Raw genomic sequence first — 72,089 nt, 5'->3', positions numbered from 1 at the left:
TTTTAAACCCATTCCTCTTGACAGACAGTACATTTGATCTCTATTTAATGCTTTTGTAAGCGGATCCGCTAAGTTATCCTTTGATTTAATATAATCAACAGATATAACTCCATTAGAGATCAACTGTCGCACAGTATTATGTCTTCGACGAATGTGTCGAGACTTGCCATTGTACATACTGTTTTTGTGCCCTTGCAATTGCCGACTGACTGTCGCAATGTATCATGATTGCTGGCACTGGACTTGTCCAACATGGAATGTTCTCTAGAAAGTTGCGAAGCCACTCAGCTTCTTCTGCAGCTTTATCTAGTGCTATGAACTCCGATTCCATAGTAGACCTCGCAATGCAAGTTTGTTTCGATGACCTCCAAGAGACTACTCCTCCACCAATGCTAAATACATAGCCACTGGTGGATTTGGAGTCATTGGTGTCCGAAATCCAATTTGCATCACAGTATCCTTCAAGTACTGCTGGATACCTTGTGAAATGTAGTCCATATTCTGAGGTGTGCTTTAAATATCTAAGCACCCTTGTCAACTCCTTCCAATGTGCATCACTAGGATTACTTGTAAACCGACTTAACTTGTTAACCGCACAAGCGATGTCAGGTCTAGTACAATTAGTGATGTACATAAGGCTTCCAATAACTTTGGAGTATTCCAATTGGGAAACTGGTTCTCCACGATTCTTCGCCAAATGGACATTCACGTCTAAAGGCGTTTTTACTGGGGTAGAGTCAAAAGCGTTAAACTTCTTTAACACTGTTTCTACATAATGAGACTGAGATAGGACTATTGCTTCTGGAGTTCTAAAGATTTTAATCCCTAAAATTACATCAGCAATACCCATATCTTTCATATCAAAATGTTTTGTCAACATTTTCTTTGTACCCTTTATCAACTCTTGGTTATTCTCCATTATTAGCATGTCATCCACATATAGACATACCATCACATAAGATTCTCGAGTGCCTTTAATGTAAACACATTTGTCACACTCATTAATCTTAAATCCATTTGACAATACCACTTTGTCAAATTTTTCGTGCCATTGCTTGTGCGCTTGTTTAAGTCCATATAGAGACTTAATTAAACGACATACTTTTCTTTCTTGTCCTTTAACAACAAAGCCTTCAGGTTGATCCATGTATATTTCTTCTTCAAGTTCACCATTTAAGAATGCCGTTTTGACATCCATTTGATGTATCTCAAGGTTATGCAAAGCTGCAATAGCAATGAGTACACGAATGGATGTTATTCTTGAAACTGGTGAATATGTGTCGAAGAAATCATGACCTTCTCTTTGTCTATAGCCTTTGGCCACAAGCCTGGCTTTGTATTTTTCAATACTTCCATCAACTCTCATTTTCTTTTTCAATATCCATTTGCATCCCAATGGCTTGGTACCTGGTGGAAGATCCACTAGTTCCCAAGTATGGTTTTGCAAAATGGAATCCATTTCAGAGTTGATGGCTTCTTTCCAATAAGGAGCGTCAGGGCTAGCAAGAGCATCTTGTATGTTCTTTGGTTCATTCTCCAACATAAAAGTATGGAAGTCTGGACTAAAGGACTTTGAGATTCTAGCCCTTTTGCTTCTTCTTGGCTCTTGCTCTTTTGAAGAGTCTTCCAATGGTATAGCATTTTCATATAGAGTTGGATCATGTGTAGGTACTTGACCTTCATTCTCCGTCTCTAGTTTTCTTTTGCTAGAACCATCTTCTTTCCTCTCTTTACAAGGAAATATATTTTCAAAAAATACTGCATTTCTTGACTCAATTGTCATGCCCGTATTCATTTCTGCATTTTCAGATTTGTGCACTATAAACCTATAGGCACTACTATTATGTGCATATCCAATGAATATGCAGTCGACCGTCTTTGGTCCAATCCGCTCTTGTTTAGGCTTTGGTACTTCAACCTTAGCTAGACACCCCCACACTTTGAGGTACTTGTAGGAAGGTTTGTGACCTTTCCACAATTCATAAGGTGACTTGTCATTTTTCTTGTGGGGTATCTTGTTCAGGATGTAATTAGCCGATAGTATTGCTTTCCCCCACAAGTTTTGGGGTAGTCCTGAACTTATCAACATAGCATTCATCATATCTTTTAGAGTTCGATTCTTTCTTTCGGCAATGCCATTCGATTGTGGTGAATAAGGTGCAGTCGTTTCATGAATTACACCCACAGATGTGCAGAATTCATCAAACGGTGCTCCGTATTCGCCCCCTCTATCGCTTCGAACCCTCTTTATTTGTTTGCCTAGTTGATTCTCAACTTCGGTCTTATAACATTTGAATGCTTCAAGAGCTTCATCTTTCGACCTCAAAAGATATACGTAACAGTACCTTGTATTATCATCAACGAATGTCACGTAGTATCTTTTCCCTCCTCTAGTTTGTACAAACTTTAAATCACCAAGATCGGTGTGTATTAGTTTTAGAGGAGTTGTACATCTTTCAATCGAGTGGTAAGGCGCTTTGGTCATTTTTGCTTCAACACATATCTCGCATTTGTGTGTTGGATCGACGTTGTGTTTAGGCAATAATTCAAGTTTCATTAAACGTTGCAAGGTATTAAAATTTATGTGTCCTAAACGAACATGCCATAAATGAGAACACTCAAGCAAGTAAATAGAACTCTTGTCTTTATTACTTTCAACAACATTTTGGCGTATAGCCATTACATTCAACTTGAAAAGGTTCTCATCGAGATATCCTTTTCCAATAAAATGACCATTCTTAGTCAATACAACCTTGTTAGACTCAAATACTAGTCTAAACCCGTGTTTGACCAACAAAGACCCCGACACGAGGTTCTTTCTTATGTCCGGTACATGAAGTACATCAACAAGGGTTACTTGCAAACCCGATGTCATCTTCAGTATCACATTTCCGGTGCCCACCACCTCAGATGTAGCGGAGTTCCCCATGTACAGTTTTCTCCCGGTCGATGGAGTGTATGTAGAGAACATCCCTTTGTCGGAGCATATGTGTCGAGTTGCTCCCGTATCAACCCACCACTCGTTGGGATTTTCCACCAAATTTGTTTCCAAAATAACTGCAGATAAATTAAGTTCAAAAAAATCAAATGGTACCGACCTTTCTTGAACTACGTTGGCTTGAGGATTTCCCTTCCTTGGCTTCCTACAATCCTTAGCCATGTGATTCGGTTTTCCGCAGTTATAACAAGTGCCTTTGAACTTCTTCTTGTTTGGTGGTTGTTGCCCTTGTTGTGGTTGCTTTTCAAACTTCCTTTTCTTCTCTTGGACACTTGATTCAACAATGTTCACCCTTGGTGCCATCTTACTTGCCTTGGCCTCGGTGCTCTTGTTGTCCTCTTCTATCCTCAATCTCACGATGAGATCCTCCAATCCCATCTCCTTCCTTTTGTGCTTCAAGTAATTCTTGAAATCCTTCCACAATGGAGGGAGTTTCTCGATCAACGCAGCAACTTGGAAGGACTCACTTAGACTCATTCCTTCCGCATGAATCTCGTGCAAGATAAGTTGTAGTTCTTGCACTTGACTCATCACAGATTTTGAGTCTATCATCTTGAAGTCTAGAAATCTCCCAACAATGAACTTCTTCAAGCCCGCATCCTCTGCCCTGTATTTCTTATCAAGCATATCCCAAAGTTCCTTGGCGGTCTTGACTTGACAATACACATTGTACAATGCATTGTCAAGTCCATTGAGGATGTAGTTCTTGCATAGGAAATCACTTTGGTTCCATGCATCCAAAGCGGCCCTCATGTTGGTATCTGTCTCGTTTTCAGCGACGGTTGGAGGATCCTCCTTCAAGAACCTTGACAAACTCAAGGTTGTGAGATAGAAAAGCATCTTTTGTTGCCATCTCTTGAAGTCCGCACCAGAAAATTTCTCCGGTTTCTCTCCTTGTGCAATTGTAGCATGTGGTGTTGTAGAAGATGAAGCCATTGAAGTTCTTCTTACAAATGATCAAAATCCAGAAATTCTTCTTAAGATTGTTGTTTGGGGTATTCAAAAATGAGAGGGAAAGCAAGAAGAAATCAAAGGAATGACTTTGTAGAGGCAAGTGTTGAACACTTTCTCCTTAAGAAGAATTTGCCCTCACAATGTGCTAGAGTTTGTGGCAATCTTCTCCCAAGATACAACTACAACACTTGAATAATGAGCACTCAAATATTCAAGTTCTATCACAAGGAAATGAAGAAACTCTCTCTTGTAGAAGAAGGAAGAAGAAGAAGATCAATATGCATATGATGTTGTGTATGTTATGTTTGATTTTCAAAATATCAAGCATTTTATATTTTTCATGCAAAAGACATGATCTTTCATTCATAGAGGGTGTCCCTTGGCCATTGTAACTGATCACCATCATCAAACAATGCCAAGGAAATGAAAAAACATCAGAAAAAACGAAGGGACACGAAAAACCTGCAGGCACCCGCTCGCGCCTGCACGCGCACGCGCGCGCTGCCGAGCGCTGCCGGCAGGCGCGCGCGCCTGCGCGCCGGATCTGGCGCAGGCGCGCGCCTACTACTGTCTCGGCAGGGGCCTCTAGCATCGCGCAGGCGCGCGCATGCTACTGTTCACCAACCGATTTTTTTTGTTCTTTTTTTTTTTCAAAATCGATTCGTTTTCCGTCCCTTACATGTTCCGACTACTCGTTTGAAATTCTTTCAACATATATGATGAACTTTTTCGAGTTTTATTCAGAACAATCGAACTTAATATTTGTTCATTAAGCTTCGTTTTTCTTTTCGAATTTTTCCAAATCAAACACATTGATTTACTTGCTTAATTTTCATTCATTAAGCATCAAAATTCCAACAGAAATTACTTTATCTTAAAACAATTGATAGAAAAAAAACTCGAATAACTTTATAATCAATATCGATTGACTCCAAGAACGGAGTCTTTTTCGTTTAAAATTTCGATTCCAAAATTCAATTTAAATATTTCAAAGACAGAGCCAAAAATATTAAATTAAATGCAACCAAAAACACGAGCAAACAAAATCTCAACACTACATAATTTTGCCGAGAAAAGGTCGAAGATAGTAAAAATGGCTGCAATAAAATCAATCGATTCAAAAAAAATGGAACAATAACCAAAACAGGAGAAAACGAAGCTAGATCTTCCACCTTTTATTCAGGCTCTCAACTTCTTCATCAGTAACCTGACCCCCAAACACCACCTTGCTGATTCTATCCGACGGCTGCATCCATCAACCAAAAACTCAAAAACAATTTTTTTTCTTTTTGAAAAAGAAAACATTCTCACGTTTACAATTCAGTGAAATGCACATTACCTGGTGGGAACGGGCGGCGGAAGCAATGGCGAGAGGGTTTTCCGGCATAATCTCCGACCAATTGAGCAGATCTGCCGTCGAAGTGTGTGGCTTTCTGACTGGAGTTCCTCTCTCCATTAACACTGAAATTCAACAGGGGGGAAAAGGGCAAGCCGGTACCTGAGGGAGGGTGGAAGTGAAATGACTCGAATGCCCCTGCGGCGTGGCTGCTGGAAGCTTCACTTCGGTGAAGAAGATGAAAGCGTGGCGCGGCACGTGCGATAGCTGGGATGGCACGTGACACGTGGGTATAAATTATAATGTCCCTCATAAGCAGCTTGTATAATATTTTTTGAGATCTCATCCCAAAAGTGAGTCATTAATATAAAATTTTACTTAATTTAATTAATATAAATAAATTTATTATGAAATTTTAGAACTCATTATGTTAATTTAATTGGTTAGATAAGCTAAAAATAAGAAGAAAATAATTTCAAATGAATCGAATATAAAATTAGCCGAGCAGGTGATATGTTTAGATTTTAAATAATTCGAATTTTGTTTAAGTGAATATAATTTTTTTTATTTTAATTCACTATGTATGTTTGAATAAAATTTTTGTAATGCCCGGAAATGTTAAAAATGTGAAGGGTACAATGTTGGAACAGATTCAGTGGCGCCCGAGCGGTAGAAAAGTCCTGCCCGAGCGCCATTGTTCAACAATTTTATGCTTTGGACAGAACCTTCCGCGCCCGAGCGGTACATTTTGACCGCTCGAGCGCCAAAGTGTCATTCAAAAAGTGTTGGACAGAGACTGTCGCGCCCGAGCGGTACATTCTTACCGCCCGAGCGCCGCCTGAAATGTGTAAAATTTTAAAGAAGACACGTATGAGATTACATGCAATATATATAATGTGTTGTCTTCACTTTCCTTCATTCAGACAACAAGAACCGAGAGCAAGCCTTGTTCCTTCAAGCTTTTTCATTTTAGATTTGAGATTGTGCAAGATTTGTTCATCTGATTTTAATTCCGAGCCCGGATTTGTGATCCTTGCAATAAGAACTAGCAAAGGATGTAAGTATTATTCATTTACAGCATGTTTCGAAATATATTTGTTGGAGAAATTATGATTGTGTTGAAAAGATGTGTTCTTGACATGTTGAGTTTGATATATTCGTTACCGGTTTGATTTTCGGATACCGTACGTGGTTATTTCGAAATTCCAGCATGTATATTGAATTGGTTGGGAAGAATTGAGCATGTCACATTGGGTTTTGATGAGAGATTATTATTGTTTGAGTTAGCGGTATCGCGAGACTACGCCGTTATGCCGTCAAGTTATATCAAAACCGAGTATTGATTTGTATATGAGTTGCTTGAATTGTATATTGATAGAATGTATGTCTACATTGCCTTTCAGAGTTATTATTGTCAGACTCGACATTCCGATTTCAAGATCTCGACAGACATTGTGCGACGAAAGGTATAATTCATGTGGTCACGGGATTGCACAACTCGATTCAGATTTGATACGAGTTTCCCTAAATCACATACTAGATTGTTATTACATTTCATTATGTAATGCCTTGTTTATTGAATTATATTCGAGTCCTGAGATAGGAGATATTGGCAGACTGGCCAAAACTAGACGTTTCGGTGTATCGACGCATAGGAGAAGATTTGCTCTATGTGTAGACCCTCGATACAGAGTTGACCGAAGTCTAGGAATAAGACGTACCGTCGCCCCGATTGGTTAAGTAGGTGACAGACCGTCTTATTCACACGGGATCCCTAGATTAGAAATGAGTCGAGTCAAGATTTAAATGTTGAATACAGATTTGTATTCTTCGACATGTTTAGATTTGCATTCATGTTAATTGATATATGCTATGCTTTTGTACATGATTTATGACATTGCATGCATCCATGTTTTATACTGGGATATGTTCTCACCGAAGTTATCCGGCTGTTGTCATGTCTGTATGTGTGCATGGCAACAGGTGGGGCAGGATCTGGGTCTCGAGCTAGATGAGAGATTGATGATAGCGTGGAGATCTCGGGCGTTGAAGATTTGTAGTGTTTCCTACTAGACTTGTATCACTTATGTTGTAATTGGTATGTAAACACTGGTGTATGGTGGTACTAGACAGACATGTATGTACATTATAGTTGTTTATTTCAGTTACAGATATGATATGCTTTAGTTATACATTTGAATTAATATTAAAAGCAAATTTTTGACCCACATTTTCGAGCAAAGATCCAATTAAATCCCAAAAAGAATTGAGTTAGAGCCCGGGTCCCCACAACAGGTGGTATCAGAGCAGTAGGTTCTGTAGACTGAGATAGAATAGAATGAGCGGGGTAGATCGAGTCATCTTACTTGCTTTTGAGATGCTAGCATGATTATTGCTTTCCCTATTATATGTTGTGTTGTATTATCTGAATTGATTTACAGCATTTCAAGCCTGAATCAGAACCGATTCTCGATCAGAGTCTATGATCAGAGGAGGGCTGAGACAGATGATATTGATTGTGTACTAATCAGTTTGATAATCAGATCTATGCCGCCTAGACGTATACCACAGCCAGAGCAGGGTAGCACATCAGGTGCACAGATGGATGTCACCGCTACACCGATGGAGACCTTATTGAAGAGATTTCAGTCTTTCCATCCGCCTACCTTGAAGGGCACAGAGAATGCAGTAGAGTGCGAGAGCTGGCTCGATGATATCGAGATGTTGTTTGAGTCTTTGGCATATACTGATGAGCGACGTGTGAAACTGATAAGGCATCAGATGCAAGAGGTTGCCAAGAGCTGGTGGTTGACTACGAAGAGAGCCTTGGAGCACCGAGGCATTGATATCACATGGAAAGTCTTTAAAGATGAGTTCTATCAGCGCTTCTTTCCCGTTTCCTACCGAAAAGATAAAGGAGCTGAATTTGCGAATTTGAAGCAGGGACAGTGGAACATCGAGGAGTATGTGGCTAAATTTTCTGCATTGTTACGATTTGCACCGCATGTGGCCGGGAACGACGAGGCAGTGGCCGATCAGTTTATCAACGGGCTGAACCCCGATGTCTTTACCTTGGTGAACACGGGCCGGCCTAGTACTTTTTCAGAGGCATTGAACCGAGCGAAGGGAGCAGAGGCTGGCTTGATCAGGCAGCGAGGGGCTTCCTACGGTGTTCAGGGGCAGAGACCGCCACAGCCTACTACCGTACAGTTTCCACCACCTCCTCCTCGTTTCGATAGTGGATCTAGTGGTAGTGGCAAGAAGGAATTTTTGAAAGTTAAGGGTAAACAGTTTAAGAAGTCCGGGAGTAGTTCATCGAGTTCGAGTGGATCTCGACAGAGAGGTCAGGGTTCAGATTACAGTGGCATATATTGTAGCTCGTGTGGAGGACGACATGCGACGGAGCAGTGTCAAGGAGTTATGGGACGCTGCAACATCTGTAGGCAACAGGGACACTTCGCTAGAGTTTGTCCCCAGAGAGGTGCACCACGATTCCAGAGTGCAGGGTCATCAGCACCAGTGCCACAGATGGAGAGACAGGCATCCTCTGTACACTCCTTCCAGCCACCCTCCACACAGACCCAGCAGAGACCAGGAGGTAGTCAGGCGGTGAGTCAGCCTCCCAGACAGCAGGCACGTGTTTTTGCCCTGACAGAGGAGCAGGCGCAGGAGGCGCCAGATGACGTCATTGCAGGTAACTGTTTTCTTTGCGGTTATCCTGCATATGTGTTAATAGACACAGGTGCATCACATACATTTATATCTGAACATTTTGCATTGAGACATTCATTGCCTGTTGAGTCGATGTCTACGGTAGTGTCTATAGCTTCTCCGTTGGGAAGTGGTTTGATATCTGTGACTACTGTTAGACACTGTATGCTTCAGTTTGAGGGGCATGAGATTGATCTTGATTGTGTCGTACTTGGTTTAGCTGATTTTGATTGTATAGTTGGTATAGACATGTTGACCAAGTACAGGGCCACTGTAGATTGTTTCCACAAGATTGTCAGATTCAGACCCGAAATGACAGATGAGTGGAAATTCTACGGCAAGGGTTCCAGATCTCGGATTCCCTTAGTATCTGCTCTGACTATGAGTAGATTGCTTCAGAGAGGAGCAGAGGGCTTTCTCGTATATTCAGTAGACCTACTGAAGTCGAGCCCAGTATTAGCAGATTAGCCAGTGGTTTGCGAGTTTGCAGATGTTTTTCCTGATGAGATTCCAGGGTTGCCTCCGGTTCGAGAGGTAGATTTTAGCATAGATCTTGTGCCAGGCAGTGTTCCTATTTCGAGAGCTCCGTATAGGATGGCGCCTGTTGAATTGAAAGAGTTGAAAGCACAGTTGGAAGATCTTCTGTCCAAGGGGTACATTAGACCGAGTGTATCACCTTGGGGTGCTCCGGTGCTATTCGTTCGAAAGAAAGATGGTTCGATGCGACTGTGTATTGATTATAGGCAGTTGAACAAGGCAACAGTGAAGAACAAGTATCCTTTGCCTCGCATCGACGACTTGTTTGATCAGTTACAGGGATCGTCTGTATACTCGAAGATTGATTTGAGATCAGGGTATCATCAGCTCAGAGTTAGAGACATTGATATTCCGAAGACTGCATTCCGAACCAGGTATGGACATTACGAGTTTGTTGTTATGCCTTTCGGTTTGACGAATGCACCAGCGGTATTTATGAGTTTGATGAACCGCATTTTTCAGAGATATTTAGATGATTTTGTGATTGTGTTCATTGATGATATTTTGGTATATTCAAAGAGTTTGACTGAGCATGCAGATCATCTGAGAATTGTATTGAAGACTTTGAGAAAAGAGCAGTTGTATGCTAAACTGTCCAAGTGCGAATTTTGGCTGAGACAGGTTGTCTTCTTGGGGCATATTATATCTGGAGAGGGTATTGCGGTAGATCCGAGTAAAGTTGAGGCTGTGATCAGTTGGCCGAGACCGATTTCTGTGCCGAAGATACGCAGTTTCATGGGTCTAGCCGGGTATTATCGTCGTTTTATCCGAGATTTCTCCAGTATAGCGAAGCCTATCACCCAGTTGACACAGAAGAACATGCCATTTGTGTGGTCCGAAGATTGTGAAGCCAGTTTTGTAGAGTTGAAAAAGAGGCTGACTAGTGCACCTGTCTTGACGATTCCTTCAGGTACAGTTGAGTTTGTTGTATACTGTGACGCATCTCACAGAGGCTTAGGGTGTGTTCTTATGCAGCGAGGGCACGTGATAGCGTATGCTTCTAGACAGCTGAAGCCGCACGAGACCCGTTATCCGATTCATGATCTTGAATTGGCGGCGATTGTATTTGCACTTAAGATCTGGCGTCATTATCTGTATGGCGAGAAATTTGAGATTTATTCCGATCATAAGAGCCTGAAGTACCTCTTTTCTCAGTCAGAGTTGAACATGAGGCAGCGACGATGGCTTGATCTGCTGAAAGATTTTGATTGCGAGATCAAGTACTATCCAGGGAAGTCGAATGCAGCGGCAGACGCATTGAGTCGAAAGGTATGTGCTCTTTCCTTATCGACAGTAGGTGTATCGAATTTAGTAGAGGATTGTTGCTTGTCTGGGTTGACATTTGATATAGATAGTAGACCGTTGCGACTTGCTGTGATTCAGATTGAGCCAGATCTGATTTTGAGGATCAAAGAAGCGCAGAGAATCGATCCGAGCGTTCAGAAATCGATTGATATGGTCAGAACTGGTCATATATCAGAGTATCAGGTTAGAGATTCTGTTCTGTATGTGAATCACCGCTTAGTAGTGCCAGATGTTTCAGATTTGAGACGACAGATCATGTCAGAGGCACACTGTAGTCGGTTTAGCATTCATCCTGGTGGCAGGAAGATGTACAATGACTTGAAGACACAATTCTGGTGGAAAAAGATGAAGACAGATATTGCAAAATTTGTGTCTAGATGTCTGAATTGCCAGCAGGTGAAGGCAGAAAGAAAGAAGCCCGGGGGTTTACTTCAGAGTTTGTCTATTCCTGAATGGAAATGGGATCACATTTCCATGGATTTCGTGACGAGGCTACCTCGATCTTCGAAGGGCTGTGATTCGATTTGGGTTGTCATTGACAGACTGACCAAATCTGCCTGTTTCATCCCGTACAGAATGACATATCGACATGATCAGATGGCAGAGTTATATGTCAGAGAGGTCGTCAGATTGCACGGTGTGCCGAAGTCGATCGTATCAGATCGTGATCCACGATTTACTTCTCACTTTTGGCACAGCTTACAGCAGGCTTTGGGTACGACTTTACACCTGAGCACTGCTTATCATCCACAGACGGACGGACAGTCAGAGCGGACTATCCAGACTTTAGAGGATATGCTGAGAGCTGTAGTACTAGACTTTGGTACTAGTTGGCAAGATTCATTGTCGTTGTGTGAGTTTTCATACAACAACAGCTATCAGACTAGTGTTGAGATGACACCGTTCGAAGCTTTGTATGGTAAGAAGTGCAGATCTCCGTTGTACTGGGATGATATCTCTGAGGTACCGGAGTTAGGGCCTGATATGATTCGTGAGATGACCGAGAAAGTGAAGATCATTCAGAGGAGAATGAAGACAGCACAGGATAGACAAGCGAAGTACGCCAATGTCAGACGCAGACCGTTGGTATTTGAGCAGGGAGACAGAGTATTTTTGAAGATTTCACCTTTCAGAGGCGTTGTCAGATTTGGCAAGCGAGGAAAGTTGTCTCCTAGATACGTCGGTCCGTATGAAATCCTTGAGAAGATTGGCGATCGAGCTTACAGACTTGCTCTTCCTCCTTCATTATCTGGTATTCATGATGTATTTCATGTCTCGATGTTGCGTAGATATATGCCAGATAGTTCTCATGTCATTCAGCCTGACGAAGCCGAACTAGATCAGACTCTGAGCTATGTTGAAAGACCGATACAGATCCTTGATCGGAAAGAGAAACAACTTAGAACCAAGACCATTTCGCTTGTGAAGGTTCAATGGAGTCGGCATGGCATCGAGGAAGCAACTTGGGAGACAGAGTCTGATATGAGACAGAGATATTCTGAGTTATTCACATGATGTAAGTATTTATTCAGCTTTTGTTTACACTGCTGTTTATATACGCCCTGAGTTGATGCTTGCAAGTTCGAGGACGAACTTATATCTAAGAGGGGGAGAAATGTAATGCCCGGAAATGTTAAAAATGTGAAGGGTACAATGTTGGAACAGATTCAGTGGCGCCCGAGCGGTAGAAAAGTCCCGCCCGAGCGCCATTGTTCAACAATGTTATGCTTTGGACAGAACCTTCCGCGCCCGAGCGGTACATTTTGACCGCTCGAGCGCCAAAGTGTCATTCAAAAAGTGTTGGACAGAGACTGTCGCGCCCGAGCGGTACATTCTTACCGCCCGAGCGCCGCCTGAAATGTGTAAAATTTTAAAGAAGACACGTATGAGATTACATGCAATATATATAATGTGTTGTCTTCACTTTCCTTCATTCAGACAACAAGAACCGAGAGCAAGCCTTGTTCCTTCAAGCTTTTTCATTTTAGATTTGAGATTGTGCAAGATTTGTTCATCTGATTTTAATTTCGAGCCCGGATTTGTGATCCTTGCAATAAGAACTAGCAAAGGATGTAAGTATTATTCATTTACAGCATGTTTCGAAATATATGTGTTGGAGAAATTATGATTGTGTTGAAAAGATGTGTTCTTGACATGTTGAGTTTGATATATTCGTTACCGGTTTGATTTTCGGATACCGTACGTGGTTATTTCGAAATTCCAGCATGTATATTGAATTGGTTGGGAAGAATTGAGCATGTCACATTGGGTTTTGATGAGAGATTATTTTTGTTTGAGTTAGCGGTATCGCGAGACTACGCCTGTGAAGGCCCTAAAACTGCTTGCTTGAAAATTTGCGGAAAATTAAAAATTTTCTTTTAAAAATAACTGAAATTGCCTCGTTCATAATTAAACTGATAAACAAAGTCAAAGTTTAAAATATCGCAGCGGAAGAAAATAAAGTTGCCAAAATCACAATTTAAAAATATCCAACGACTGATAAAAATATTGTTTGAGAAATAAAATAGCAACTGCTGCACTGAGGTCCTCGGGTGCCACTACTGCCGACCCAAGCTGGCTCACTGATCCCCGATTCGATAAAATTTGCGTACCGTTAAAAATAAAGTCTCGCGGGTAAAAATACCCTAATAGAATCCTATTTTAGAAAAATACACTTAAAATGCTCTAAATTAATTTATACGGTCGCCAGTGACCGCTCAGTTCAGGTTGGTATCATCGGGTCTTCAGTGACCGCTCAGTTCAGGTTGGTACCATCGGGTCTTCAGTGACCGCCAGCTCAGTTCCAGGCTCCCCGGTAGTCAGTTACATATCAGTTCAGCTTAGTGCAGTGGCGACAGGCGTAAAACATAATCTCAACAGAAAAGTTTTATCAGTTTTATCAGTGCAGGCTCCAAGGAGCAATTATTTTCACTGTGATTATCAGTTCAGCATGCACGTATTATAATTGCTCAGTACAGATTATTTTCAGCATGTCACATGGCATGATATTTTATCCCATTCATATTTTACTCCAGATTTTTACTCGTTACCTGCGATATATGCATGCTGAGTCTTTAGACTCACTAGACTTGATTGTTGTAGGTACTGATGAGGTCAGGGCCGAGGGCGGGGACCAGTGAGCCAGCTTGGGTCGGCAGTAGTGGCACCCGAGGACCTCAGTGCAGCAGTGTTTATTTTATTCCGCAAACAAATTTTTATCAGTCATTGGATATTTTTTTTTAAATTGTTATTGTTGGCAAAAAATTATTTTCTTCCGCTGCAACCTTTTTGAAACATTGAACTTGATTCACCAGTTGATTTTATGAATGAGGCCATTTAAGTTCTTTTAAAAAGAAAATTTTTAATTTTCCGCAAATTTTAAAGCAAGAAGTTTTAGGGCCTTTACAATTGGTATCAGAGCGGTGGTTCTGTATAGGGTTTCACTACTACTGACTGCGAGAAGCTCACGAAGCCACGTCTTCGGTCTGTAAGTTTTACGTTTCAGCATTTTATTTAAAGCACGAATTATTTTGACAGCATGCTTCCATGAAATAGTTTACAATCAGATCTTTTCAGTATTCATTTAAAAATAAATTATGGAATTATGCATGTTGGGTACGTTTGGAATTGGACATGTCTAAGAATTCGAATATTGGATTATTAGGATTCTAGAATTAAGAATCTAAACTTTTTGTTTATCAATGATAAGCGAATTTCGAGGACGAAATTTCTTTTAAGGGGGGAAGGATTGTAGAACCCAGAAATTTAGACTACGTATAAGTCATGCATAATTCTAGTATTTAAATTTAAATTGACTTCACTGCATAATTATTTTAAATGCATTTATTTGAAGTTAATTATTCATTATTTCAGTTCAGTAGTTTGATTTTTAGCATTTCAATTATTTCAGTGAGGCCGGACTGGAGTTGGAGTTTAGAGATAAAATTTAAGATTCAGAAAATATTTCCAGAATTTAATTTAGCTAGCAAGTAAGTTAAGTTAAGTTAAAAAGGAGGTTGAGGATTTATTGTAGTTACTTGAGTTGAGTAGAAAATAAGTTCATTTAAGTTCCAATAATTAAGGGTTTAATTCACTAGATTAATTAAAAGATTAGTGAGGCTTTTAAAAGTTATTAATTTGCTAGATAAACAACATTTCCCCTTTATTTATTTTAGAACTTTCGGCCACCCTTAGTTGCTAGAAAAAATCCTTGCCAACTCATCACCCTTTTGACCCATTCTTTGTTGAGTTAGCATAATAATATTTTTAATTCTTGATCCACCTTAATTAATTAATTAATGAGCATTATCCTAGTCTAGATTAGCAAGGAGAATTTCGGCCACCTCATTCCCCCAAAAAATTTGATAGCAAACCACAATTCAAATTTCAAAATGAGGGAGACTTGGTCTTGCATTTTAATCCCTTTATTAGTGGATCTTCCCCCTCACCTCTCCAACCATCATTCTCCCCTCCCTAATCTCGAAATTCAGTGTGAAATTCAGTAGAAAAACCGTGGGTTACATAGCTAAAAGAAGAGAGAAAAATAGAGAAAAGAAAAACAAGAGAAGCGCTCCACCTCCTCCGTGCCGCGTCGTCGTCGTTTTGTTCGTTTTCTTTCGAAACGAAACCAAGGCATGTCTAGATTCTTTCAAACCTCAATCAAGTCATATTAGCAATTATTTTTCAGTACATGATCAGGTTTTATCATGCAAAAACCGAATTACATCAAAGAATTTTCAGAAAACAATATGCAGATTTTTCGGCCCCTTTATTACATGCTTCACGGGTTTGCTCTTGTTTTGATGTTTCAGGTATTGGATTGACTCCAGGCTCCCAAGGCGACGTCTATGCATGTAATAGGATGCATTAGGACATCATTTGTTCATTGGTTTAACCCCATGACAGCCGAAACCAAGGAAAACAGCAGCAACTCCATTTATGTCTCTTGAGTTTCGAAAAATGCAGATTTTATGTCCAAGGGTAAGGATCTGATCACGGCTGCCCTAGGGGCCTATAGCCATGGTTAGATCACTCCCCTATCATGTCTAAGACATGACTAAGTCACCCTTTTGGTGGCTTGGTCCATGGCTCCTCGGTTTTTAATCAAAACAACAAAACAGCCCCCTCCCTTTCTCGCCCCTTCGGTTTTGACAGCACTAGTGTAGTTCGTTTTTGGTGGCATGGTGTGGATCTGGTTTGGCCTATGGCCCTTAGCCACGGTCCATACCACTCCCTTAGATGTCTAGGTCGTGCCATGGTCAATAAAATGGCCACTGGAACGACGAGAGACAGCAATCAAAGCAGCACACTTCCCACGCGCAGAATTGTGCTCGGCTGGGACGATTGGTTTGTTTCATGGTTGGTTCGAATTGTGGCTGGTCTTGTGCCCTTAGCCATGGTTCAAATCCTTACTTGGGATGTTGGTAAGGGTCCCTGGTCGGTGGTGCAAGCCCCAATGGCCGGCGGACTCGAAAACGACGCAAGAAAAGCGCATGCACAGCTGCTGGAATTTGACAGCAAGTTGCTGCGTCGGTTCGGAGGTCCGTTTGAGTTCTTGGTTGGCTTTTAGCCTATGGCCTTGGACTGGACAGTGCCTCATCGAGTTAGGAAGGTCATGTTTTTGACCGTTCGTGATTCGGATCATTTTTGAGGTCGTACGAGAATTTACGGTGCGATGTGCCAAATTGACTCTCGAAAGAGCGTTGCGTGTTTTGGCCTCCATTTCACCTAGATTTCGACCCTATCTTTTTAGGAGAATTATTTTATGATTTTTACAGCGTATTTTAATCATGACTAAATGACGGTTCAGTGTTGGTTCGGGTTGGTTCGGAGTCATGATTAAATACGAAGTCATTAGGCGTCATAGTCGCATCTTTTGAACGTAAAATTCATAGTTGGTCAAGTTTGAGCATTTGCATGTTTTTCATTTCACAGTTAGGTTGCAGCGAGCCTGGGGACTATCCATTCCAGTTGGTAAAATTTCAGGATATTTTCATTATCGTCAGTTAATTATTTTACGTGCATGAAAACAGAAAAATGATTATTTTTGAGATTTATGCGATATGGCTTGTGGTTCATTCACTATGTGGGAGCATTATTATTATTTATACGGTCGCCAGTGACCGCTCAGTTCAGGTTGGTACCATCGGGTCTTCAGTGACCGCCAGCTCAGTTCCAGGCTCCCCGGTAGTCAGTTACCGATCAGTTCAGCTTAGTGCAGTGGCCACAGGCGTAAAAAATAATCTCAACAGAAAAGTTTTATCAGTTATTTCAGTGCAGGCTCCAAGGAGCAATTATTTTCACTGTGATTATCAGTTCAGCATGCACGTATTATAATTGCTCAGTACAGATTATTTTCAGCATGTCACATGGCATGATATTTTATCCCATGCATATTTTACTCCAGATTTTTACTCGTTACCTGCGATATATGCATGCTGAGTCTTTAGACTCACTAGACTTGAGTGTTGTAGGTACTGATGAGGTCAGGGCCGAGGGCGGGGACCAGTGAGCCAGCTTGGGTCGGCAGTAGTGGCACCCGAGGACCTCAGTGCAGCAGTGTTTATTTTATTCCGCAAACAATTTTTATCAGTCGTGGATATTTTTAAATTGAAATTGTTGGCAAACTTTATTTTCTTCCGCTGCTTTATTTTTAAACATTGAACGTGATTTAACAGTTGATTTTATGAATGAGGCAATTTGAGTTCTTTAAAAAGAAAATTTTTAATTTTTCCCAAATTTTTTGAAGCAAGAAGTTTTTAGGGCCTTTACAATAGCAGCAGAGACCTCCTCAGGCGCCAGGGGCGCCTAAGCCAGATGATAGGCAGCCATGCCCCCAGTGCAGCAGATTCCATTTTGGCGAGTGCAGGTGGGGAACATTCAAGTGTTTTGTATGTGGCCTGGAGGGACACAAAGCAGCGGACTGCCCTAGGAACAAGGGCTCCACTACCCGCAGAGCATATGTGATGCATGCCGAGGAGGCTGAGGCAGCACCCGACTCGGCATTGATTACTGGTAACCCTTTTGGTTTAATGTTTTAATTTACTGTTCCATTGCATGGATTTTATACTTGTATGAGGACTTAATTATGGGATTTATACCTTAGAAAGATTTAAGATGCATGTTCTACTCGGTTGGGACTAAGAATTATACTGTTTGGTCTGAAGTATTGTAAGGATCCAAATGTACTAATGGGTAAGTTAAGGATTAAAATGCGAAATTCGAACGGTTGGGGATTGATATTAGGGATAATTCAGAGTCTATTCGAGAATTTTGGGATTAATTGACGATAATAAATCCCTTAAGTTCAACTCTATTAGATTTGATGGTATGTTCTGTCGCAGGGAGGATACTTATTGCAGGAGTAGCCACGCATGCGTTGATAGATTCAGGAGCTACGCATTCGTTTGTATCTGAATCCTTCGTGAAGCGACTAGGGATCATACCAGTAGCGATGGATTCAGGTTTCAGTGTATCGATCCCATCCGGGGATCAGATGTTCACATCTCGGATAGTGAGAGGATTGGAGCTCAGATTGCAGCAGAAGACAGTACAGGCAGATCTGATAGTACTACCGCTGCCAGAGTTTGATATCATCTTGGGCATGGACTGGCTCTCTTCTCATGGAGCAGTCATAGATTTTCGCCAGAGGTCGGTGTCGGTCAGACCTCCCAGTGGAAAGCCGTTTGTATTTGAGGCAGCGAGACATCAGCAGTTCCCACACGTCATTTCCTGCATGCGTGCAAGAAAGCTTATTAAGAGAGGCTGCCAGGCGTTCTTAGCCAGCATCGTATCAGTGACAGAGCCAGTCAGTCAGAAGCTGGAGGATATAGATGTGGTCAGCGAGTTCTCCAGTGTGTTCCCTGGCGATGTTTCAGGCGTTCCACCAGACAGAGAGGTGGAGTTCTCTATTGAGCTCATACCAGGGACAGTGCCGATATCTAAGGCACCCTACCGATTAGCACCCGCAGAAATGAAGGAACTCAAGGATCAGATTCAAGACCTGTTGGATAAGGGTTTAATTCGTCCTAGTTTTTCTCCTTGGGGCGCACCGGTTCTTTTTGTTAAGAAGAAGGATGGAAGCATGCGTCTGTGCATTGATTATCGAGAGCTGAACAGAGTCACAGTGAAGAATAAGTATCCGCTGCCTAGGATCGAAGACTTGTTTGATCAGCTTCAGGGAGCCTCAGTGTTCTCCAAGATAGACCTTCGATCTGGATATCATCAGCTGAAGGTGAGAGAGTCAGATGTGCACAAGACAGCCTTCCGGACGCGTTATGGGCACTATGAGTTTCTATTGATGCCCTTTGGCCTGACGAACGCGCCAGCGATCTTCATGGATCTCATGAATCGCGTATTCCAGCCATTCTTGGATCAGTTCGTCATAGTCTTCATTGACGATATTCTGATCTATTCGAAGAACAGGGAGGAGCACAGTCATCATTTGAGAACAGTGTTGCAAACTCTACAGGATAGACGACTGTATGCCAAATACAGTAAGTGTGAGTTCTGGCTCGACAGGGTGGCATTTTTGGGCCACATTGTATCTCATAATGGCATAGAGGTCGACCCTAGCAAGGTAGAGACAGTCAGAGATTGGCCAGTTCCGAAGAGCGTGACAGAGATTCGCAGTTTCTTGGGATTGGCAGGTTATTACAGAAAGTTTATCCAGGGCTTCTCTTCTATTGCGGTGCCTATGACCGCTCTGACAAAGAAGAATGTCAAGTTTGTCTGGGGACCAGAGTGTCAAGAAAGCTTTGACAGACTGAAGCAGGCCTTGACCACTGCACCAGTGCTAACTATGCCATCAGGGCAGGGAGAATTTGTGGTCTATACAGATGCATCTAAGCTTGGGTTGGGCGCAGTTTTGATGCAGCAGGACAGAGTGATAGCTTATGCGTCCAGGCAGCTGAAGGTTCATGAAAAGAATTATCCGACCCATGATCTCGAGCTAGCAGCAGTGGTATTTGCTCTGAAGATCTGGAGACACTATCTGTATGGGGAGAAGTGCAAGATTTTCACAGATCATAAAAGCCTGAAGTACTTCTTTACACAGAGGGAATTGAACATGCGTCAGAGGAGATGGCTTGAGTTGGTGAAAGATTATGATTGTGACATTAGCTACCACCCGGGTAAGGCTAATGTAGTTGCAGACGCTCTGAGTAGGAAGCACACAGCGATTTCCCATCTGTCAGTGCAGAGACCGCTACAGGCTGAGATTCAGAGATTTGAGCTTGCAGTTTATGCCAGGGGCGAGGCCCCGAATCTTGCTACTCTGACAGTTCAGCCGACTCTGAGAGACAGAATTCGAACAGGGCAAACTTTTGATGAGCAGCTACAGAAGTGGAGACAGAGGGACGAGACAAAGGGCCAGAGGCTGTATGCAGTTGTGGATGGCATAGTCAGATATAGGGACCGCCTATGGGTTCCTGACAGTGATTCCCTCCGAGCAGATATCTTGAGTGAGGCCCACAGCACCCCGTACTCCATCCATCCAGGGAGTACGAAGATGTATAAGGATTTACAGACTCTTTATTGGTGGCCGGGCATGAAGCGAGATATTCTGCGATTCGTCTCCGAGTGTTTGACGTGTCAGCAGGTTAAGGCAGAGCATCAGAGACTTGCAGGGAAGCTGAGACCACTCCCTATTCCCGAGTGGAAATGGGAAAATATTACTATGGATTTCGTGACAGGGCTTCCGAGGACTACTGGTGGATTCAACGCCATCTGGGTGATTGTTGATCGGCTCACTAAGTCAGCTCATTTCTTACCGATCAGGAAGACATTCACCATGACTCAATATGCAGAGCTGTATATCAGAGAGATAGTCAGACTACACGGGATTCCAGTATCCATCGTGTCAGACAGGGATCCAAGATTTACGTCGGCATTCTGGAAGAGTCTTCATCAGGCTTTGGGTACGAGGCTATTGTTCAGTACCGCTTTCCACCCTCAGACGGATGGTCAGTCAGAGAGGGTAATTCAGATTCTGGAGGACCTACTCCGAGCATGCATGATTGACTTCCAGGGCAGCTGGGAGCCGAAGTTACCTCTGGTGGAGTTCACATACAATAACAGTTATCAGGCATCGATAGGTATGGCTCCATATGAGGCACTGTACGGGAGGAAGTGTAGGTCGCCAGTATATTGGGATGAGGTAGGCGAGCGAGCAGAGTTGGGTCCAGATATTGTCACTCAGACAGCAGATTTAGTGGCTAAGATTAGAGACAGGATGAGGACTGCGCAGAGCCGCCAGAAGAGTTATGCTGATCAGAGACGATGAGATCTTGAGTTCGCAGTAGGGGATCATGTATTTGTGAAGGTCGCACCTATGAAGGGAGTGACGAGGTTCGGGAAGAAGGGCAAGCTCAGCCCTAGATTCATCGGACCATTTGAGATCCTAGAGAGGGTAGGGACACTCGCATACCGAGTTGCTTTACCGCCGAATCTGGCGGGAGTGCATAATGTGTTCCACGTCTCTATGCTGCGTAAGTACATGTCGAATCCTTCACATGTGCTTAACTATGAGTCACTTCAGCTGACACCGCACTTATCCTTCGAGGAAAGACCGACTCAGATCTTGGATAGACAGGAGAAGAGACTCAGGAATAAGGTGATTCAAATGGTCAAAGTCAAGTGGTTGAATCACTCCGAGAAGGAGGCCACATGGGAGACAGAGACCGAGATGAGGAGTCGCTACCCGGAGTTATTCGGTACGTTCTAATTTCGAGGACGAAATTCTATTTAAGGGGGGGAGAGTTGTAAGGTCCAGGAAATTTAATTCGCGTAACCTAAGTGCATGCAATCTAGGAATTTTTTTGTTATTATTTTTAATTACATGTTTAATTATTTTGATGCAATTTATGCACAATTCATGCATGATAGGATTTAGTCCCTGAAATTTTAAAAGTACACGCATTAGGGTTTCTAGGCGCATTTCACGTTCGAACGAGGAGTGGTCTTGAGGTTTCGGCTAATGTTTTCAAAATCTTTTCAACACGAAATATTTTTCGAGAGTGCGTTTGGATTTATTGAGCCTAATTTTAAGCTTGCTAGGCTTAAATTTTTTAAAACCCTTAATTATCATATTAAAACCCATAATTAGTTGGTTAACTAAATAATTACTACATAGGAAACCTTCACCCTTCCGTAACCTCTCCCACACCCGATTAATATACATCCGTTTCCCCTTAAGAGCACCCATCAGTTTCAGAAAGAAAATAAACTCCAGCAGAAGGCTCGATCTTGAGCTTGTTTATGCAAAGAAAATTCAATCGGGTTCCTCCACTTCATCCTTGCACTCCAACCATCTTAAGGCACGCTTTGTACCCTCTTTTCTGCATCATTCATGTCATATATATCTGCATTGTATGTTTTTTTGCATGAAATATTCTCGATCTATCAAGAAAATGGAGGATTTTCGGTTTTTGTTCATGGCATGTATTTCTTTTATTTTTACTCACGATTTCTGGATTGTGGTGTAAAGGGGCTGCTGTAATAGGATGGTAAGGGATTGTACAGATCGTGATTTATGAGGCTTAGGTGCTGGTGTGTGCTGCAGGGTCTAGATCGATGAGTTTAGTTGAAGAGGGATTGGGTAGTGTTCTTGGAGAGGCTCGAACGTTTTCTGCGTTTGGTTGCACAGAAGCTTTATGCTTCGTTTAGGCTTGGTTTAGGAGTTCAATTAAGGTCTTAACGGTGACCCTAAATGGCTGGACACGTGAGGATAGAAGTGGACCGAAGTATTTTAAGAGGTTGGATATGTGTTGGGAAATAAGTGGACAAGAGAGAGGCCGATAGTTATTGAGGGGCTGGCCGAGACATGATGAACTTAGAGGACATAATTCATGTAAAAAAAAAAGGCTTACAATGAGTTGTTTAAATTATGGTTCAAGTTGGGTAAATTTTGGGTATGTTTCGAGTCGATTCGGGTTAAAAATCGAGACCTCGGTCCAAGTTTTAAAACGAATCAGTTAAGTTCAGATTTTGGCTCGAGTTTACACCTAGGAATACTTTTAAATATGTTTTGGGACATTATTAGGAGTTTGGTAAGTTTCGGATCAAAATAATGAGTTTTGGATTTATCCGGGATTTAGTTGCCGCGCAAAACGTAAATTAAAGGATTAATAGAAACGCCTAGATTCAAGCTTGATAAAATTATGGGAAATTATATTTAAGCTCAAATAATTATTAGAAGTCTAAGTTTTTAATTTGGGAAGTTTATGCTTAGGTTTGGTTTAATTCGAGATTAAAACGCATTAATATGTTATATTTAAAGATTAATTTAAAATTCATATATTTAAGCCAAATAAAAATATGGGAAAGTTCATGTAGGCTTAAATAATTATTTGGGACATGTTAGAGTCAATGGAATTAAGAAAAAGTCAAAAAAGTGAAATTTGACGTCTAGGGGCAAAAAGGAAATTTTTGGGTTTCCAGGGGCAAAATGGTTATTTTGCACTCGGGGTGAGATTTTGGTCCTGGCAGCGCCCTGAGCACAAATTCATGATATTTTAAATGTTTATGCATCATGTTCATGATTTTTATGAAATTACGATGGATACGTTGCATGCTTGGTTTAAAGGAAAAGTTACGCATATGCATGTTTTTATGAAGTAATGAAAATGATGAAATTTTTGAAGGATGGGAATTGGTTGTGACTGACGATGTATATGTATACGATGACATGAGATATGATGAGCTGAGGCCCGGGCTCAGTGGGCGGGTAATGCTGTCGCTGATGTCCCCCGCCGCCGGGTACCACGGTTTTATAGATGGATCCATCGATAGAGCTGATACGATAAAGCTGATACGAAAGTCACAACTAATGAACTGAATTCAATTAAAAGAAAATGTTTAAGTTTATGATGACACGATGAGCTGTTTGGACACGTATATGAAGATATGAGCTGACATGATATGAGATGATATGAGTTGACACGACATGATTTTATACGACACGTTTACGTTATGCTTTAAGTTCATGAAAGATATATTGAGTATGATATTTTTCACTGCTGTGTGATATGTATATGTACTTGTTATTAACGGTATAGGTGTGTTGAGTCTTTAGACTCACTAGGCGTGTGTGATGCAGGTGAGTTCGATGTCGAGGAGACTGGAGGCGCTGGACTCTGAGTCAGTGGACCTGGTGGGCGACACTACCCGAGGACCTATGATTATTCCGCATTATTATGATTTCATATTTTGAGAGGATACGAGTATGTTAAGCTGTGTTATTTTACAGTTGATGTTAGGATTTCCTCGTCTTAACTTCGGTATATTTTATTGGCAATTACTCATGATGATTTTTAAATGACGTTTTTAAAATTAGGAGTGCATGTATGCGATTTAATTAAATGGTTATTTTCAAAAGGAGAGTTTTAAAAAAAAAAAAATATTTCCGCATTTTAAAATGAGTAGACGTTTCCTATTGTAGAACCCGTAATTTGGACTGCGTATAAACCATGCATAATTCCTAGTAATTTAATTGCTTGAGTATTTAAATTCTTTTCTTTGAATTTATTTATTTTACGCAGTAGTTTAATTGTTACTTTTTCAGTTAAATAAGTGAGGACGGTCCGGAGATGGAGTTTTGAGATAATTAATAAAGATTTATTTAAGAAGTGGTATTCTAGCATGTTTAGTTCATTACATTTCAAAAGTTCGTGCATTAAGATTTTTAAGTGGCATTTCACGCTCGATCGAGGATCGGAGACCAGGGAATTTTCAGGAAATTTATTTTATTTCACGAATTATTTTTATAAATTAATTTAGAGCATTTTAAGTGTATTTTTCTAAAATAGGATTCTATTAGGGTATTTTTACCCGCGAGACTTTATTTTTAACGGTACGCAAATTTTATCGAATCGGGGATCAGTGAGCCAGCTTGGGTCGGCAGTAGTGGCACCCGAGGACCTCAGTGCAGCAGTTGCTATTTTATTTCTCAAACAATATTTTTATCAGTCGTTGGATATTTTTAAATTGTGATTTTGGCAACTTTATTTTCTTCCGCTGCGATATTTTAAACTTTGACTTTGTTTATCAGTTTAATTATGAACGAGGCAATTTCAGTTATTTTTAAAAGAAAATTTTTAATTTTCCGCAAATTTTCAAGCAAGCAGTTTTAGGGCCTTCACAGTTGGTATCAGAGCCGACCTCTCTTAGTACGGTGTGGTTCGAGGACGAACCAAGCGGAAGCTGGTGGGCATGTGAGGTCCGGGGCCGAAGAGGGCGGGGGGTGAACGCCGGTGCCATTAGTTGCACGGACAATGAGCGGCTCCTGGCAGGCTTCTAGGTGAAGGGAACATGAATGAACCGACCCGACACGGGAATGAGAGGGATTCCGAGACTGGGCAATGTAATGGACTGAACAGTTGAAGAGGGCTTAAAAGATTTGATTGGTACTACTCATATCACGAAGGTGCATCTTCTTTTCGGTAGCTCATCACATAAGAACTCCAAAGTTAAGCGTGCTTGACTTGGGGCAATTTTGGGATGGGTGACCTCCTGGGAAGTTTCCTAGGGTGCGTGTGAGTGAGGACATAAGCACGCTGGAAAGACTCGTCTTGGTACAGTGAGGACAGTCGTCAAATCTGGGGCGTTACAACGCCGTTATGCCGTCAAGTTATATCAAAACCGAGTATTGATTTGTATATGAGTTGCTTGAATTGTATATTGATAGAATGTATGTCTACATTGCCTTTCAGAGTTATTATTTTCAGACTCGACATTCCGATTTCAAGATCTCGACAGACATTGTGCGACGAAAGGTATAATTCATGTGGTCACGGGATTGCACAACTCGATTCAGATTTGATACGAGTTTCCCTAAATCACATACTAGATTGTTATTACATTTCATTATGTAATGCCTTGTTTATTGAATTATATTCGAGTCCTGAGATAGGAGATATTGGCAGACTGGCCAAAACTAGACGTTTCGGTGTATCGACGCATAGGAGAAGATTTGCTCTATGTGTAGACCCTCGATACAGAGTTGACCGAAGTCTAGGAATAAGACGTACCGTCGCCCCGATTGGTTAAGTAGGTGACAGACCGTCTTATTCACACGGGATCCCTAGATTAGAAATGAGTCGAGTCAAGATTTAGATGTTGAATACAGATTTGTATTCTTCGACATGTTTAGATTTGCATTCATGTTAATTGATATATGCTATGCTTTTGTACATGATTTATGACATTGCATGCATCCATGTTTTATACTGGGATATGTTCTCACCGGAGTTATCCGGCTGTTGTCGTGTCTGTATGTGTGCATGGCAACATATGGGGCAGGATCTGGGTCTCGAGCTAGATGAGAGATTGATGATAGCGTGGAGATCTCGGGCGTTGAAGATTTGTAGTGTTTCCTACTAGACTTGTATCACTTATGTTGTAGTTGGTATGTAAACACCGGTGTATGGTGGTACTAGACAGACATGTATGTACATTATGTTGTTTATTTCAGTTACAGATATGATATGCTTTAGTTATACATTTGAATTAATATTAAAAGCAAATTTTTGACCCACATTTTCGAGCAAAGATCCAATTAAATCCCAAAAATAATTGAGTTAGAGCCCGGGTCCCCACAATTTTAAACTAGAGAATTTGATTTCTGGTTTCATTTTTTCTTAATGTAATTATATATGGACAGTTTTGTTATGTTGTTAACCAACCGTGTTTATTTTTGTGTCAATCAATTAAGTGAGACTCACATATTAGATATATAATTTTATATAATTTATCATATCCAATAGATGAACGTCACTATATTAATAGATATAAAAATGAATACGGTTGGTGGACATAAATATAGATATATCAAATTTGTGCGAATGATGATTTCGTCAGTTGCAAGAAAGTAGAAAGTCTTTCTAACATAAGCTTTACAAACTTGGCTAACGTAATCGCAACACTTTCCCTATACATTTGGTCTCCGAAAAGATATCACAATTTGAATTCAAATTTCAAATTGTTATACAATTTTATATGCATCATGTCCATTAAATTGGCAACACAGAGTGTCATTTGTTCCTCCTATTAACTTTATTTTTTCATTTATAAATATATAAAATTATAAGAAATTTAAAATTATTGAATGTTTTCATGATGACATATAAACAACTCGGCATCACAAATATGGACTCGTGTACACTAATCTTAAGAAAAAATTTGAGAGAGGAAATTTTGAAGGGATTTATTAGTGTTTACATATCTTTGGATTAAACGGCACATGGAAAAAACAAAAACCAATATCCGCCTGGTCGGTATAGAAAGTGTGAAAGCCCTTGGGTGGGCTACGGGCTCGGTCACTAATACGGGGCAAGTGCAAGTCAAAACCTGCAAGTCGAAACACATTTTTGAAAGAAACACGATGTGTGCGGATCAAGATCTCAACGTCCATTTGAGCGGCTCGGATCTAGTCTAAAGTATAACACAAATTTGGAAGAAACACAAGTTTATAATCACTAGATTTTACTCAGTTCGGCCGTGTTTAGGTCCAAATACTTTGTATAAATTTCAAATTTCTTTTAGACCAAAAGGGGGAGGTAATATTGATACTCCTTACATCCAACCCGACCATGATCCGAGTCGAAAAGTTCAAGATCTGAGCATATTACAAAAGCTGATAAGCCCATATTCGACATAATTAGACCAGAGCAAGGTTCATTGATGTTACACGAGAGTTGGGCTATTTTCCACTCAGGAAAAAAGGTCACAGAAGATGGAAATGCCCGAGCAACCGAAATTGAAGCATGATTGTGCGAACCAAGCTCAATCAAATAATTATGGCTATGAATACACATTCCTATTAATGAAAAATACATGGTCAAACCTCATGAAAAGGAAAAACTCTAGCCATATCGTGATATTTTTAAAATTCATAATCTGCTAAAGATAAGAACCGATCGATACAAATCTTGCTATGAATCTGGTGTTTCATTGATTTGTCTTACTAAGAGTTCTTCTCCTACAATGTATCTAGCTCCTCCTAATTCTATAAATATCAGGTATTTCCTATGGTTTTACACATTCATTCGTTGCTATCACTAACATTATTTTTTATCACACACTTAAGTTTGGTCTCATTATTGACTTAAGCATCGGAGAAGTTACGTCATAAACACTTCCAACATCATCTATATAGGTTTTGGTTTAAGCTTGATATAAGTATATATTTTGATTTGAAAATTATATTTATTTTATTCCATGTGGATAATTACCTCTATTTTCAGCTTTTATAGTTTATTTTTTTTAAAAAAATGGAAGATCGTCTATTTTTTTAATAGGATACACAACATGAGAGATAAGCAATAGTAGTTATGTAAATTCTATGAGCTAGAGCAGGCTAGAGTCTCAATGTTTTAAAAACATTGCATCTCATTATCTATTTGCAAATTATGCCTTTCATTTAACTAACATTGAAATTTTCTCTAAAAATTTATATCTGGAAAGGAAAAAAAATTAGCTTAAAAAGTAAAAGATTAAATTAGAGCTATACAACTTTGGTACTTATGGACTGGATGTACAAGGTTCGAGTATGGGGTGGCGAAAGAAACTCATTGCCAGGAATTAGGATAATCTTGTGAGTTTGAGCTTCTTGAGCTACCATGAGATATGTGATTGTATGCCCAAAAATTATAGTGTCATGGGCCTTAAAAGTTCTGGGGTCATTCTTTGATATTTTGAGTAATTGACACATGTATATGAATGATTTTTTGACTTGTACCTAGACCATGTTTTGGGCCAATTGTTTTACTTCTAGACTATATTTTGGATGATTGATTTAATGAATTTACTACTTCTATACTACAAATTATGTTGAAATAAAATATTGTCTACTACTTCTACATTAGAATAAATGGTGAAATAATAAAATAAATATATTTCGACATATTAAATATTGTGGCGAATTAGGAAAAAACATTTACTACGTCACAATTCAAAATATTGTGAAGTCGTCTGAATCAATTACTTTGTCAACATTAAATTTTGTTTAAGTAATATACAATTAATTACTTCGTTATTTGACAAAAAATTTGAAGTGAATGCAACATTTTACTTCATCATAACAACAAAATTGTGAAATCGTATGTAGCCATTAGCTTCGATAATTAAAAAATCTGATGCCCCTAAAATTGATACATCTGGACAAATTCAAGCTCCTCCTAAAATTGTCCATATCTCTTTAAAGCCCAAGACTCATTATTGATCAAGGGTCCGACTACCAAGCCTGACCATATATTAAGGTGTCCAAGCCCGGGAGTCCGAGCTCATGAAATTCTAAAGGGTTGCATCCTCAACCCTATTTATTAAAGTTCCAAATTTTCTACTAGAAGTCGGAGCTCTAATGAAATTATGGAATATGGAGACATCTTCGTGCATAAAAAAACTCCAATAAATACGAGATTGGATCAAATCTCGTCGAGACAAGACAAGAGTCCTAGCCGCCGTCAAGAGTCCTAGTTGTTGTGGTCATCAAGTCTTACTGCATGATGTCTTTTATCTCAGATAGATATCTATTTTAACAAGAATTCTGTCCCCATAATGTAATTAATACCTCATGCCTCTATAAAAAAATATCAGTTATTGACCTATGATTTTACACACGCACACTCTCTTATTCGCTTATCACTATTATATCTCATTCTTAAATTTGCTCTCCGGATTGACTTAAGCATCAGATAGATCACGTCGGAAAACTTTCTGATACCCCTTAACCCTATTTTTGTCTGTGAAGACCCAGAGCACTGACCCAATCCACTCAGCCACGAAGATTTGAAGACCTGCTCTCCAAACCAAGCCCAAGGTAAAATTTTGGTATCATCAATTAACGCCATCTATGGGATTTGAAGAAAAAGAGATAAAATGGTAAATCAAAGAGGAAGAGGAAAGATGTTTAATTTTCAAGAGAACCTAGATAGCGAGAATCATGAGGATAAGCACCACGAAGAGGAATAGCATGAATAACAGTCTCGTGGAGAACTGAATCATCCGAACAATTCATCATCATCCACGCAAGAACACATCTTGGACTTCAATAGAAGAGCCCTTAGTCTTCCTCCGAACAACTTCTGGTTTTCCATGGAAGAGCCCCTGGTCTTCTCCAAAAGAGTTTTTGATCTTCAATGGAAGATCTCATCCTGATCTTCCTCCAAGCACACCTTGGCATTCAACAGAAGATCCCCCTGGTCTTCCTCCGAGCACATCCAATCTCGCTCAGAAAAGCACATCCTGGTTTTCCTGGGAAGAGCACATCTTTGTCTTCTTCGGAGGAGCACATCACGGTCTTCCTCCGAACAACTCATCCTGCTTTTGCACACAAGAGCACGTTATGGTCTTCCTCGCAGAAGCACGTCTTGAAGGGGTCATCATGGTAACCTTAGAATAGCGGATCCTGATCATACTTGGAAGAGCTAATTTTGGTCATCCTATAAATAGCTCACTGTGGCCGCCCTCGGAAGAGCCTACCATTGTCATCCTCAGAAGAGCCGATCCTTATCATTTTTCAAAAGATGCTACTCATTTAGAGCTTTCTCATCAGTAAACTTTATTACATTGGTCTTACTGTTATCTTCGAAACGTCTAATGTGGTCAAGTCATTCAACACAATAAAATGTAAGCCCAACACTTGTTGGCCATCTTACAAGGACACCTCTGGACAGAAAAACCCTGAAAAGCCCGACCATCTCGGCACCATGTAATCCCATGAACATCATCTCGACGCTATGTGAGACCACGAAAGTGACATTCATAAAAACAAAGTTCACGAATGTGGCATTCACCAAAGCACGACCAGCTCAGTACTATGTAAGACCACGAATGTGACATTCATAAAAACAAATTCCACGAATGTGGCATTCACCAAACCTGACCAGCTTAGCACTATATAAGTCCATGAATGTGACATTCATAGAAACAAAGTTCATGAATGTGGCATTCACCAAAGCCCGATCATCAACTCGATACTATGTAAGACCACTAAGGAGGCGTCAAAGCCGACCATCAGCTCAGCACTATGTAAGACCACAAAGGTGACATTCATAAAAACAAAGTCCATAAATGTAACATTCACCAAAGCCCAACCAGCTCAGCACTATGTAAGACCACGAAGGTGACATTCATAAAAACAAAGTCCATGAATGTGGCATTCATCAAAGTTCGACCGTCAGCTCGAAACTATGTAAGATCATGAAGGTGGCATTCATAAAACAAAGTTCACGAATGTAGCATTCATCAAATCCCGAGTATCAGCTCGGCACTATGTAAAACCACGAATGTGACATTCATAAAACAAAGTCCACGAAAGTGGCATTCATCAAAGCACGACCAGTTCGGCACTACATACACCCAAGAATGGGGAATCCATATATCAACCTAATCTCGGGCTTGCCCAAATTACTTAGTCGATCTTGGTTTCAAGTCAAAAGGGCACACACAACAATCTTGTTCGGGTTTTATGTCTATTACTTAGCCAATTTTAGTTTCAAGTCAAAAGGCTCGGATAACCATCAAGTTCGGGTTTCATATTTATTAATTAGCCAAATTGAGGTTTCAAGTTTCAAAATGGCTTGGACAACCATCATGTTCGGGTCTTATATTTATTACTTACCCAAATTTAGATAGTTATCGCCAAAAAATTGATATAGAAGAAATATTTATTAGTATTAATGAATTCACATATCATATTAAATATTTGAAAATAAATGGGAAAAAAATGTGTAATTAAACATGAAGTATTTTTCAATTTTATTTTTAAAATTCAAATTTTAATTTGATATCCTTAGAAAATATAAACTATATTTAAATGTCTACATTGATTATATCATTTCATTTAAATTCAATTATGATTTTGAGTTTTGTGTTATTTTTATATATTTTTCACTATTATATAACATATTAAATAAAATGAATTGATATAAGATTTTTGTTTACATATTTTTTCTATTTTTTATTAGTGATAGTTGCACTCAACCAAAATAAATAATTACATTTAAAGACATAAGATTTTACTAATTATTATTCGTTGCACTCTATGCATGGTAAATAATAGTTTGGATCAATTTTCATCCGAAAATAAAAATGTCCCATTAATATCCATGTATTTGAGTACTCATTAATCATATGTCGTTACTAGATCTGAAACATTTTGTTCTCAAATATCATATACTAGAATCATATTTTTAATGTGTTGTTCTGATTTTCATTAAAAAAAAAGACAAAAATTTGTGTGAGACGGTCTCACGGGTCGTATTTGGTTAGACATATATCTTATTTGGGTCATCCATTAAAAAATATTACTTTTTATTCTAAGAGTATTACTTTTTATTGTGAATATCGACGTGGTTGACCCGTCTCACATATAAAGATTCGTGAGACCGTCTCACAATAGACTTACTCAGAGAAATAAATGAGTTCAAGGAGTGCAAAAACATTTTTTTTATGGATCATATAATGCAAACAAATAATTTTTTTCACAGGGACGAAATGCAAACTTGAATTTTGGAGTGAGAATTTAAAGTAAATTAACTCAAATATGTAATAATCTATGGGAAAACCTCTCAAAAATCCCCAATAGCAAACAAAAATGTTTTTCCAGTCCTCGTGTCAGAAAAAATCGTTTTAAACTCCCTGACCCATTTTAATATATGTTTAAGGTTCCTAAATCACATGAAGTTACATTTTTGCCCTTGATATTTTTCGAAAACCCTTAAACAGCCTTTGTATTTGTTTTTTTTCCCTTCCCTCTTGTATCTTCCCGACATCTCCTCAGAAATCCCAACGTCTCCCAAACTCTATCTACTTCAAACCACTGTGAATCGAAGGAAAACATTGGCAGAGAAATCGAACAACAGAGAGACAAAATGGATAAAACACTTTAGTGCAAGAATCCGAAGAAGAGTATAGAACCAAAGGAGAGAAGGACGAATAAATCATCACAAAAGAAGATAGTGAAGAAAGTTGTGAAAGAGAGAAAGCAGAGAACGCGGAAATCAAATCTGTATATTTCTTTAATTTTTAAATTGAAACCTCTTGTTATGATGTTGTTATTTTGTTTCGTAATTTTGTTCTTGTTAGGACAGTGAGCGCTCAAATTGTTTTCCCATTGATAAGGCACATTTATACCCAATTTCTAGGGTTTTTTTTTCATATTGTTCTGAACTTAGTTATTTAATTTTATTGCATTATTTCTGAAGATTACAGATGAAGTTTATAAATTATGTTAAAAAGTGTTGGCTTTATGAACCAATTATCCTCAATGACCACGTTATTTTTATGCTAATAGTGATATGATTGATACTTGGTCGACTCTCTGTATTTGTGTTTATATTTAGCCTAAATTCTTTGTAAAAAAATTCACGTTCTGATATATAAATATATATACACATCAGAGATAGATTCCTTATCTTGTTCTCATTTTTTAATATAGAGTTTGCTGTTGAGCAGAACCTTGTTGAATCTGGTGATGAGCAGAAGGATGAAAATGAATTATGTTCAAAGCTACTTTCACGTTGTTGCCCCCATTTCTTTAAATCCTTGATGAGAAAACTAAATCCTTCTTAGGTGAGCAACAAATTGGGCAGATAAAAGATACGTCTTTTGCGAAGTGGATCGATATTCCTGTCCTTGCGATAAGTAGTTCAAGAATTGATTATGTTCTCAATAGATTTCAGTTTGATTCGTGCTCGTTAGTTGTTGGTGAAGATATCTCAATACCTTTTAGTTCAGCGGATTTCTCTCTTATTCTCGGGCTGCGTCATGTTGGACAACCTGTTGATTTGGACCTGAAAGTGGATTCGAAATTTTTGTCTCGTCATTTTGAAGGAAAAGTGACTAATGCCAGCCGTGCAGATATTTTTAAAAAACTAAGTTTGCTTGCTGCCAGTGATGATAGCAGTGAAGTCGATGATTTTGTTTTTTTCAACTGCATAATATTCTCAACTTGTAATTATTCAACCCCTGGTTTTATTTTCCCTTATCTCGATGACCTTTCGACTTTTTCCGAGTATGCTTGGGGAGATGCTGCCTTCCGATTTTCGGAAGTAAAAATTATTTAGATTGAAGCACTGTTGGTTTAATGGTTAATATTGTGTTTTATTTTTATGAAAAAAAATTTGTTCTTAATAATTTTCCGATTTTCTTATTTGTTTTAGGCATGGGTATATGAGAGGCTTCCAGTCTTAGGAGTGTGCACCGATTTACATGTTTTCCCTCGGTTGTTTCGATGGGTGGAAAGAAAGATTCCATTGAAGTTTGTTGGAGCTGAATCACTATTGAATTCCATAGATTCAACCCAAGTTGGTCTTATTTCATCCGAGTTCATTTTAAGTTGAAGAATTTTTTTTTTTGTGCTGGTGAACATGTTCTACCAATTGCACCATTTTCTGATGAGAGGGAGTTGTTGGACATAAAACATGCAATTAAGCTGGAAAATGTTAGATCTCAAGTGATAAAATTTGTAAAAAAATTTAAAAAACAAAAGGATGAACTGAAAATGTTGAAAATGAAATGTGTTGAACAGAGCGAGATTGTATTTTACATGTAGCCACAAGATCATTGTTTTCTAAGAAGAACGATGAGATTATTGATTTAAAGTTGGAGGATGCTGAACAGAGTGATAAAGCATTGGATGAGATTATTTAGGAACAGTGGGAGGAGGCTAGGCGATTGATAAAGAACAGGCTGCTGTGTCTGCAAAAAATGTAGCTGATAATTTTGATGATGCTGTTGACATAATGGTGAAGAATGTTGTTGCTGATTTGCATAAAGAAAACCATGAACCGAGGGCAGCTGATTCTATGAATTATTCAGGTAATAAAGAGCATAAAGAAGTGAAAAGAACTGATTCTGGAAATCCAGCTGGTAATATTACAATTGGACCTAATGCAAATTTGATGGTGCATAATGTTGATGTTGATTTGGAGATAGAAAACAACAAAGTATTAGGAACTGAATTTGCAACCGCTTCATTTGATGAAAACAATTATGTGTTTGGTCGAAATAGAGGGAGTGGAACATATGACGACGATGAGAATGATGCTGGCAGTGGCATTGGTACTTCAGAAGTGCCGAAGATTGCCCTTTTTCAATCTTCAATTATAGATACCGTGAGGACTAGGGGTGATCGTGTGAAAAAGAAAAAACCCACGAGTTTTGTGACTCCACCCAGCTCTACACCAAAATGGAAGAGGCGTTCCAAAAAACAGGTTTGCCGATCAATGGTGCACAATTTAGTCCTCGAATAGTTACTTTTATCTCAATAATATGTCAATTTTCTTATTTATACCACTGCTAATATTTTTTGCATCTTATATTAAAAATATATTGCAACATAGGAAAATTATGTCCAAGATGTTGATGCGGGAAGTAGTCCTCTTAAGACTTGCATGTTGAAATTCAAAGGTAGAAGCGATTTTTGTGGGATTGAAGAAATTTCTGTAGAACAGAGGAAGTTGTTGACATAATTCCTGAATAGGGAAGAATTGGAGTATGTATATCTTTGAAATTTTATTTTTGTTCATAATATTTTTTTCTCAATGTTTGTAATGAATTTTGTATTCTATTCCTGTAGTGTTACAATTTGGATGGATGAGCATATTTGTTTGACTGGACCATTGTTTTGTGACTTCTTGTTTGGTGAGTTTGTCATTGGCATTATGATAAATGTGTACATGAGAATAATGCAAAAGAAAATTATGGATTATGGATTTGAGACTTACTGTATGGACACGTTGGTACATGTGCGATTGAAATTGAATTCTTGTTCAACTTATTGGATTATAGAGAATGAGTATGTTTTCTCTTTTTAATTTGTAGAAGGAAGTGCTTGAAGTTTTGGTACGATACGGTAAAAAGAGACGTATAAGCAAGACAGAGTATGGAAATTTCATTGGTAGGCTGACATCCGCGACACGAGAAAAGTTGAATGAACTAAACGAAGATCTTTTTAGAAGATGCAAGTATATCATTTTTCCAATTAATGACATATTTCATTGGTATTTGCTAGTTTTCAAAGCATCTGAAGAGAAATTCCTACTTTTCACTTCACTTCACGATCCATTTGCAGTTGGTATTGCTAAAGTAGTGGTAAGTCTGAAAATATTATATTCCAACAATAATAATGATTCCAGTGTCAATCAATTTTATTTATTGCAAGCACGTTTTTTGAGTGGTTGTGTGTCACATATATCCGGATTCACCATAGGCAGTGATGAGGTTTTGAGACAACGATGTCGTCAACAAGGTACATCTCTAGATTGTGGCGTTTATGCATGCATGTGGATAGAGTGTCTCTGTTGTGATACTAAAGAAATTTGGGCATATGAACAAGATGTGAAGATGGACACTTATCGAGCCCGTGTTGCCGCCCTAATTTCTGATGGTAATGGACTATTGAAAAATACATTTGTTTAGTACAGAAGATGTTAAAACTTGGGCTCCTTTTGTGCTAATGTGAGGTTTTGTGTTGTTTCCTCTTTTGTACCGATGACAAACATATGATGGTGAAAAGATAATCATTTTTGGAACGATTATTTTCCATTATACAAATTAGTAATCTAAAGACCACATCGACGTCCATGCGTGCATGTACTAGTTGTGCACCCATGTCCTCACTTTCTAAAATATTGGCGCAAAGAAACAGAATACAATACACTTTGTATATTATGGAGCACCTCAGTAACCAATTCGTGGTACCATTGTCCAAAAATTGAGCACCTCGTACACCACGTCGACCTCCATGCGTGCATGTACTAGTTGTGCACCCATGTCCTCACTTTCTAAAATATTGGCGCAAAGAAACAGAAATACAATACACTGTGTTTATTATGGAGACCTCAGTAACCAATTTGTGGCACCCTTGTCCTAAAATTGAGCACCTCGTATACCACGTCAACGTCCATGCGTGCATGTACTAGTTGTGCACCTATGTCCTCACTTTCTAAAATATTGGCGCAAAGAAGCAGAAATACAGTACACTTTGTATATTATGGAGCACCTCAGTAACCAATTCGTGGTACCATTGTCCAAAAATTGAGCACCTCGTACACCACGTCGACGTCCATGCATGCATGTACTAGTTGTGCACCCATGTCCTCACTTTCTAAAATAATGGCGCAAAGAAACAGAAATACAATATACTTTGTTATTATGGAGCACCTCGGTAACCAATTCGTGGTACCATTGTCCTAAAATTGAGCACCTCTTACACCACGTCGACGTCCATTCGTGCATGTACTAGTTGTGCACCCATGTCCCCACTTTTTAAAATATTGGCGCAAAGAAACAGAAATACAGTACACTTTGTATATTATGGAGCACCTCAGTAACCAATTCGTGGTACCATTGTCCTAAAATTGAGCACCACGTCGACGTCCATGCGTGATCTATATTTATGTAATATGAATGAATGTTAGATAACATGAGTCAACATTTATGTAAAATGAATACATTTGTTAATTATGAATCAATATTGTGTAACATGAATCCCTAATATGAAACATGATTCCATATGTTTATAACTAATCAATGTTAGGTAACATGAATCAATGTTAAGTAACATTAATCAATGTTAGTCAATATTTTTATTGTCGGTGAATGTTAGATAATATGAATCAACATTTATATAATATGATTCGATATGTTAGTATCACTAGATGGTAATTATATAATGATTTTTATAAATCTCTGCTAGTAGGTAGAAATTAAAATCAAATAAATATTTTTATTTATTATATCATATTATATAATATGATAATTATATAAATGAACTCGAGATAATTATATAAATAATTTTTATAATAAATCTCAATAAAATTATTAGTATCACTCGATTAACCTTCAAAATTGATATTTCACTTGACTCAAAAAATCAAAGGCTCAATTATCATATTATATAATATATAAAAATAGATAAATATAAATAATTCATGCAAGCACTGTCGGCTAAGTGTACACCATATCTATCCATATTTATCCTTGACTTATCCTTATATTATATATCACATGTTTATCATATCATGTTTACCAAATTATTCCTAAGTGTACACCATATCTATCTATATTTGTAAAACAAAGGTACATTAAATCCGAATTACGGGATAATAATTTCTTTATGAAGCACTACAGTGACTATTATCTAGTAATAAATTTAAAAATGGAGCACCATTCACAGTGACCTAACTACACATTCACCCTAGAGAAAAAAACAAAAACATCGCCTTCATTCTACTATTTAGCCCGTCACAACAGCTGTATACAACTTTGACTCACGAATTTTGACTCTGAAAAGTTTTGAACATCGACCACAACATTAATTTTCGGTTCGGTTCCCTTCTGAACTATCTTCACTTCACTTCTCTTCCTTCTGTAAGAAGACACGACCTCCATTGTTGCTGAATGGAGTTCAAGGATGCACCCGAATGCCAATGTGGCTATGGAAAAATGAATTTACGAGAAGCTGGGCCACGAGCTACCTGTCCGGAAAAGTATTACTACATTTGTCGTCGAGAGCTACGACACCCTAATCGGTTTTACTGGTGTGATGAATACCACAGCCAAGTACTTGAAGAAAATACATCAAAATCCAACATCAGTACACCTATGAAAACAACGTTCAGCTACTTGAAATCTCCTCTTCAGCAACACATGGTTTGCCACCACATGATGATAACGTTTTATCTGATAAGAACGACAACATGGCCAACAATATGGCAGGAATTTGTTGTTGTTTCGGTTGCACATGTTTTTTAATTGCAAGTTTGCTCATGGTAGCTCTTGTGTTTGTTTTAATGTCCAAGTGAAATGGTCATCACGGACAATGTGTTATTATGCTTTGCATGCTTCAATAATGTTTGTATTAATGTCCAGGTGAATTGCGAAATATTTGTACCAGAATTTTGCCAATTGTGTGCCATATCGATATATATATATATATATGATACTAGATTCAACCTATTTTGTGCTACATTTTTTTTCACATGTGATATAATCGGTCACAATGAATACAAACCAGAAAATGGACAACAAACCATCAACCACATGTACCAGTAGGTGTCCAGAACACAATAACATACACATATTATAGGAGCATCCAAATTCCAACTTCATGAAATATTTGTACCAGAATTTTGCCAATTGTGTGCCATATCGATATATATATGATACTAGATTCCGCCTATTTTGTACTACAATTTTTTTCCCATGTGATATAATCGGCCACAATGAATACAAACCAGAAAATGGACAACAAACCATCAACCACATGTACCAGCAGGTGTCCAAAACACAATAACATACACCAATGAAAGAAAAATAATTCAGAAATAATATTGGATCATACAACAGTGGCACAACATCATTCTGAAACTGAACAACAAATTGTATACATTACAAAGACAACACATGAAATGTGACAACAAAATTCAGATTCAACAAATCATATAACACCTAACAACTCAACACAAAAAGTATGCAAAAACACAATAATCAACTCAAAGCTACACCGCCAATGCTGCCTCTGGAACGAGTGTGTCTCCTCTTGTGCACGTCCAAAATTTAATCCACTGTTGTCCTTTTTCTGTAGAAATTAGCAAATTTGTATCAACTTCAAGAAAATAACAAATGAAAATGATATTGGAAATGGTCAATGAAAAGTGAAAAAATTTCTACGAGCACCATTCAAAAAAACCAAAAATACAAAATAAACTAGTTTATAGCTTCGTTGCAGCTTCTTCGGTTGTGTCCTCGTACACGACAACGACTACACTTTGACAGACGTGATTGAATTTGGGATGGTATTCTATGAGTCTTTCTACGCCCTGGCTGACTACGCACATCAGGAGCATTGATGACATATCCGTCATCGCCATTAAACTCATACATGTCAAATGTCGGTATGGGATTAATAATGCCCTTTTATGTTTGACGATACATATTTGAAAAATTTACCACTGAAGGCGTATACCGACATTGACTTCGATTCTATGGCAGCACAAGCATGTTTGCAAGGGAGCATATGGATCTGCCAGGCTCTACATGAACAAGTCCATTCATTCAAATCAACAGCACATGTTTGATCACAATCAACTACTTCAAACTTCCAACCACATGAACGGTGCACTTTCAAGGTGCGAGATTCAATGTATGTGCTCATAACAGCCTTTTCCTTTGCTGGGCTTAATTCTTTCACCATGCCTAATGTTGCTTCGCGTCGTCGGTGCATCATATTCATTATTTGCACAAGTATATGGTCAACCATATAAACAACAGGGAGATAACGAGCTGGTTTAACCCAATTATTCCAACATTCAGCGATGTTATTATTTATAACACCCCAACGATTTCCACGAAAAAAAGTGCAATATGAACAAATAAAACATACCAATATAACACCACATACAAAATAGAACTAAATAACGATAATACCTCTCCACAGATTTTCCACCTCCAATCTGTTCTTTTTTCTCTGCCAGCAGTTCAATCAGTGCAAGCTTCATACACATATGAAGATGGATCATATTAAGCACATCATCACCATCGTTCAACGTCACGTACATCTTATGTTGGGGAGCTAGGTATCGCAGAGTAATAGATTCAGGATTAATCTCCTCGTTTTTTTCCCAAGACTAGCAAAAATATCAAACAAACTACACCCACTGAAAATCGAAATCACAAAGAGTTGGTTATCGAACTTGCAGGTACCAAGAAACGCAAGATTCGTTGATGACCCAACTCCAGCCAATTCCATTACACAGAAAATTAAAGGACAAAATTGACGAGAGATTGCAGACAACGAAGAAAAATTGGATGCAAAGTTTAATCTTGTTTAGTCGTTGAAAGGATTTGACCACAATTTTTTCCTAACATTTTCATCGGCAATGGGAAGATCGGAGTGTTTAAGGGTTGAGGATGGGAAAGATTTTCATTTTTTACACTTGGCCATATAAGGGTATTTACGGGTTTTAAAAAAAATATGAGGGCATCATTGTAACTTGTTACCAAGTAGGGACATAAAACACACAATGAAAGATGTCAGGGAGTTGAAACATATTAATACTGACATAGGGAGTGAAAGCAAATATGAGTTTACTTTTAGGTATTTATGAGCAATTTACCGATAATCTATTATTTATTTATTTTATTGATTATAATCATATGTAAATAATTTTTTTTACATATCAATATATTATTTATTGAATATACGTAAATAAATTTTTTGTAAGTTTATCGTGTGTAATATACAATTAAAAAATTAGAATATATATTTTGTGTGTCATTTATTATGGAAGACATTAGAACATTTTTTATGAATCTGTTTCTAATTTAGAACATAACTTCGATGGAAAATGGATGAAAAGTGAAAAATTTTATTTTTATTAAATTTTCCAAGGTCTTAGGTCATTTTCATATATATATATATATATATTAATTATTTTTATTCATGATCTTTTTATTTATAAACAAACACTTACTGTCACACATAAAACCATGATCTATAAGTCGATATTAAGATCTATAATTCGATGTTTCATATTCTATCTAATATCAAAATTTTAAATTTGAAAACCATACAAGGAGTTCAACATTCCCACAATTTTTTAAGAAGAAATTAAGTTGCAAAGGCGGTGTTACTGACCGAGGGTGGTTCAATTTTGGTAGCTTAAATTAAAAAGACACGTCAATATTTCTATAAATCAGATTCTTGGTTTTGTACGTTCTTTTTGGTTGGCAACTCTGCAAATTGGTTTCAGTCGGCACTCAGTGAATGGAACTTGGGGATTTTTATCTTTGATTATCGAGAATGACAAACATATTTTTCCTTGTTGGGTGAATGCTATCCTGGTAACTGTGTTGATTTTTATCATCGTACTTATAACTACTATGTTTCAAGGTTTGAGAGATGATGGAATAAACCGTGTGACAAGATTTCCCATTGCAACCTTTTCTGTTACAAAATGATAATCAAGCTCAATGAGTCTTAACCGTGCATGAAACATTTGATTCACCAACATGTGGAGTGCACTAACATTGTCACAAAACAGCTGTGGTGGTTCTGCTAAAAGTAACCCTGATCTTTCTTAAAAGAAATGTTAACCATGTAATTTTTGCTGTTGCCGAGACCATGGATCGATATTCAGCTTCAGAATGGAACGAGACACTGTAGGTTGTGTTGGAATTTTGATGCTTAATGAATGAAAATTAAGCAAATAAATCATTGTGTTTGATTGGAAAAATTCGAAACGAAAAACGAAGCTTAATGAACGAATATTATGTTCGGTGGTTCTGAATTAAACTTGAAACGAGTTCATCAAATGTTGAAAGAACTTAAAACGAGTAGTCGGAACTTGTATGAAAAAAAAAGAAAAAAAACGAGGCATGAACAGTAGTAGCCGCGCACCCGAGCGCGAATCGGCGTGCGGGTGCGCGAGGCTGCCGAGCGTCTTTTTGCATCTTCTTCTTCTTCCTTCTTCAACAAGAGAGAGTTCCATTCATTTCCTTGTGATAGAACTTGGATATTTGAGTGCTCATTATTCAAGAGTTGTAGTTGTATCTTGGGAGAAGATTGCCACAAACCTCTAGCACATTGTGAGGGGCAAATTCTTCTTAAGGAGAAAGTGTTCAACACTTGTCTCTACAAGCCATATTCTTTGTTTTCTTCTTGCTTTCCTCTCATATTTGAATACCACAAACAACAAATTGTTTTTTTGAACACCAAGAGATGCATAAAGACATGTAGTATTTCTCTGAGTGACACAACAACCAGCCCAATCCTCATCACTAAAGGCGTAGAGAGTAGTAGGATTTCGAGTGATATAACGAATACCAAAATCTTGTGTACCATTTAAATATCTCAAATGTGTTTCGCTGCCTTTAAATGAACTTAACACAGGATTGCTAATAAACTGATAAACCTTATTGACTGCATAAATGATATCTGGCCTGGTAAATGTGAGGGACTGAAGAGCACCAACTATGCTTCGAAAAGTTGTTGCATCGACAAGTTCCGAATCAGATTCTTTCACGTTGTCCTTTATCGCCATTGGTGTAGAAAATAAGGTACTTTCAAACATCTTTGTTTTCTGGAGCAGGTCACTTGTATATTTTTTTGTCTGAAGAAAGAACCACCATGAAATTCTTTACTTCAACACCAAGAAAATACTGTAGCAGCCCAAGGTCTTTGATTGCAGACTCTTGTCCAAGCTTATCGATTAATCCTTGAACAAATGCATTGGTTTTCCATCCAAGAAAAACATCACAACGTATATAAGAATTATAGCAATAATACCATTGTATTATTGGTAAATAGACGAAAAGTGAAGCATCAGATTTGCTACAATAAAAGCCAAGTTCCAACATATATTTGGATAGTCTGTCAAACCAAGCACGAGGTGATTGCTTTAATCCATATGTTAATTTTTTGAGTAAGCAAACATGATCCTTCTACGTGGGATCAATAAATCCGGTAATTGTTCCATGTAAACTGTTTCCTCGAGATTACCATGCAAGAATGTGATTTTAACATCAAGTTACCTCATTTGCCATTTGAATGATAAAAAGAGAGCAATCACTAGCCGGATGGTGGTTGGTGGAACTACTGGACTGAAATTTCATCATAGTTAACACCAGAGATCTGGGTGAAGCCCTTTGCAGCCAATCGAGCCTTGAAGCGATCAATTGTTCCATCTTTGTTTGTTTTAAGACGACAAACCCACTTCGAGCCAAGAATATTAACTCCAAAAGGCCTGGGAACTAAGTGCCGTGTATTGTTGAACTAGAGAGCAGAAAGTTCATCTTGCATTGCGTCGATCCAACGCCGATCTTTTAAGGCTTCTTTGAGAGTATTCGGTTCAGATGACAAAGATGAAAAATACTCTTTGGTTGCAACAATAGCATAATCTTGCAGGTATGATGGTGGTTTAGGCTGCTGCAGTGACAGAGAGGTAATTTCAGAATTTGATTCTGAACTTCCGATGGTGGTGGTTGAGTTTCCATTGTCTGTGAAATATCTCAATAGTTTCTTCGGCTGGTTCAGAATCATTTTGCATTGAAAGATCACGAGAATCTGCAGAAATCTAGTTAAGTGAATCAACGACTTATGGGCTTGTTTGGCCAGCACTATGTTGATCAAGGATCGTGGGAGAGACATCTTCAGTTGTTGGAAAGTAATATGCATTCAAAACATTTTCACAAGAGTGTTTAAAATTAGGAGTAGTTAGAGTTTGAGGATTTTACCTTTTGTCTTCATTTGATCTTTTGAAATGCTGATCCATTCATCGAAGCATGGAAATTATGAAAGTGTAAACTTTCGAGAACTTTGGACTAGTTGAGTTGGTTTGAAAGGAAAAACTTCCTCGTCAAAAATGACATGCCTTGAGATGTAGACTCGTTTTGTTTTTTGTTCTAAGCACCGATACCCTTTGTGTATAGGACCATATCCAAGAAAAACACATGGATATGTTTTCTTGGAAAACTTCGAACCTCCTTTATGTCTCAAAGACGGAAAACACAAGCATCCTAACACCCGTAGAGCATTTTAATCTGGATATCTATTTTCGTTTTGCAAAACTGATGATGACAAACAGTTAATTAAGTAAAAAGTAGTAGAGAAGGATTCAACCCATAAAGTTAGTGGTAAATCAGCATGAAATAGCATTGTAAGCCCAGTTTCAATTACATGCCTATATTTCCTTTCGGCTATAATGTTCTTCTGAGGTGTTCCTGGACAAAAAACATGTAACTTGATGCCATTATTTTGTGAAAGGTCTGCTAAACATAAACGTACAGAAAATAATTGTATTGTGTGTATCAGATGTAGGTGTTGTGTTCGGTGTTGGCAACACGGTCACACTGACACAACACTGTAGCGGAATTTAATAAGTAGAGCACACAACGATACTTTCAATAAATAGAACACCAAATTTAAATTACGCACAGGTACGAAGACTTGTGTGAAGCCTCATGGCAATAAATTCACTAGAAAATTAAATTAATTGCTTACACCAAAATCAATACTAGTGAGTATAACACAATCAAATTTCCTTGACACTCCAAGGAAAACACAAATCAAATTCAGACGAATAAATGAAAACATGTATTGCTCAAAACCAAATGAAATCACTCGTTGATCAACACTCTGTGTCAGTGTTGTTCATCGAGTGTTGTTGACACCAAGCAGCAACACTTGATTATCTCCGTGGATTAGTCGAGTACCCTGAGTAGATCTTCAATGTAAATCTTTTCCACGATCTATTCAAAACCTCCAGCAGCCGTCAGAAATTCTCCACGACACTCTCTAATTCCCCGTCAATCACTCTTTTTCTTTCACCGATATATATGTATATCCTCTTTGATCTAGATCTCCAAATCTCTATAAACAAGGAAAATCCAGAGAAATACTTAGACTCAACTTTATATAAAATAATAAATTATCTTAAAGATAAGTTCCCAATTATATCAAATTATTCCCAACAATATGCTTATCATTATGTTTTAAGGAAACAAATCAAAATCTTGTCAGAAAGGCAAAAAATAATAATTAGTTGGAATTCACGATTCCTTTCAAACTTTCCTTTTTTTGCATTTCTGGACAAAAATTTCAAAGGTGATGGTTGACCAGTTTGCAGCTCCCCCTGAGTTGTTAAAGTGTGGCTCCCCCTGAATTTGTCAAGTTATATTATAAGTGTTTTGGTTAGTGTTGTCAACAATGACTTACAATACTGTATAATAAGTCAGGTATCAACTATCACAAGTAAATAAAAAGAACGCCTGTAAAATAAACAAGGAAACTTAGTAGTAAACCAAATCCCACAAAAAATTAATCAGTTGCACCATAAACCAACTCCCACCAAAATTAATCAGCTGTACCATCACCATCAGCATCGTCAGCACCTGCGTCATCTCCCACTTTTTGATCAAAATGCAAGCCTATCTCAAGCAACAGTTTATACCCATCAATCAGATTTTCATGATAGGCGATTGTAGTGGTGGCATGAGTGATTTGCAGTGTTGCAAAGTTAATCGTATCACGTGCCTGTTGGATTTGTTGAAGCCCAAAGGCAATTTGAGCATGTATTGTAGAGGAGGGAAGCTTGACAAATCCGTCAGCCCTGGATGAGGATGGATCAGTATTGCCAACATGTGGAGTAACACCAGCTATGGGGACAACAACATCAGTTTCCACATTGGCCGACCAAGGAAGGTCAACTTTCCGATTTCCTTGGAGAAAAGCAAGAGAGATTTTTAACGGTTCTTCATTCTCTGTTAGCTGATCATCTTCATCAGGCACAAACCCTTGAGATTCAAGGATCCCAAATACAAGGGAGGGAAATGGCAATTTTACATCCTTCATCTGCCCTTCAGCAAACTACATGACAGTGGTGAAGACCAACTGTCCAAATTAAAAGGACTGCCGGTGCCTATGGTGAACAAGACAATGGCTTGTTGCTGTGTAACCACAATAGAGTTTGGAGATGGGGTCCAGTTACGGATCACCGTTTTGTGTAGCACAGAGTAAAGAGAATTCAAATTTGCTGCAGAAAGGCGTTGAGGAAGGTATGGAAATGCAGTGAAAATTCCGCCGGTAAGAACAAAAGTGATTGTATCAATGTGAGGAAGGTCAGCAGTATCGTCTTCCGATGGGGTTTTGTAGTATTCATTGATAGATAATGGAGAGAAATCATAAATGGTATTCTGAACAAACACTCTGCTGTACTTGACAGATGACAGTAGATACCAAGTTGCAGTAGAATTCAAGTATTGGTCTTCTTGCATAAGGCATGATAGAATTAACAATAGAACTCAGCCTTTGATTGTGCAAAAACGTAGTTAAGTTATACCTTCCGTCGCCTCGAAGCCGATATTTCGTTCTTCAATAAATTCTCAATGAGCATAAAGAGCCCATCTGCTAATATCCGCCTCAGAGTACAATCTTATCGAGAAAGAGTGGGCAAGATTGTAGTCTACAGTTTTGGTGTTTTCAACATTATCTTCAACACCTATGTCAACACCTTCAGTAGGTTCTTCAGGTTCAACTTCAGGAGCAGTGGCACTCTCAGATTCTTTGGCTTCGGAGTCAGAATCAGAGTTTGTTTCAATCTCCTCAGAGACAACTGGTGCGGCTTCATCCATTGTAGACCCCACGTCCTGCCCGACTTTAGCCTCTTTCAAACTGTTCATAAAGTCTGCCAAAGACTGTTCATCATCAGAAGAGAAACATACCTCGTTAGGGGGCTCAGGAGATTTATCAGTTGGAGGAGCAGAGGAGGATGACTGAGCAGATGTTTTCTTTGTACGAGCTGACCGCTTTCGATGAACCAACTCAAAATTATCATCATTTGAGTCATCTCCAGACAAAAAGTCTGGATCAAGAGTGAAGTAGGTGGCCATGCGCGGCTTCTTCGGTGCGTCAAAGTTGGGGCTGTAGCCAGCCTGTCGCTTGGATCGCCGTCGAAAGATTTCCGGTTGCGGGGGAAATGTCCTCTGATATGCGTTGTAATCTGGGGGATTGTCAGGATCCCACAGATTTCTTGATTCCCCTGGTGCGATTTCTTCTAACGAGATGGATTCAGGACCAATTGGCACAATCTGCAAAGGATTTTCAGTGGGAAGCTCAGTAGGTGGTGGTGTCGGTGGTGTTGTTCGCTGTGGAGAAACACAACGACTAGCGGCCATTTCGCTCCGTATATCCAGTGGATCAAATTGATTATCTGCCATTATCAGAGAAGGAATGTCACGATTTTTCACGAAAATCTGTTTGAAACAGAGTAATAGAAGAGTACAGAGAGATAGTTAGTGACGGTAAGGCACAATTTGCGAAAAATTATGAGAGAAGGTAGAGTAATTCGAGAAAATTATTATAACCGAGTATATAAACCCTAGCTGCAACGGTAATAATTTGATTCCAACGGACGCACTGTAACGGTAAAAAAAATGAAATCGATTCATTTCGGGCCAACGGTAAAAATTTGAATATGATTAATTGTATTTCTTCCCCTGATTTAGTTACAATATTTCAAAAATATATCCATTGATAACCCACATCAATTGTAACCCATAGAATATACGACGTAGAATAACATCAAAATTTTGGTCAACAAGGTTTTAATCAACCGTCATAAGTCGATACTGATATGTCGCTAATTATGATGATTCCACGAAACTAAAATTTAACATGCATGACCTAAGTATGCCTTTACATGATGAATTTTTCGAAATGTCAGGCAATGCATCAATTGTGCTCTTTCTGAACTTAGTGTTGGCAACACCTCATGGCAACACCGCTGAGTTTTTTTAGTCAAACTTCCATAAAATTTTATTTTGATTCAGAAATGGTAGCTCCCACACTAGAAGAACGGTTTTCAATGGACTCCCCTAGGTAGCATTTTTCATTACTATTTTGACTTAGAAGTGGTAGCTCCCACACGAGAAGAACTCCCACACGAGAAGAACGGTCTTCAGTGGATTCCTCTAGGTAGCTTTTTCCATTTTCCTCTAATCCTTTTCGAATTATTTTCCACTTTTCTGTTTTTCTCCTTATGCTCACATTTTCTAACTCACCCTTTTCATATTGGACACAGTCACGATGACCATGAATATCCTCAACTACTTGATGCCTCGAATTGAGCATATCTTAAACTTCAACAATTGATTGGAAGTATGACCACTCAGAAGGTACCTTTTCAGAAATTGCCTTCACTGTTCAGATGTAACACAAAAAGAAATGATCAAGAGTATGTAGTATGCCTACCATCCTAAAATATACATGCAAAGACCAATGTTGTCACCGGTGTTGGCAACACCGATGACAACACGTGTGTGTGTAATAATTGAACGCACATGCTGAGAGACTTTCGAAGGTGGGAGAATCTCTCAAAATATAAAAGTTTCGCAAAAATATCGGCTAGATGGTCTTCAGTTCCAACAAATTCTAGTCGAATTATTCTTTTTTCAACCAAATCTCGAATGAAATGATGTCTTATATCTATGTGTTTTGTTCGAGAGTGTTGAAAAGGATTTTTGGAAATATCTATAGCACTTGAGTTGTCACAGTAGACAATCATAATATCACTATGAAAGCAGTAGTCCTCTATCATTTGATTCATCCAAAAAAGTTGTGAACAACAACTTGCTGCAGCTACATATTCGGACGCGGCTGTGGACAGTGACACACATTTTTGCTTCTTACTGTACCATGACACAAGATTATTTCCTAGATAAAAACGTCCTCCTGAAGTGCTTTTCCTATCATCTAGGTCTCCAGCCCAGTCAGCATCAGAAAAACCTACTAAGTTTGTGTTTGTTTCTCTCGTGTACCACAAGCCTAAATCTATTGTGCCAGCAATGTACTTCAGTATACGTTTCACAGCTTTAAGATGAGATATTTTTGGATCAGATTGATACCCAGCACATAAACAAACACTAAACATGATGTCGAGTCGTGTAGCCGTTAAGTACAAAAATCTACCAATGATGCTGCAGCACATGGAGTTGTCAACACCGTCTGCAACACCATCTTTTGACAGTTTTTCATTTGACCCCATAGGAGTTCTCATGGGCTTGGAGCTATCATTTGAAAATTTTTTAATCAGGTTCTTAGCATAATTGGATTGTCATAAGTATATACCATCATGCAATTGCTTAACTTGTAATCCAAGAAAGAAATTTAACTCTTGTAACATCCCGAAAATCAGACTACGGATAAGCCATGCATAATTATTACTATTTAAAATTAAAAATGATATATATATATATATATATATATATATATATATATATATATATATATATATATATATATATATATATATATATATATATATATGAAGGGTCTAATTCATTTTGATATTTGACAAGTCATAACTATTTATTTTAAATGCAAAAGTTTAGTTTTATCTTTTCAATTAAATACGCGAGGCCGGACCAGAGTTTGGAGATTAGAGATAAGATTAATATTAAGATTAATAATAAGAAAATATTCTTAAATTTAAATTAAGTCAAGAATAATTTAATTTAAAGAAAAAAAATGTTTTAGGATTTATTAATTAATTAGAGCTAAGGTATTAAATAAGTACTTTAGATTAATATTTAATTAAAACTTAAATTAAAATATGTAAACATATGGGGTTTAATTAATCTAGGTATAATATATTCAAGAAATTAAACATAGCATTTGAATATTTAAATTTGAAGTCATGTATGCCATGCAAGGTTCTAAACAAGATTCTAAACTAAATTAATTTGTGAATACATTAAAATATATATAATGGATGTTTAAAATCTTAAACAATTAAAATGCAAATTTAAACCATAAAATACCATTCAAAATAAGTTGGAATTTGGTCAATACAATTCAAAGGTGTAGTAACTTTTCCTTTCAAAGTACCTATAATGAGACTTCATGGTGTATTAATTTCCCATTGGTAATTCACTAAGTAGTAGTAACTTCAAATACTATAATTCATATCGTTTTCCTCAAACCAAGATCTAAGCAATATCGAACACATGTAGTAGCAAAGAATCGGCTAAGCAAGGGAATGAGAATCATTTCAAAAATCCATTCAATTCTTGCACTTGTAACCTCCATCTTAATGCACTTCAATACCCATTTATCACCCCTTGAACCTTCATCTTCATTATCTACATTTCCTACACCCTACCTTCGAAATCAGCAGAGAACCAACAGCTTAGAACCGAGACTCAGCAGCAATAAAATAAGAGAAGAAGAGGCATTTCAAATTCCTTCAACCCTTGACTTGTAACCCCCAACTTAATGCATATTAAGACTCCTTTATCACCTCCTATAATACTCATCTCTATTGTCTAGCAATCACACACCATTACATTCGAAAATATCAGAAAAACAGTAGCTTAGAATCGTGACAGAACAGCAGCAGAAAAGTAGGAAAGAAAAGAAGATCCAACTCCGACTCCGTTGCGTCGTATTCGTCGTGTTGATTTGTTTTTGTCAAAACAAATTCCAGGCATGTATATATTGTTTCTTTGCTCTTCAATCAAGTCCTATAAATATTTTTAAGCATTATATGTTCAGGATTCATGAGGTAAAAACGAAATTTTGACAGCAACAATACCAAAGTTTCTGCACAGAATTTTTTCCTTATACTTGGTGACCCACGGTTTTGAATTGTTTGGTGCTTCAGGAGGTTGTCTCGTTTTCCAGGCACACAAGGCTGCATTTAGGAATAAATTAGAATGTGTTAGGATGTTTTTGGTTCAATGGTTCAAGTCCATACAAGCACAACAAAGAAGTTACAGAAACATTTCCATCCTTTCCATGAGTTACAATTTTATGTTCATGTTTCTGTCATTGGGTGTTTAAGGTGGGGTTTCGAATCTTGGCTGTCTTAAGGACTGTAGCCTGGGTTAGAATCATTCCTTATCATGTCTAGGACGTGACCAAGTTGTTCTTTCAAAGCTTGGTTCATGGTCCCATCGAATTTTTAAAACAAAACACACACATGTCCCATGGTTCATTTTTCTGGTATGGGTGATGAGTTTCGGGTTCTATGTGTTTGGATGGATTGTGGCTGGCTTCTAACCTATATCCATGGTTCATACAACACTCCCTCATGTCTAGATCGTGCCATGGTTGATCATATAGCCACTGGAACGAAATAAGACAACAAATTCATTTGAATACTATAGCACAGAATTTCTGGGTACTCTCGGTTTGAGCTGTGCATTGTCCTAGGTGTTGGCTCGGTTTGTGGTTGGCTTTTAGCCCCTAGCCATGGTCCAAGCCATGCCTTAGGATGTTGGTAAGAGTCTTTGGGTGGTGGTTCAAGCCCTTGGTCATTAAATCTCAGAATGTCCCCTCAAATACACAAGATGCTCCTGCTGTAATTTGAGAGCAACTTGCTGTTCGGTTCATGAGGTTGGTCTTAGTTCTTGGCTGGCTTTTAGCCCATGGACTTGGACTGGACACTACCGTAATGAGTTAGGAAAGTCGTGTTTTTGGCCGTTCGTGATTTGGTCGAGTTTAGAGGTCATACGAGAATTTACGGTGAATGGTGCCAAAATGACTCTCGAAAGTGTGTTTTATGTTTTTGAATTCCTTTCACCTGTTTTCGTGTTTTACAGTTATATTGCATATTTTTCAGTATGTTTGGGGCATTTTTAATCATGGTTAAACGTCGGTTTAATGTTGGTTCGGGTTGGTACGGAGCCATGGTTAAAAATCAAGTTGATGGTCCGAATCGTTTCGTTTTTGGTTCTATTGTTAAAATTTTGTCAAGTTAAGATTTATTGCATGTGTCACATATTAGTAGTAAGTCGCAGCAAGCCTGGGAACAATCCAACTCATCCGGTAAAAAATAAAGTTATAATTATATTACGTGCATAAAAATATAAAATATTTATTTTTTAGATATATGCTATATGTCTTGTGGCCACCTTATGCTTATGGGTTTGGAAGTCGGTAGGCGCAACCGAGGACCTCTCCGCCCGGTGACCTACGACCGGTTTATGATTATGTATGGGTACAGACATCCAGTCCAAGGGCTGTGATTGATCTCTACCGCCCAGTATACAGTGGTTTAGTCTGATCAGGCGCTTACGCTATGTTATGGGCCACTTGCTTAGAAATATTATCTCTACCAGAAAATAATGATATGTTATGATATGTTATGACAGAGCTCTGTTGAGCAAAGCTTTTACGTATGGTTTTCAGATATGCACGTAGTTATAATTATTCATGATACGCTTTTCGACGTACGCTCTACGATACTTTATTTTTATGATACATGTGATTTTATGTTATATTTACTTGTTATTCACGATATATACATGTTGAGTCTTTAGACTCACTAGACTTGATTGTTGTAGGTATTGACGAGGTCGAGACCGCGGGCGGAGACCAGTGAGCGATCTTGGGACAACAGTAGTAAACCCGAGGACCTCATGATTTAATTTATGCAGTTTTTATTATTCAAACTCAGTTTTAATACGTTGGATTATTTTTAAATTGATACGTTGGATTATTTTTAAGTGATGTTTACGTTGGATTATTTTTAAATTGTTGGTTGAAAACAATATTTGCTTCCGTTGTTATTTTAAAGTTAAAATTATTTACATGTTTATTTTAATTAAATAAGACAAGATAATTATTTATTTAAAAAAAATTTAATAATTCCGCAAAATTATGAATACGAAGGCCTTTACATTTGGTATCAGAGCCTATGATCTTGTAAAGGGTTGTACTACTACTGCTCTCGAGAAGCTCATGAAGTCACGTCTTCGGTCTGTAAGATTTACATTTACGCATTTTATTTAAAGCATGAATTATTTTAACAGCATGTTTTCATGAAATGTTTTTACGTTCAGATTTTAATGGTCCAGTGTTTATTTAAATAAAAAAAATAAATTATGGAATTATGCATGTTGGGTACGTTTGGAATTGGGCATGTCTAAGAATTTGAATATTGGGCTTTAGGAGAGGTTGAAAATGATTTGACTATATTAATTTTTAGGTCAGTAGTGTTGATGTCTTCCTTATGGGTTATAAGTTAATCTTGAAAATTATGAATCCTTTGGAGACTTGTAGAATTTCTAAGAAATTATTAATGGTTCTTGGTTGCTAGTCGAGTAAATTTTTGAGGATTTCATATAAGCAATATCGATTCGAAGACTACGACAATCTTTAGGATTATAAATGTACAATTTGAGGATTTTAAGTACCTATGAAAATGTAAGATTCATTATGAGAATTTATTTAGGATACATGCTCTACCTAGTTAGATTTAAGGATGAAATTGCATGAATTGAGAATTTTAGGGACCTAATTGTAATAACTAATAATTTGAGGACCTTAGTGCAAAAAAAAAATTCTAAGGGACTATTTTTCGAATTTACCAAATTTTGGGATTAAATTTCGAGTTCGAGAATCTAAAAGTTTAATGAGGTAAAGATGGAAAATTTTATGGGGACAATGATGCAAATTTCGAAGAGTTGTAGGGCCAAAATATAAATTGGGAGAACTGTAAGGGTCAGGTTGCAATTTTCAAAATTTTAAGGATTAAATGCGAAATTTTGAGGAACACTTGGGATTTTAATTATTTATAGAAATGTAAGACGGGTTATGGAAATTAAATTTTTGGTTTATTAAATTTAAGGCTATTGAACTTTATATACAGGAAACCTATAAAAAAAAATTGAGAACGCCGAGGACTTATGGGTAATTGTGGAATTTTCAAAATTTAGGACAAATTGGGTAAATTTTTTTTTTTTTTTTTGAGAAATTAAGAATTAATGCTACAATTTTAAGAAATTTGGGGAACTAGTTTAGCGGTAAGTATAATTAATGGTTTAAATGATAAGAATTTTCGGTGATTTAGGCTAGAATGATATTTAGAACATTTAGATATCTGGGTTATAATGTTATAATGAATGGTAATCAAGGACATTGTAGGATGAACCAATCTCGAGATTGAAAATTTAAGCATTTGTGAAATAATGTTGTGGCAAATTAAGAATTTAATGTGTTGACGATTTAAGGGAAAGTTGATCAGTTAGTTAAGTTCTAAGAGTAGACATTGAGATAACGAAGTTTTGGGAATTTAAGTTTGATGTGTCGTAAGTTTTAGTCATTATCTTAACAGTTAGGACTACACTTTTGTTGGAATTGATTTTTCTAGAAAGTTGGGGGTGTTGGATGGTTAGGTTAATCGATAGACGCATGTAAGAATTGAATTAGACACCTTATCTTGAGGAATTTTGGAAAGTCATTAAGAACTTTGGGACTAAACGGATATGTGTGCTGGAGATATACTATATATCTAATATTATTTGGGTTGCATAAACTTGAATTTCAAGATTTATAAGATAGGTGTTCATACATAAAGTTTTGGACGAAATAAAAACAAAAAGAGAATTAGAGACGTTCAACATAGAGTATCAATGAACTAACATTAAGATTTTAATTGAGTAAGAAATTCGAAATCTTTATATGAGAATTTTAGAACTCTATGAGGGATATAAGCGAAGTTAAATTTTTAGAGTAAGTTTATCGCTAACATGAGATAATTTATTAAGTTTTATACACTAGACTTCATTAAGTATTGATGATACTTAAGAATGCGGCATTTGTTTCAATGAGGAAAATCCAGAGTCTTAGGCCTCAACTATATGGTAATTGGGAAGATAATAGTTTAAATATATAATTGGGACTTGAAGGGCTTTAAAATATTGGTAGAAGGTCGATCTTGTATAATTGGGTTTTATGGGTTAACGTTATTCGAGATTTAAGATTTGCAACAATTTTGTAATTGAGATGTACTTGTAAATAGTTAAATTACGTAAGGTTGGGTCGTAAGATAATGATTCGATTCAAGGATATTGGGCTAATATTATTATGGAGTTAAGATAAGGTTTAACTTTTAAGTGTATTGCCGATGATAGAAGTTGATCGGTAACCTTTGGTGCTAAGAGTCTTTAAGTTGAACTGAGTATATACTAATGTAATATGTCGTTGAACATTACGGGTATAGTATAAGGAAGGTAAGATATGATAAGTTTGAACCACCAATTCTAATATTGGGAACGGTGAGAAAAGTCAGAATTCGAGGTCATAGTAAAGTAAAGCTAAGTTACCATAAGTCGTTTTAAGTTGCGATTCGCAAACGAGATTGTTGATAGACAATCTAATTAGGATTGAAGAAACGTAAAGTCAGCCTAGGACTTAATTTTTATCAGAGTAGCGTAACGGTAGCGTGGATTGCTGGGATAATAGAATTAAGAATATAAACTTTTTGATAATCAAGGATAAGCGAATTTCGAGGACGAAATTCAATTTAAGGGGGGTAGATTGTAACGTCCCGAAAATCAGACTACGTATAAGCCATGCATAATTATTACTATTTAAAATTAAAAATGATATATATATATATATATATATATATATAGTTTTATCTTTTAAGTTAAATACGCGAGGCCGGACCGGAGTTTGGAGATTAGAGATAAGATTAATATTAAGATTAATAATAAGAAAATATTCTTAAATTTAAATTAAGTCAAGAATAATTTAATTTAAAGAAAAAAAATGTTTTAGGATTTATTAATTAATTAGAGCTAAGGTATTAAATAAGTACTTTAGGTTAATATTTAATTAAAACTTAAATTAAAATATGTAAACATATGGGGTTTAATTAATCTAGGTATAATATATTCAAGAAATTAAACATAGCATTTGAATATTTAAATTTGAAGTCATGTATGCCATGCAAGGTTCTAAACAAGATTCTAAACTAAATTAATTTGTGAATACATTAAAATATATATAATGGATGTTTAAAATCTTAAACAATTAAAATGCAAATTTAAACCATAAAATACCATTCAAAATAAGTTGGAATTTGGTCAATACAATTCAAAGGTGTAGTAACTTTTCCTTTCAAAGTACCTATAATGAGACTTCATGGTGTATTAATTTCCCATTGGTAATTCACTAAGTAGTAGTAACTTCAAATACTATAATTCATATCGTTTTCCTCAAACCAAGATCTAAGCAATATCGAACACATGTAGTAGCAAAGAATCGGCTAAGCAAGGGAATGAGAATCATTTCAAAAATCCATTCAATTCTTGCACTTGTAACCTCCATCTTAATGCACTTCAATACCCATTTATCACCCCTTGAACCTTCATCTTCATTATCTACATTTCCTACACCCTACCTTCGAAATCAGCAGAGAACCAACAGCTTAGAACCGAGACTCAGCAGCAATAAAATAAGAGAAGAAGAGGCATTTCAAATTCCTTCAACCCTTGACTTGTAACCCCCAACTTAATGGATATTAAGACTCCTTTATCACCTACTATAATACTCATCTCTATTGTCTAGCAATCACACACCATTACATTCGAAAATATCAGAAAAACAGTAGCTTAGAATCGTGACAGAACAGCAGCAGAAAAGTAGGAAAGAAAAGAAGATCCAACTCCGACTCCGTTGCGTCGTATTCGTCGTGTTGATTTGTTTTTGTCAAAACAAATTCCAGGCATGTATATATTGTTTCTTTGCTCTTCAATCAAGTCCTATAAATATTTTTAAGCATTATATGTTCAGGATTCATGAGGTAAAAACGAAATTTTGACAGCAACAATACCAAAGTTTCTGCACAGAATTTTTGCCTTATACTTGGTGACCCACGGTTTTGAATTGTTTGGTGCTTCAGGAGGTTGTCTCGTTTTCCAGGCACACAAGGCTGCATTTAGGAATAAATTAGAATGTGTTAGGATGTTTTTGGTTCAATGATTCAAGTCCATACAAGCACAACAAAGAAGTTACAGAAACATTTCCATCCTTTCCATGAGTTACAATTTTATGTTCATGTTTCTGTCATTGGGTGTTTAAGGTGGGGTTTCGAATCTTGGCTGTCTTAAGGACTGTAGCCTGGGTTAGAATCATTCCTTATCATGTCTATTACGTGACCAAGGTGTTCTTTCAAAGCTTGGTTCATGGTCCCATCGAATTTTAAAACAAAACACACACATGTCCCATGGTTCATTTTTCTGGTATGGGTGATGAGTTTCGGGTTCTATGTGTTTGGATGGATTGTGGCTGGCTTCTAACCTATATCCATGGTTCATACAACACTCCCTCATGTCTAGATCGTGCCATGGTTGATCATATAGCCACTGGAACGAAATAAGACAACAAATTCATTTGAATACTACAACACAGAATTTCTGGGTACTCTCGGTTTGAGCTGTGCATTGTCCTAGGTGTTGGCTCGTTTTGTGGTTGGCTTTTAGCCCCTAGCCATGGTCCAAGCCATGCCTTAGGATGTTGGTAAGAGTCTTTGGGTGGTGGTTCAAGCCCTTGGTCATTAAATCTCAGAATGTCCCCTCAAATACACAAGATGCTCCTGCTGTAATTTGACAGCAACTTGCTGTTCGGTTCATGAGGTTGGTCTTAGTTCTTGGCTGGCTTTTAGCCCATGGACTTGGACTGGACACTACCTTAATGAGTTAGGAAAGTCGTGTTTTTGGCCGTTCATGATTTGGTCGAGTTTAGAGGTCGTACGAGAATTTACGGTGAAAGGTGCCAAAATGACTCTCGAAAGAGTGTTTTATGTTTTTGAATTCCTTTCACCTGTTTTCGTGTTTTACAGTTATATTGCATATTTTTCAGTATGTTTGGGGCATTTTTAATCATGGTTAAACGTCGGTTTATTGTTTGTTCGGGTTGGTACGGAGCCATGGCTAAAAATCAAGTTGATGGTCCGAATCGTTTCGTTTTTGGTTCTATTGTTAAAATTTTGTCAAGTTAAGATTTATTGCATGTGTCACATATTAGTAGTAAGTCGCAGCAAGCTTGGGAACGATCCAACTCATCCGGTAAAAAATAAAGTTATAATTATATTACGTGCATAAAAATATAAAATATTTATTTTTGAGATATATGCTATATGTCTTGTGGCCACCTTATGCTTATGGGTTTGGAAGTCGGCAGGCGCAACCGAGGACCTCTCCGCCCGGTGACCTACGACCGGTTTATGATTATGTATGGGTACAGACATCCAGTCCAAGGGCTGTGATTGATCTCTACCGCCCAGTATATTGTGGTTTAGTCTGATCAGGCGCTTACGCTATGTTATGGGCCACTTGCTTAGAAACATTATCTCTACCAGAAAATTATGATATGTTATGATATGTTATGACAGAGCTCTGTTGAGCAAAGCTTTTACGTATGGTTTTCAGATATGCACGTAGTTATAATTATTCATGATACGCTTTTCAACGTACGCTCTACGATACTTTATTTTTATGATGCATGCGATTTTATGTTATATTTACTTGTTATTCACGATATATACATGTTGAGTCTTTAGACTCACTAGACTTGATTGTTGTAGGTATTGACGAGGTCGAGACCGCGGGCGGAGACCAGTGAGCGATCTTGGGACAGCAGTAGTAAACCCGAGGACCTCATGATTTAATTTATGCACTTTTTATTATTCAAACTCAGTTTTAATACGTTGGATTATTTTTAAATTGATACGTTGGATTATTTTTAAGTGATGTTTACGTTGGATTATTTTTAAATTGTTGGTTGAAAACAATATTTGCTTCCGCTGTTATTTTAAAGTTAAAATTATTTACATGTTTATTTTAATTAAATAAGACAAGATAATTATTTATTTAGAAAATTTTAATAATTCCGCAAAATTATGAATACGAAATACGGGCCTTTACAACTCTCCTACCATACTCATCTCGAATTGTGAAGACATGCATTCAATAAATTGGTCAATGAGGCATTGGGATGATGCACCAAAGATAATTTCATCCACATAGATTTGACAAACCAAAATATCATGCTTAAGTTTTTGAATAAAGAGGGTTTTATCAACCTCACCTCGTTTGAAGCCCAAGTTAATTAAGTAATCGACCAACCTACCGTACCATGATCGAGGGGCTTGTTTAAATCCATAGAGGGCCTTCTTCAGTCTGTAGATATGGTCCACGTTGTGTGGATCTTCAAATCCTTTAGGTTGGCTCACATACGCTTCCTCATTTAAGATTCCATTCAAAAATGCACTTTTAACATCTATTCGGTACAATTTTATGTGCACGTGACATGCAATAGCAATCAATAGCCGGACTGATTCAATGCGGGCTACAGGAGCAAAGGTTTCATCAAAATCCACCCCTTCAATCTGTGTGTACCCTTGAGCTACCAGCCGAGCTTTATTCCAAACAATGTTACCAGATTCATCAGTTTTATTCTTAAAAATCCATTTTGTTCCAATAACATTCGTGTGAGGGGGTCTCAGTGCCAAGTCCCACACATCACTGCACACAATCTGCTCAAGTTCTTCATGCATGGCATTTACCCAAAAGTTATCTTTAAGAGCATCAGTTATATTCCTGGGTTCAATTGATGACACGAAACATGAGTGACTTACTTGTGAGTATGTGAACGTCATACATACTAGACCAATCATCTTTCAATAGTCAACCTTGTCCTTTTTCCTAGTCTGCACATCCTCGTGCACCTCACCAATGATCTGTGAAGATGGGTGATTCTTCTGAATTTTGCTGGGAATGTCTTTCCCGCCATTTATTAACACATAATCATCAACCTCTTCATTTTCCATAGATTCGGTATGATCCAGAGACGGTGTTGTGCTTGGTGTTGCCTCACTTATCACAACACCAGTCTCAACACCAGTACTGATCAGTAGCTCACTTTTCTCCAGTAGTCCTTCAGTATCACCCTCTTTCGTTTTTCCTGTCAAAACAACACAATCATCAAATACAACATTAATTGACTCCATTGTTGTTCTAGTTCTTAAATTATAGACACGGTAAACTCTACTGTAATGCCCTAGATTATAGATTGATCAAATGAGATTATGAAGGGTGGCATGAAATGAAGACCACACCCGCGCCTAGGCATAGACCGCACCTGCGGTTAATTAATTCTAAATTTTGAAGGTGAGGCCGAGGGGACACCGCACCCGCACTAAGAAGCACACCGCACCCGCGGTGCATGGGCAGAAAGTTGGCCATTTTTACAGTAGGGTCACCGCACCCGTGGTGCAGAACTGACCGCACCTGCGGTCGACTTTTATGAATTTTTGGAAGACTTGCCGAAGCTTGAGCGCACCCGCGCTGCTGAAGCCACCGCACCCGCGGTCATACGTGGTGGTTGAAAAATAAGACACTTGCACCTCAACATGCATGATATATATACGAGGTGTTAGCATTCTTTCGTTCCATTTCAGCAGCCAGAGGAACGAAACATTAGCAGAAAAGCTTCAAAGTTGATTTTCATCCTTTAATTGAGTTTGTGCAAGATTTAGCCATCCAAACTTAAATCCAAACTTCTAGACGTTCGGTGTATTTAGCCATCCTTTAATTGAGTTTGTGCAAGATTTATGCATTTATGGATTTATATTCATGCATTTGAGATAGGAAAGTCATTGGCAGATTTGCCAAACTTCTAGACGTTCGGTGTATCGACGCATAGGAGCAGACATCCTCCGATTGTAGACATTCGATACAGACATGACCGAAGTCTAGGAATAAGACGTACAGTTACCCCAATTGGGAGGGTAGGTGACAGACAGTGACGTCTTATTCACACCGGGATCCCTAGAGTAGAGTCGAGTCGAGTCAAGACATGAATTGATTTAAATTGCATGTTTATATAGATTGGTTTCATAGACTATGGAGCCCATTATTATTGCTTTCATTCATGATTTATGATTATGTATCAGCATGCATACATGTTTTATACTGGGATTTGTTCTCACCGGAGTTTTTGGCTGTTGTTATGTCTGTATGTGTGCATAACAACAGGTGGGGCAGGATCTGGGTCACGGCAGAGATGAGATCGAGATAGAGTGGTGACTTCGGGCGCGGAAGGCTGCTAGTGGATTTTACTAGACTTGTACTACTTTTAGATTGTAGTTTGTATTAAACACTAGTTTGTTTAAATGTACTAGAATAATACATGTATTTATGTTTGTTGAAATAAAATATAGAACACTTTTGTGATTGAGATTGTATGCATTAGAATTAATGTTAAAAAGAAAAATTTTTGACCCGTATTTTTGATTAATGATCCGATTAATCCCGAAAAGAATTGAGTTAGAGCCCGGGTCCCCACATCTACTATTCATAGAATATCCAAGAAAATGGCATTTATTACTTTTGGAGTCAAATTTTGCAAGATGATCTCGATCATTCAAGACATAACCAACACAACCAAAGACATGAAATATTTAAGGTTTGGTTTTCTTCCCATCAAAATTTCATAGGAGGTCATGGTAGATCCACTTCGTAAAAAAAACATGATTAGAAATGTGACATGCGGTATTCAACGCCTCGGCAAAAAAACGTTTTGACACATTTTTAGAGCTTAGCATAACCCGATCCATTTCTTGAAGAGTTCTATTCTTCCATTCTGCTATTCCATTTTTTTGAGGAGTTTTAGGAGCAGAAAACTCATCAGTTGTTCCTTTCTTTTCGCATAAGTGAATGAAGTAGGAATTTTCGAACTCCTTACCATGATCTGTTCTTATCTTAGTCACCCTCATATCATAGAGGTTTGTTATCCTGGCATGCAAGTTTTTGAAAGCATCAAATGTATTGGATTTTTCTCTAAAAAAACTTACCCACGTGAAGTGAGAAAAATCGTCTACACAAACAAATGAATATTTCTTATCGCCCAGACTTTCAACCTCTATTGGCCCCATCAAATCCATATGCAGAAGTTCAAGACATCGTGTTGTCCCACAGTGTTGTAACAGTGGGTGTGCAACACGGGTTTGTTTACCTTTTTGACATGATCCATAAACATAAGGAGTACCTGAGTTCAGACTAGGCATGCCCCTCACCGAATTATACTTACACAGGTTCTTCAAGGTCTTGAAGCTCATATGTCCCAATTTTTGATGCCACAAATCCAAGTTACTTACTTTGGCACTTTGGCACTCTGAACTTTCTCCCACTTGATAGCAGTTGTCAATCGATCTAGCACCTGACATAACACAGATATTAGCATTATTGAAAACTTCACATTTATCTTTGTTAAACCTAACATGTAAATCATCATCACATAGTTGAATTATGCTTATTAGGTCTGAATTGAGTCCTTCAACATGAAGAACATTGTGAATTTCAGGAAGTCCATCAACATTTAAAGTTCCTTTGCCAATGATCCGGCCTTTAGCTCCACCACCATAGGTTACACGCCCACCTTTTACTTCTGTATAATCAGTAAGGTGTTCCTTAGATCCAGTCATGTGACGAGAGCACCCACTATCAAAGTACCATATACCTGCAATGTTAGTTTTTAAAGAAGTATAAATGACATTGCATCGGTTTACGGTTTTTGGTACCCAAATTTTTCTTGTGGAGGGACTCTTGACAGTGGTGTTGAGCCTGGTGTTGGGGAACACCTTGTGCAACACACGATTTGAATGCCATTGCAAATAGTCATTTCGAAATTTGTAGTAGAAAGATTTGATGTGCCCAGGTTTATGACAGTAGTGTCAGATGTAATGACGTTTTCTTAACTGGGTTTTTGTTGTAAACACCTTCTTTTTAACCTGTGGTACTTGTACAGAGGAATGCATTTTCTAAGACGATGGGCTGAACGATTTCAGCTGTCGTGGAATGACAGGCTTTGTGGTTTGCTCAATTTTTCCAGGGGAAGTGTCTGTTAGAGAGACTGAATGGTCTTCAATTCCTTTTACAAACACAGTAGGTTTGGTGTGAGAGGATTCACCATGTTCATATGTGCATTCAACATATCCAAGACCAGTCTTGCTTTCCTTTCCCATAGTCAGCATTGAATCAAGTTTTTACGAGCTCAAGTTGAATTTCGCAAGAATTTTTGAGGTCTTCTCAAGATCATCCTTTACTTTGCACAGCTCAAGGTCTTTCTTACTCAGCAAGATTTCAAGACGTGGCAAGTTGCTTTTCAAATCAGTGTTTTCTATTGAAATTTTTGAGTTTGTCTCGTTTTGTTTGAGCCAATCAGCATACAGTTCTTCATACATAATATGGAAATTTTCCACAGTGAGTTCTTCTTGATCAGATTGTGGTATTATATCAAGATATGAATTTTCCAGCGATTTAGCATTGAGACATAATGGTCTTGGCGTGATGTTCCGCCCTGGTTTTGCAACACCAGTAGCAACACCGTAGGGGTTAACCTGCAATTTACATCCTTCTTGGTGTATGACAGAAAAAGAGGTACAATCGTTTCCTCCCTTAGTATCACTATTTTCATCAGTGTCTTCATCACTTAATGTATCTGCCATGTTTTTATTTTTGCAAAGTCTATTCGCACACTCATTTGTATAATGACCAAACCCGGAGCACTCACGACATTGTACTAAATCGAGTCTTTTTGCATGTGATCGACCCATTACTTCGTTTCTTGGCAAGGTATTCCCTTGAGTAGGTACAGCCGACTTATTCCTTTCAAAGGGGACAACAAAAGGTTTTTGCGATGAGATGGTTTTCTTCTTGTCTCTCATTCTTTTGAGGTAGTCAGCAAACTTCTTAGTAATCAAGGAAATCGACTCCTCACCAAGATCAGATTCATTTGCCTCTTGAATTAGGCTGTTCATAGAGTCCTAAGAAGTTTGTAAGGCAATGGCTTTCCCTTTGTTTCTTTTCTGTAACTCCATATTCATTTCAAATGTTCGAAGAGAGCTGATCAAGTCTTTGAGTGTAGAAGTATCCTTGGCTTCATCGATGACACATATTTTGATATTAAAGCGTTCAAGAAGGGATCTTAAAACCTTGCTAACCAATCTTTCGTTGGACATAGGATCACCAAGACTAAAAGCTTCATTTGCGATGTCACGCAACCTTCGATCATAATCAACAATAGTCTCATTCTCCTCCATCTTTAGACTTTCGAATTTTGAGGTCAGCATTCTGAGTTTGGTCCTGCGAACACTTTCAGACCCTTCACAGTGTTTCTGAAGAATATACCATGCTTCTTTGGCAGATATGCAGTTTGTGATAAGACTGAACATGTTGACATCCACTGAGGTGAATATAGCATTGAGTGCCTTGGAGTGAAAGTTTGAAGTTTGAAGTTCATCACTCGACCATGTGTTCTCAGGTTTGACTATACTGTCCCCGTCATTGTCAACAAGTCTTGGTGGACACCAACAGTCTAAGACACTTTGTCATGCCCTTTCTTCGATGGATTTGATGAACATCCTCATCTTGACTTTCCAAAAATCATAGTTTGATCCATCCAAGACAGGTGGTTTAAAAGCAGTGTTTGAGGCCAACGAATCCATCTCAGAATTATATATTTCCCTGTAAAGACAACAGACGACCAGAATCAATCACTTAGTGTATCAAGCGTTTGCTCTGATACCACTTGAAAGGTCTGCTAAACATAAACGTACAGAAAATAATTGTATTGTGTGTATCAGACGTAGGTGTTGTGTTTGGTGTTGGCAACACAGTCACACAACACTGCTGCGAAATTTAATAAGTAGAGCACACAACGATACTTATAATAATCGAACACCAAATTTAAATTATGCACAAGTATGAAGACTTCTGCGAAGCCTCATGGCAATAAATTCACTAAAAAATTAAATTAATCGTTTACACCAAAATCAATACTAGTGAGTATAACACAATCAAATTTCCTTGACACTCCAAGGAAAACACAAATCAAATTCAGACGAATAAATGAAAACACGTATTGCTCAAAACCAAACGAAATCACTCGTTGATCAACACTCTGCGTCAGTGTTGTTCATCGAGTGTTGTTGACACCAAGCAGCAACACTTGATTATCTCCGTGGATTAGTCGAGCACCCTGAGTAGATCTTCAATGTAAATCTTTTCCACGATCTATTCAAAACCTCCAGAAGCCGTCAGAAATTCTCCACGGCACTCTCTAATTCCACGTCAATCATTCTTTTTCTTTCACCGATATATATGTATATCCTCCTTGACCTAGATCTCCAAATCTCTATAAACAAGAATAATCTAGAGATATACTTACACTCAACTTTATATAAAATAGTAAATTATCTTAAAGATAAGTTCCCAATTTTATCAAATAATTCCCAACAATATGCTTATCATTATTTTTAAGGAAACAAATCAAAATCTTGTCTAGAAAGGCAAAAAATAATAATTAGTTGGAATTCACGATTTCTTTCATTCTGAATGTGTTTGATAAAGATATTCGAACTGAACTCTCCACCCTTGATCAAATTGGTTTTCCACAAGTGTCAGAAACTTGAGAAGCAATCGAAATAATCAGTCTTTCGCCTTAGAAGATACAACCATTCAAATCTACTGAAATCATCAACAAAGATCGCATAATACCGAAAACCTTGATTTGAAGTTACAGGAGCTGGACCCCAAAGATCACAATGTATCTTTTCAATAGGAAACTTTGAGATTTTATCACTATTTTTAAAAAAATTCTTCAACTTTTATCCTTTTGACAGCTAATACATACGTGAGATTTAGCTATACAATGAGAAACAACAACGTTTTTCTCCTTTAGCTAAGATAATAATTTCTAATTAGGATGTCCAAGTCGTTCATGCCTAAGTATAGAAGATAAACCTCATTTCTTGATCACGCTTAAAGCTTCATAAAGAATCCATGATAAATTGTCATTTTATGCCCTGAAGGTTTGGTCTAAACAAGTTGTTCAACGAAATTATTATGTGAACCCAACTCAATGCGGAGAGCAACTTTTAATTAAATCCTGCATCAGGGAGATGGTATGATTCGATCAGGTCGTATACAAACAAGGAACATAATGATGGACATATTAAAGAAAGGCAGCAAGTGTGAATCTCTTTGTACATATTTGCAACAACAAGTAATTTCTACAATTTGACAGTAATTTTACCAGAATTGTTTGAGGTTGGTAGTGTTCCCTGCAATATTTAGTCAAATAGGCGGCAAATTGCCCTTAAAATGGAGCAACATCAGTTAATGTTGAAGTTGGCAAATTTGACGGAATTTCAGAACGACGCATTTTATACAACGTCGGCACACGGACAAGGACTCCTATAAAATATAGCTCTCCCTCCCTTGTTTCGGAAATCATTTGTTTTGTCCTTTTTTATTTTTCGATTTTCTCTTATCCTATAACATTTAGGTGTTTAGTTCTATAATATTTGTGAGGTGTTTGTTCTCATGTATTAACAGAGTGTGCGTTCTCTTTGGAAACACAATGAGTGGTTGTACACCGTAAAATGTTATAGTAGAATTATTTTCATTTAACCCGTGATTTTTACCCTAATAATTTTTAAGGGTTTTTCACGTAAATCTCAATTTCTAGTTTATTCTTTATTTTTATATTTATTATCTCAAATTACCGCATGTGGGACTAACAGTTAGTTCGCTGGGAGTCCAACTTTCGTCGACGAATTGGATCATTGGGCTGTTGATTTTGCTACTGGTGCACATTTTGGTTGAACTGAGCTGCAGCGTTTTGGATGTTATTGTATCGTCCAGCTGGTGTAAAGCCTCTGCCACGAGAGTTGAAACTTCGACCTCGTCCATTTTTCCCTCGACCCCTTTGGCTAAGGAACGCCTGAGCGTGCTGAATATATATCTTTTCTTCCTCACATTGTGATGCTAAATTTTGTTCCTGGCTTTGGAGTGCCAAAACAAACTGGTTAAGGAGGTGTATTCAATGTAAGAGATTTATTGATTTTTAGTGACTTTTGTAGATTTTAAAACTCTAGAAGTGTTCAGTTAAGACTTTTGCGTACTCTATAGAAGTCTAGTGATATTCAAAATAGACTTTCATAGAGTTTTAAAAATTCAAGTGATATTCAAAATTGACTTTTAAAAACTCTATAAAAGTCTAGAGATATTCAAAATTTCAATAGACTTTTAATAACTTCATGGAATTAATTAACATACAAACATTAAAGCCTAATGTACAACTATAAATTGTCAAAAATTGTATTTTGTTCAACCTAAAGATATAGTTGAATTTTTAAAACTTCTAACTCATACACAATCTATTTATTTCTCTCCCTGACGCTTCAAACAATATCTCTTCTTATATCCTCTTATCTATCTTTATTACTCTCTCAAATTTTTGAAATATATCTCTATATATATTTCCATCTTTCTTTTTCAAAATTTTCATTTTTTTAACTGATTGTTCATTTAATAATTTTTTATTTTAATATCATAGATAATTTTGAATTCTAGAATTGATTTTATGATTTTAAATTTATGATTTATACAAATTAATGCAATATTCAATAATAATAAAAGACGATCCAAAAAATGTCGCTTAATTCTTAATAATTGAATAGTTTCGCAACAACATGATTTTTTAAATTCTTTTTAGCATTTTCAATTAATATGTAAGCTATGATATTTTCATATAAATTATATCCACACAATGATAAATAATATTCTTTTCACATGTATATTATCAATTCAAAAATAAGGTTACATATTAATCAATTGATATATTTTTAAAAATTTACAAACATGCATACAAACCCACATATATACACATTTAATGATTAAATGATTTAACTTTTAAATAAGTAAATTTATTTATTAATATAAATATTGAAAAACTATTTCAAACTGAATATGTTATATATGTCAATTAATTAATGGTTCAAAGAAATTAATAAAAAATAATATGTTATAATTAAGTACAAAATTTATAAAAATCTATAAAAAAAAATTAACAAAAGTCTATAAAAATCTTGCAAAAAAGTCTAGATGAATCAACATAATTTTTTTTTATAAATATGTGAAATTCCGTAAAAATCAATAAAAATCTATCAAATGCATAAAAGTCTATCATTTGAAAAAATCATTAAAAGTCATCAAAACTCTTATTTGAATACATGGGATTTGGGGTTCTGAATACAGGGTGAAGGGAAATAATATTGTCGAGTTTGATAGAATTATAGAATTAAATTATTTCCCTAACTATATCTTTCCGTATTGATTTACATTAAGTATGGTATGTTATGTGATTTTGCATTTCTTAAGATAATGAGATAATTGTGTAAATATATTGTTGACCTATTGAGATATTTTTATGTTAATGATTTGATGAGATATGACATCAATGTTTAAATAGAGTTTATTTCTAATCAAACTCTTAACTTCCCTTGTTTCATAGGTTTCCTTATGTGATAAGACTCTCATCTATAAAAAGGAAGACGAAGGTCTTTGTAGGGTTGGCCGCTGTTACTCAACATAATACATGCACTTGCACGTTCTGAATCTCAGAGAAAAACACTGTCAACGGTGCTGCTGCCTTGAAGACTGCCGATAGCAAGTGTTGTCTGGAGTGTTGAGAACATATGCAGACAACATCCGTGACGAAGTTGGATGAAGAGTGTTCCTGTGACTCTAGTTTTTGATTCGCGGCTTTTGTGCTTTCTTATTCATGTTTTAATATTGTTGGTTGTTTTTAGAAAGCTTTATTTTCTCAACTTGTTTGAGGAAATTGATTTTTGATATAATAACTAGTGATAGGTTTTTGTGTAAAAGATTTGGTTTTCTGAGTGATTAATTTTTGCCATAAGGCACCGCACAAGTAATACTTGTGCATATTTAATTCTGTTCATCGATTTATTGCAAGTCAATTTGTGTTATAAAAAGTTTCCGCTGCATGTAGATGTTGTCCGAGATGTTGTAACATCTGGCACAACATTTAATTCTGACAAAAGACAAATTTACTATTTTTAATCCTATTATGATATTCTTATTATTTTTTATATCAGTCAGACAAAATAATCCTAACAAGTGGTATCAGAGCCTTCTCTTGATATATTAAGTGCTGATTCTGGTTTTTTGTTTTTGTTTGACAGAACTAATCAAATGGACACTTCGTTTGCAAGCGCAGCACTTCGACCACCAGTTCTCGATGGTACAAATTACAGCTTATGGAAGGTCAAAATAAGATGTTACATAAAATCACTAGATGAACGGGCATGACAGCGTGTCATCAATGGATGGATTCCACTAGTCGTGATAGATCAAGAGGGTGACAAACGGCCAAAGCCTGAAACTGACTGGACTGCTGATGAAGTGCAAAGTTCGAACCACAATTCAAAGGCCTTGAATGCTATACTTACATCGGTTGACATGAACATGTTCAGTTTAATCACTAACTGTACTTCGGCTAAAAGTGCATGGGATATCCTCCAATGTCATTGTGAAGGGTCTGAGAGTGTGCGACGAACCAGATTAAGGATGCTTACTTCCAAATTCGAGATGATGAGGATGGAAGAATCTGAGAACATACTCGAGTACGATCGTCGCCTACGAGAAATTGCTAATGAGGCATTCAGTGTTGGAGAGTCTATTTCCAATGAGCGTCTAGTTAGCAAAGTCCTCCTGTCTTTGCCTGAAAGATTCAACATAAAAATTTGCGCAATGGATGAGGCTAAAGACACTTCTAAGATGGCACTGGAAGACCTTATCAGTTCATTAAGTACTTTCGAAATGAACCTGGACATGCAGAAGAAGGATAAAGGGAAGCCAGTTGCACTCCAAGCTTCAAATGACTCCTACAATGAACTCCTTCAAATATCTCAAGAAGTCAATGATTCTGATCTCTGCGAGAATTCTTTCTCATTTATCACAAAAAAATTTGGTGATTACTTGAAAAGAATCCGAGATAAGAAGAAGGATGCACAACCATCTAAATTCTCTAGTCTTCCTACACCTGAAAAGTCACAAAGGTTCCCTGCCAAGCAACAATCTCAACCAATGAATGAAGGCAAGGGACAATACAATTCAAAAAGATATGATTCAGTGCAGTGTAGAGAGTGCAAGGGCTTTGGACACTATGCAAACGAATGTGCGAACCGATTGCAAAACAAAGGCTGCAATGTGTCTCTAAGCGATGAAGAATCCGACGCTGAGGAGAAATCCACTGATGAAGAAAGTCAAACCTCCTTGACTGCAATGTTCAAAGAAAATTGCTGGCTGCAGGTGAATCCTTTAGGTTTTGCCCTAGGTGTTGCCACACCTGGCCGCAACATCTGCAAACATTCATTTTGTTTAAATTCTACAGCTTCTGGAAACTCGAGTGAAGATGATGTGGAAGCTGATGATGAAGAAATCACTTTTAAAAGTGTGCAAAAACTTTATGAAGAGTTGTTTGAAGATTGGACCAAAAGAAACAAGTTGAACTCAAGTCTCATGAAATAAAACGTTGAACTAAAAGCCGTAGTTGCCAAACTTGAAGTAATTTTGAGCAAAAAGGATCTAGAACTTGGTAAGACCAAAGAAGAACTTCAAAAGGCAACTGAAACCTTGTCCAAGTTTAACTCAAGCACATCCAAGCTTGAATCCATACTTTTGATGGAAAGAGATGACAAGAAAGGCTTAGGGTTCAAAGACAGTGTGTTTGAGATAGGTGAATCCTCCAAGTCTACTGTGTTCGTGAAGGGAAAAGCTGATACCTCTCCACAACCACAATCTAATTCACCAATCAAAAACTCTTCATCAAAAAGACAACCTGTGTGGGGACCCGGACGCTAATCAAGTTCTTAATCATAATTGGGACTAATTAATCAATTGAAAGCAGGGTCTAAATTTTTTTTTTTTAAAATGCGGAACGTAATGGAATCAAACTCATATACATATCCGTATAAAATACAATACGAGTCCTGTACTGCATGCATTCAAAATAAACTTAAGGTTTAACAACTAATGTCAAGTGTTCAACCCTATCTCTAATCCAAGTCCGGAGCCTCCACTCTAATCACGATCTCTCCTCATCTCCTGGACCCTGATCCTGTCCCACCTGTTGTCAAGTACACATACAGACAAGACAACAGCCGGATATACCGGTGAGAATATAATCCCAGTATAAATCAATGAAACATGCAATCATATAAAACAATATAAAGCATGTAATCAGGTAACAGATATATGTATCAAAATCTGAAACATAATCAATATCAATCTGTCGACATAACTCATAATTCAGACTAGACTCAATCCTAGTCTAGGGATCCCGGTTTCCAGATGTGGTATTCCTATATTGAATTCCGTAATAGAAGGAACCGTATTCCTATTACTCGATATAACCAATATCCTGGTATTCCTATATCGAATTCCGTAATAGACGAATTCCCATTTCCTATTACTCGATATAACCAAACATCCGGTGTCCTGACCTATCCGTCATGGACTGCAGTTCTATCTTTAATAACCTATCTTGAGACATCGTGCAATGTGCCGTGGCGATACCACCACTATCCGGCACTTCTGTCACAAGATAAATCGTCTACTACCTGTCATCTAAAATCAAGAGAACAAGTATATCATCAATTCAATGCAAATATCAATGCAATAAAGTAAAGTATGTGATTTAGGGAAACCCAAGTCCAAACCGACTCAAGTCCATCTCCCAATACCACATTGACTTATACCTTTCTTTCGTCGATTTCTGGCTCAGTCAAGGTCCTGAACTCACAACCTGTCTGGCAATGACAATACCAATAATTTCCTATCAGTATACCTTTCAAATCACCAACAATCTGATCAATCTTGATTTTATTCAAAATCAATGGCATAACGGCACAATCTCAGTATTCCCGCCAATACCAATTCACCAGATAACAGTTACAATCTATAACTCATATCCAATACATCCTATATTCAATCCATAATCCAACTCTGTCCAATATCAACTGATTATAATTAGAAAATCATAACAATTCCATAATTAGTCTATTTCTTAATCTGACTTCGAATTTACGA

General features: G+C 37.5%; 1 protein-coding gene and 1 long non-coding RNA gene across 2 annotated transcripts in view; one reads left to right on the top strand and one right to left on the bottom strand.

The window, feature by feature from the left end:
- LOC140827545 (gamma-tubulin complex component 2-like) overlaps positions 1-5,541 on the bottom strand; it is a 22,055-nt gene extending 16,514 nt beyond the window's left edge. The window contains exons 1-2 of the mRNA XM_073190237.1: positions 5,292-5,541; positions 5,125-5,198 (exon numbers count right to left, since the gene is read on the bottom strand). Coding sequence (XP_073046338.1) covers positions 5,125-5,198; positions 5,292-5,408 — 191 coding nt within the window. The 5' untranslated portion in view covers positions 5,409-5,541. The remainder of the gene's footprint in view (positions 1-5,124; positions 5,199-5,291) is intronic.
- A 29,263-nt stretch (positions 5,542-34,804) lies between these two features.
- Positions 34,805-35,471, top strand: LOC140828472 (uncharacterized). Its single transcript, XR_012117223.1, has 3 exons — positions 34,805-35,068; positions 35,183-35,334; positions 35,419-35,471. It is a non-coding gene; the product is annotated as an uncharacterized lncRNA (long non-coding RNA).
- The last annotated feature ends 36,618 nt before the right edge of the window (positions 35,472-72,089 follow it).

This window comes from Primulina eburnea, chromosome 3, assembly GCF_022965805.1.
Source record: "Primulina eburnea isolate SZY01 chromosome 3, ASM2296580v1, whole genome shotgun sequence".
Taxonomy (NCBI): domain Eukaryota; kingdom Viridiplantae; phylum Streptophyta; class Magnoliopsida; order Lamiales; family Gesneriaceae; genus Primulina; species Primulina eburnea.
This window is presented reverse-complemented; position numbering and strand designations above follow the sequence as displayed.